The sequence below is a fragment of the Leiobunum rupestre genome, chromosome 1, assembly GCF_980474605.1.
Source record: "Leiobunum rupestre chromosome 1, qqLeiRupe1.1.hap1, whole genome shotgun sequence".
NCBI classification, from domain to species: Eukaryota; Metazoa; Arthropoda; class Arachnida; order Opiliones; family Sclerosomatidae; genus Leiobunum; species Leiobunum rupestre.
The window spans coordinates 33,654,618-33,726,706 of NC_143384.1; the positions used below are offsets into that span (position 1 = coordinate 33,654,618).

General features: G+C 36.0%; 1 protein-coding gene across 1 annotated transcript; it reads right to left on the bottom strand.

The window, feature by feature from the left end:
- Window positions 1-25,447: 25,447 nt before the first annotated feature.
- Window positions 25,448-26,371, bottom strand: LOC149962179 (uncharacterized). The gene has a single exon (XM_090164415.1). The coding sequence runs from the start codon at window positions 26,369-26,371 to the stop codon at window positions 25,448-25,450; it is 924 nt and encodes a 307-aa protein (XP_090020541.1).
- Window positions 26,372-72,089: the final 45,718 nt, after the last annotated feature.

Below are 72,089 nucleotides of genomic sequence, written 5' to 3' on the forward strand. Positions count from 1 at the left end.
TACGTGTAAACTAGCAATCCGGGATTTAAATTAAAAGAAAAGAAGATGGTAGGATTCTAGTATACTGGTTCTGCTCCAATAATTATGTTTTCGTAGGATTTAGTGATGAATATTCCAAATAAAATATTTAAAAAAATCTTGGTTCTCCGGAAGTTTGATAAAAAAATATTTAAATATTTGAATTTAATTTTGTACAATTTAGTTTTTTTCCCTTTATCGTCGCGAGTCCTACTATAATCCGAACTGGTTAAAATGGGTATTTGCAGTGTAAATTTATGAAACAAATGTTCGACCCATTTTAATAGCAATATTTTGGATAAGGTGTCATTTCTTGTGGAAGAATCTAAATTTAAAAAGCAATATTTTGGAAAAGGTGCCAACAAAGTAAAAATTAATTTACCCCGCTGAGGACGAAATCCATTAGATACAGTTTCTATTCTGTATTCTTCATTATGCCGTATTATTGACCTTTGCACTTCTCCTTACATTAAGTTATAACTCCTGTAGTATGGATATTTTTAAATACCGTGGAGCAGGAGTATAATTCAGACACTTAAAGTCAACTTGTCGGTCAACTTATCTATTGAAATTTTCCACATCGTGAAAATAGAAAAGTCGGTGTTCGAGACCGGTGCGGTTTTATTCTTCTCTTCGAATAAAAAGGTTTGAATGAGAGGTTTCTGAACAGTGCAAAGAAACTTTTCGGATAGGGAATAATTTGTAAAATGCCCTCTTCTGAATACGGTTCAATTAATGCACACTTAATTATATTATAAATAAATATGTTATAGGCAGTGTTTCAAATCCTGGATATAAGAAAATTTAAATTTGACAAGTAATTACTTACTTTTACAATCTAGTGGTTTTCCTGAATATTTGCCATTTTCAAGACAATTTATCGTGTTGTTTCCACCAACATTAATATAGTGTTCTTCGCAGATAAAGTTGCAACTCCATTCCTGGTTTAAGACATGTCGAATACAAAAGTCACGTCTCCCTTCTTGAGCCGGCGGTGAGGAGCAATTATAGGTTATAGCTTTAATTAAAACAATCCTTCTTATGCCAGTTGCATTGGTGACAAACTGGTATGAAGTTAATATTGTAACATATTTGAGGAATTTTATTCGATATTAACGTTGAAAATGTTTGCATTTATTTTCACCGTCATGATCAAAATATTTTTTTCGCGTAGCAAATAACTTCGATTGTATACCAGTGAACCAAATCCCATTCGTCCGAATGTACCATTGAACCGAATTCCAATCGACCTAAAAGCGCGTTTGGCGCGGTTTTCATTCAATATAATGTTAAGGATGCATTTTTATATAAATATATAAAATATACAATATATACAACTTCTATACATTCGGTCAAAGGGAATTCGGTCGTATGGGAAAACTCATACAAGCGAATTCCCATTCCGCCGAATCATATGATTTTGACGGATTTTAACCTATCCTAACCTTACCTAAGCTTGAACAGAACTATAGCCTATACTTCAGGCTTTGCTACACACTATTTTATGTCTTTGGTTTCGGTTTGACTTTTAAAACGTGCAATGTATTCTAAGAATTGGCGCCTGGCGGCGCCGTACACTCTCTTCGCTCGAGCGCGGGGAGCGCGCGGCGTCCCCCCAAACCCCATTCTTGCTATCACGATGAACCGTCTACCGCCAATCGCACCTAGTATTGCCCAATCCGATATTAAAACAACCTAACCTATTCCAACCTACGAAATCCGATGTTACTTAATTAGGTTGAATGGGAATTCGCTTGTATGGGAAATAACCATAACTTCTATGGCAAGCTTCATTTTTGAAATGCATTTAAACAGAACATATCGGTCTCTCCTCATCATGATCATCGCTGATATAAATTTTGACCTACCTTTACATTTACCAAAATTATTTTTAAATGTTCCGTTTTCGCATTCAATCGCTCCTTCTCCTTCCAAATAGTAATTATCTTCGCAGGTTACGACACAACCCATGCTGAAGCAATCAATCCTTCCATTTTCTATTTTAGGTAATCTACAGTTGATACTCGCCCCTTTTACTAAATATAAAAGAAACAATTTCGTAAAATACACAAAGTCAAATATCCCACGCTTCTTTTAGGGAAGGTGGTTCGATTCTGAGATGATGATTTAGTGTTCTCTTGAACAGCAATAATGGATGTCCAATTAATAAATATCAATAAATAGACTTGAATCTTTCACTTATTTGCTCATTAGGCAAACTTAGAAAGTTAAACAACTAACCGATGGCTATATTTTTCACTATTTTCCAATCTAACTCCTTTCGGCTATGTTTTTATTTGTCTGGCTGAGTTGCGGCATAGCTTATTTAGCTTTTCAACAATTCGTTCTTTAAAATAATATAAAATGTAACACATTTTTTAATAATTTACAAGTATGAACCTGTATATCGATCGCCTTACGTTTACTTTAAATATTAGCAAATGATTGGAAACCTCGACGCGTTAATTGTACAAATCTCGTCGAAAAGTATTCAACGCCAAATATGTGTAATAAAGATTAACAATTTCTACTGTAGGGTGTTTAAACTTCAAGATAATGATTTTAGTGTTCTCTAGAACAGCAATAATGGATGTCCATATTTCTGTCGTTTGCGGTCATCATTGATTTAGCTAGAAATATTTAAGATTGTGGAAATCGCCGCACACTTCACGTGTTTCCTGACTAAACTTCCATACTTTTAGTCGTGCTGTATTCTTAATTTCCTACAACATACCAGCAGTCGTATGATATATTGTATTGCCTTCATAAATTTCATTATTATGGCTAAAATATGAGTTTCGGTGACTAATTTGCGGTGAAAACATTATAGGCAGTCAAATATTTACCATTGACAGTATCACAGCGTATGTATGGTCAGTATCTTGTTTATAACCATAAAGCTGTGGTTTCTCCCATTCGATGGTAATTAATCCTAGCCGCACGAAATACATAGCGTATTTACGACCGAATAGGTTCCATCACTAAATAGATTTGGCCCTTTCACATTTTGCTCACCAGGCAAACTAAGAAAGTTAAACAAGTAATAGATGGCTATATTTTTCATTATTTTCCAATATTACTCCTTTCGGCTACATATTTAATTGTCTTGCTGCGTTGCGGCATAGCTTATTTAGCTTCTCAACAATTGGTTCTTTAGAAATATATAAAATATAACAAATTTTTTAATAATTTACAAGTATTATCCTGTATATCGATCGCCTAACGTTTTTTTTTAAATATTAGCAAATGATTGGAACCCTCGGCGCGTTAATTGTACAAATCTCGTCAAAAAGTGATAAACGCCAAATATTTTTAATCAAGATTAACTATTTCTACTGTAAGGTGTTTAAACTTCAAACCAAAAGTAACAAACCATGAATGCAACTCACCCTGAGATTCTTCAAATTGACGACTTAACACTAAGGGTTGGGTAGGTTAAATTTACATAAGTAAACTTTTTAGTAATTACCTTTAAATGTGGATTGTCTACAAGTCAATATTAAATTACTTTAGAAGGGTGGATTTATACTACATTTGATCAATAATTAGTAAAAATTTGCTTTATTAATGATATAATGATAAATAATATTAAATGTTTAATTTATCTCTAGTGTGATGAAATCTTTCAGAGCTTTTTAAACAATATCAAATTCTGAATAAAGATTTTATGCAGTAAACGAAGAATCAATCTTGACTTATAAGTTATTTAGGTTACAAATCTGCATTTCTGAAGAACTATATACAAGATGAAATTAAAAAGATTTGAAAACTTTTGGATATAACTATTAATTTAATTTTATTGTTAGTAATTAAACTTCAAAATGTACTTCTATACCCTTTGTTCATAACACTCTGAATTCTTGTTGAAATTTGAATAACACACCATCAAAAATTTCATATTTCTTGTATCTTAGACTTGTTAAAATACGTCAGGCTTATTTTCAAATAATCACATGTTAAAATTGGCACGTTCTGGTAGTTAAGCAAATAAAATTTAAACCAAAAAAGTTTGTTTTTTGATAAAATCTAGCAGGCACATTTCCATCTGCGAACCATCATTACTTGCAAAGTTTATTCATATATATATATTCATTAAACAAAAATAATTAAGCTACATATCTAACCGACAAGTCTTCATTTAACATAACATCTTAAAGTGAATCAATCAAAACCATTTTATGATAACTATCTCCAATTGTTTTAATGGTTTTTTTATATATACGCGCTAAAAGAAGTATTGGTTCACTGCATATTTAAATACTTATATCCCTTCAAATCAAATTAATGATTATCCAATTTATCGATGATGCCCAATTTATTATCTTTTATAGAAATAATTTTCCAATAAGATAAATAAGGTCAGAAATATATAAACCGGTGCTGCAAGCTATCAAGCAGCCTACTACAGCGGTGGTCTCATCATTCTGCCCTACGCAAGCGTCCAAAAGCCCGGACAGGTGACAAAAACAGGCATAGCTAGCAGAACCCCACTAATGGCGGTCGAACCATCGACGCAAGCTACTCAACCCGCTAAAAGGGGCAGAAATATATGTCGACCACCTCGCCACTTCGCGCACAGTAAAGAGAGTGGATGCTGTAATATATAAAGTCAACACCCTACCTACGTAGGTAGAGAGCCACATCCTCCAGCAAGGGCTCCTAAAAGGGAACGACGGGCACATAGTGGTCACATAACTCGGTACAGCTGGCACCGGAGATCCCGGTGGGCTGCAAAATCCGGGAAACAGGACCATTGCGCTTTTTACGGAGAACCGCCACCCCACAGTAGGCTACCCAATCCTGCGGGCTGGCCAGTTTGACCGGACCCTCTCTGTTAGCCAGCTCCTACCTGATCAAATCAGAGGTGGAGATAGGACCGTTTGATCGGAGCTAAAATTGCCCAGTGCACCACCGCCCTTAAGGGTAACTAGAGCCGGACCCGGCTCCCCGGAAAAGCCAACAGTTGTTGCACATTGTGACCCGTTAAGGGCCTCGATAATGAGACAAGATACTTCTTTTTTGGCTAAAATCTTTCTTTACATAATAAAATGACGGGCTTTAGAACCGTGGTTCCTCGTCAAGCCTCTTAGAACGTCATTTTATTATGTTAATGAAATATTTTTGCCATAAAGTATGTTGTCTCTCAATTGAAATTTAATTCTATATATTAAATTCCTGGGCTTAAAATACGTTTAAAAATTATGATTATTATCTTTTATATAAAATTTGTAAAAAAATTCTAAATAAAGTTTTATACCCAGTTATTTAACGTTGTTTTTCCTTATAGTTGCCAAATCTATACCAAGTACAAACGGGAAATAATTTAAATATTTACCAATTTGACGACATCCGCAATCGAATTTCGAGTCAGATACTTCACATGTCAGCTCTTCCAATGCAGCACAATTCATCTTTGCGGAGCATCGATCCATTTCATCTTTTGGGCAATCAACTTTTAAGAAATAATTAAATGTATAAAGTTCAATTAATTGTATAGCTCAAGTAGCTGAATTTCACGTCATTAATCGTGTTACGCATGCAAACCAATTAGCGACGGCTAGAATCAGAATGTAATAATTTTAACCCAAACCGCAACCCGCGTAAGGTAGCAACGGTTTCTTGGCTGAGTGACTATGACTTACCATGCACGCACTTGGGCAAGTAATCAGACCACTCTCCGCTGTCGAGGCAAGACATTTTCGACACTCCTTTTAGTTTGAAATGGGCGTCGCAAGTAAATTCACATTCCTTATTCATGTGGAGAGTTTGAGATGATTGACACTTAACATTTCCATTATCTAATTCCGGGGCTCGCATAATTCTAAATCAAGGAAGATAAAATATTTTTCGAAAACAGAATAAAGTAGTTTTACAATCTGTGATGTACTACACATTTTTAGTCTTAAATGATATCCAAATAAATAAAAGTGTTAAGTGAACCATAGGTTTTTTTTAAGTGTGTTTTGGTTTGGACAAGTTGTTCGTTTTTAAAACAATAAATAATAGAAATAATTTTTTTTAGTAATTCTACCAGGCTATTGTTGTGTGAAATGTTCATAATTATTCAAAATATTTTCACATTTTTACAGAAATAATTCATTTCATTTAAGGCGTTTAAAAACGATTTCTTAAGTTTAAATGCTATTTAACAGTTAAAAATATTAAAAATAATTGCGGTTTAATAGACGAGTAAAGAAATTGGTTGCCAGTTTTTCTTTAATTTTCACGTGGAAGGTATTTTAAAAAAAGGGGGAAGAAAATTGGGGTTATCCGGCCTAGTCACGTGGTATTTGTATCTTACGGCTGAGTTTGAATAATAATAATAATAATAATCAGCTAGGCTAATACCCAAGGCACCACCTTAGGCCTAAGTCATCAAGCGACTTTTGAAGCCATTAATTCAGGTGGCCGGGTTACAATGCGTAGGAGGGTGGTGGCAAGCCCTGCATGCCACGCGATCGAGCCAACAGCTCCCTACACTAACTATTACCGTTAACCTCAACAAGTTTTTATGGAAGGGGAAACCGAAGAGCTCGGGGGAAAACCCCTTAAACCAGTGGGGAGAGAACTTGCAAACTCAACCCTTTTTGATTGGTCTATGAACGTCGGCTGCTGATGTTGTCATTTTTTGTTTACGATATACATAAAAGACCTCTTATAGTTTTACTATATTTAAAAATAATTAGTTTAAATAAATTTTGTTAAATGAGTGTACATGGTGGTTCAAAGTGTTGCGTTGAAAGTTGTAAAAACTTTCCTTTTGGTAAACTTAAATCTTCATTTAAAATCACTTTCAAAGCAGACCTACATTGAAAGATGCATTAAGCCTTATCCGAAAGCATTTTTCAAGTTAGATTTGAATATTTTCATACCTTTTTTTTCTAGTTGTAAAGTTCATCTTCAGGAACTACGTTTTTCTTATTCCAAAACCGTTTAAATCATTAAAACTTAATAATTAAATAAATTACAAATATAAAATAAATTAGTTTAAGATGTGGAACACTGAACCGCCGCTACTTGTAAAAGTGTACAAGTAGGATAATATAGGTTCTGCGCAGACTCCCGTAATAGCCAATCCGGTTCTCCTTTCCTACCCACAATTCCCTCGGAAGTTCCTTAAAAATATTTTAAATGATAAGCGGTTTTCTTTACGCGTCTATTGTATGTTGATTTCAGTAAAACAGTGTTTTATGTTATTGAATTAAAGATGATAATTGGTTTTCGTTAATGATCTACAACATTCAGATTGACTCAACTTATTTAGCATCCACAGGCAAAAGTCAAGTTTTATGAAAATTTTTTAAACATTTTCAATACTATGTTAAAATTTACTGCATAATAACATCTTTTGCAATTAATTAACCATGTAAATTTAAAATTTCTACCATTGTTATAATTTAATAAAATTACTTCTCTGAACAAAAAACACCCTACTTTCATTTTTCAACTACAAAGCACCGTTTACATCCGTTCCATTTTAGAACAATGGTTTTTACCTCTCCGAGGGGACTTTGTACCCTAGGCAGGGCCGTGCTTAGGGGGTGGCGAGCCGGGCGGTCGCCCAGGGCCGCTAAAATTTTCCTATAGGGATGTATATACCGGAGGGCCGCTAAAATCACAATTGTCAGTTTCGCCCATGCATTTCGCCCGGGGCCGCGAGACCTCTAAGCACGGCCCTGACCCTAGGAGGGGTTATAAAACCACCGTGTCTGTCGGTCGGTCTGTCTGTCTGTCTGTCTGTCTGTCTGTCTGTGGGTGGGTCTGTCTGTCAGGCCTGCGAACGCGTTCGCATTTTCGGGGCAAAGGGTAATCACTGCGTACCCAGTTTCTTAGAATCAGGGAAAGGGTTTTTTCAAAAGCGCCCTCTTTTTGTCATTGGGTGTAGTATAATTTTTTAATCGGCCGGGATTCGAACCCGAGCCCTCTTGCACGACAGGTGAGCGTTCTTAATCTAGTTACATTGCTAAACTTCTGTTTTATGGAAAGATCTGGCTTATATTGCTACCGTTTTCTGAAATTATTTTTTTTTAATTTGAACCTATGAAGTTAGCCTAGTTTAATATGTTAAATGTAAATGAGCTCCGATATTATTGTTAATTTATAGAGCTGTGGATTATTGATAACTTACTTCGTTTTGTACAGAAGCAGTTGGCCGTAGCATGTGCTCCTCCCCTGAGTACGCAAGATTCGTTTTCTTGAACTTCACAGGTAAACGATTGTTTCAGGAAATGTTTGCAATTTATTTTCGAAATAAGTGAACATTTAGAAGCTACAAACACAAATATTTTATTTTTATTCAAATGTAATATGACACCTTAGTGAAATTTATAAATCAGATTATTAGTAATATTTAATCTTTTGCCCAGTTTAAATACTTCCAAGAGCATTCCTGTTATAAAAAAAACGTTTCCATTTAGATAATTGAAATAATGAATTTTTAAATCAGGCTGTGTTCCCCAAGCGGAAAATTGTAGCGATAATAGACTCCCTATCTTTTGAAGAAAATCGACTTTCGACTCTTTGAAAAATATATGGATAATGCTCTAGTTTCACAACGGCTTAAAAATTTTCGCTAAAATTTCAGATTTAATTAAAATTGGTTTGGTACCGTTCCCAGACATTTAACTTCTGGAATCTCGCCAAATCACCATTCCTCCATTTTCCACCATTTGCTTTAAATAACTTAAAATCCAATATTCTTGGGGCGAAACTGTTTATTAGTTCTGTTCTCTAAGTTTTATGCGCCTAAATATAATGATGAACTCACATTTTTATTGCGAACGTACTACTTAAGAAATTTTGAATTGCAGATTTTAAAACATTAATAATAATAATAATAATAATAATACTAGTCAGCTATGCTAATACCTAAGGCACCACCTATAATCTATACACTCTTTTTCGCGCCTTTATTATACCCCTCTTAATAGCCTCCCGCTCTTCGGCCGTTGCTTCTGCCATCAGCGGGGAGTCCAGCGTCCACTATTTGGGTATCCGTAATGGAGGATGGGGCTGAAAGGGGGAAAACCAAACATGGATGCGCCCAGAAAATACCGCGAAAAAGAGTGTATAGCACACAAAAATTCCCTATATTATTAAGGTATCATCTCAGGCTCAAATTAAATGACTAACGACGTTTTGATCTATTCTCGGGCTCGTATGATTCTCATAATAAACCCGTTCAGCTATGATGGATTATAATGCAGTTAAATGACGCGAAAGGTAGAAATGTCCAAAGTAAAAAAGGGGGGAGCGGGCAACAAGTTTCTCTTTTCGGTACTGTTAAGCTACAAATAGGGCAAAACCGGTCTACCGCTGGAAATTCTGGCTATTTTAATTCCATTTTAATTTTGGTTTATAACTTGAAGATCCGTTTTGTCTAACTTTGCGTTTTATCATTACTTTGTTAAGTTTGGCTTATTTGCCCCCTTTTTATTATGCACTTTTCTACCTTTAATTTAACTTCGAAACTGTGACGAGCTGGCGAAGTGTGGAACGTTTAGTCCCGCCTCTACGGCAATGAAAGCCCGTTGAATTTTCATTTGAGGAAAGAGAAGCTTTGAGCTTCATGGAGTTAGAATATAAAACTATTATCACAAGATAAATAAGAGAGAACTAGTTAGCATTCATTTGATTCAAAAAGCATCAGGGATATTTACTTAATCGTGAGTGACACGAAATTACCTACCATTTAAACTGGAAGAACTGACTTTCAAGTTCAATATCTTTAGTTTAATTCATTAAAAATATACTTACAAAAGCAATCAAAATTAACTGGATATTTTAGGTCGTCCATCTTCTTTGGAATTACTCCAACAAATATATCGCTTGAGTTTTTACAAACTAACGTACATTTCTCCTTGTCACAATTTGCTTTCGCTTTCAGTTTCTTTGTTCGATATAGAAAATAGGTTGATTGCCGGGCTAAAAATAAGAGATTATAAAGTATTAAAATCCAATCTGTCTCTTTAAAGTAGGCTACGAAGAAAAATCTTAGTGGGAAGGTGAAACAGGTAATTGTTTACAAATAAAGGTTATTTAAATTATCAGTTTGACTCTGGGCCACCGCAAAATTATGTCTTACGAATTTAGATCTTCTCGGTTTTTGTAAATCGATAAAGCGTTATTTTAAAAATTGTTATTAATCGGAGTGCCCTCTACATTTACTGATGAGCTACAAACCCTTTTATATTTTCTATAACTGTTTTATGAATATTTTCATATTTTTCGAAGATTTAATAAAACATTGATAATTTTCAGCTCAAAGCGCACGATTGTAATAAATATTGGAGCGCCATCTATTATTAAAAAAATTCAATTTTATTTATATTAAGTTTATATATTTTTTTAATACACATCTATAGTAAAATTTTTATTTTTTAATTTATAATTTATAATTTATATTTTAAATCCAATTCGCAAGGTATTCTATATTATATCATATTGAATAAACAGATTAGTCTCTCAGTTGTGACCTTTTCCCACTTTGCTATTCAAGAAGCGAGACAATTTCTAAACAAGGGTCAAGAATGAGGGAGAACCCGAAATGTAATCGAGGTCATGTCGGAACATCTCCGCGGTTTACTGAATTTTAATTTGATACGAAAAATCAATCAATTAATATTAAAACTTTGAAACTTTCCTATTATAAGGTCCTACCAAACTCCGAGCCAGTTTTAATATACCATAATTATGACCCATCTGGCAAAACCGAAAAGATATTACAATTTTGAAAGTAGTATCACTTAACCCAACTAATTTTATGGTCAAGATTGACCTTGGCAATGGTCAACGAGATGACACCAAGTCATTTAGCAGATTGCATGGCCCGGGATTTGGGGCAAATGCGATACTTTGGCTTATGTTGGAACCTTGAGTATTAGCGTACCTGAATCAGGCCAGATAGGGTAATCTTAAAATCGGCGCACAATTTATCCAAGCAGGAGGACCGAGACTCTTGGTGGGTTGACATTGAGTGTCAAATAAAGTACGATTGAAGCGCCATCTGCTCAACCTATCCTCCCGGATGTCGGCATTCAGCCATTTCAAATCTTAAATTGTGTAGATGCTGCTTGATTCGAACTTGTTCCTTAATGGGTACGCCTTGATTTGACCCCATGATTTTCAGCCCAATCGGAGTCTTGGAGCCAATCCTTGGACATAGTGGGAGCGTTATTTACGACTCATATTAAATTACATTTTTAGAACACTTTGTAGAGGGTATTTCCGTTTATTTTATTACGACTTTTTTAATAATAGTGTTAGGCCTATAGTGATAAGATATTTCCATATGAGATTTGTATTTACGTACTAATTTAAATATAGTAGGTGCGTTGTCGTCAGAGAAGTTTCTAACCCTTGAGCAACTCAATATTGGTATAGGTTCCTTCGTAATCATCACAATGTTTTTTAAATATTAATTATCTCTATGTTCGACAGTATTTTATACCAAGTCTAGCAGAAACTGATACAAGATATACTGAAGTTAGCTTAAAAGAAAGCGTAACAATCAAAATGGAGCAGTTATAGTTGTGCCTTTAACGGTCATAAGTAAAAGTTAGTTTCACGGCATGCTGCTGTCAAATATGTTAAATGCAGCCTACTGTAAAATGTATCACAATTTCCTGCTGTGTGATTGCAGGGAAACCAAAAACCAGAATGTAGTTTTCCGTGCTTTTTCTGGTTTACGTTTTGTGAAATATTGTAGCATTTTAGGTATACTACTGTGGCTTAACAATAAAAATGTATTGGATGTAATAAAACGTGGAAGAATCTCTAGCTGAACCACTCTCGTTATTGCGCTATTAACCAAACAAAGGTAATTTATTTATTTATAATCATACGTTTTACATTTATCCGTGAACAATTATTAAATTAAGAAACTTACGGCGTGTTACTTCCAGAATTATGGTATTGTCATCGCTCTCAGTTTCACAAAAAGTAAGGTCTAAAAAGGCCAAATACACTAGAAGTTTTAAACAGATTCTGATGTAATCCATTTCCAGGGAAATCCCTAAAAAATTCAATTTGCTAGAAAAGAGAATAAAAAATAATTTTTTTTATTAAAATAACAAAACGTATATGGTTTACGGGAGAGAGATAAGTGAGTGCGTATGCCGATAAGGGGGCACCTGCGGGCGGGGGAAACGGGGGTGAAACGGGCCCCTGTAGGGGCCCCATTTTGCGTACATTTTCGGCAGGTCAAAAGGTTATGTCAATAGGTTAGATGATTTACGATTTTACCCTGGGTCAATAGGTTATCTATGGTGGTGACACGATGTTATGCAAACAGCCGTTAAATAAGGTGAAACAGGCCCCTGTAGGGGCCCCCATTTGCGGCAATATTCGGCGGGGTCGACAGGTTAGATGATTTACCCTGGGTCAATAGGTTATCTATGGTGGTGACACGATGTTATGCAAACAGCCGTTAAATAGGGGAAACAGGCCCCTGTAGGGGCCCCATTTTGCGTACATTTTCGGCAGGTCAAAAGGTTAGCTGATTTACGATGTTACCCTGGGTCAATAGGTTATCTGCCCCTACGGCGGTGTAGACAACGATGTTATGCAAACAGCCGTTAAATAGGGTGAAACAGGCCCCTGTAGGGGCCCCATTTTCGGCAATATTCGGCGGGGGTCAATAGGTTAGATGATTTACCCTGGGTCAATAGGTTATCTCCCCCTATGGCGGTGTGGACAACGATGTTATGCAAACAGCCGTTAAATAGGGGAAACGGGGGTGAAACAGGCCCCTGTAGGGGCCCCATTTTCCGTACATTTTCGGCAGGTCAAAAGGTTAGCTGATTTACGATGTTAGCTGATTTACGAGGTTATACCACCTCATAAAACCTGGGTAAATAGGTTAGATGATGTCGCTATGGCGGTGTGGACTGACACGATGTTATGCAAACAGCCTACCCGTCATAGTGAATGTCTGCCCCCCTGTCTTTCGAGTTGGTTGGTTTTCGCCGACAAACACTTTCGGGCCCCTAAGGGTAGCGTAAAATAGCGGGCGGTCATCGGTAAAATTGTTTTGGAAAAAAAGAGCAGAGTGTATACAAATTATAAGGTTTTATTTATACATTCAAAGTTACAGTATATTAAGCGGATGAAAACGTTTAAAGATAAAACAATTTATTTTTAATATATTTATGGTTGGTAGATACCATAGTAAACAAATTGTAAAAGTTAAATACACAAAACATATTTTGGTTGGCCACTGTTTCTTTAAAATCGTCAATAATTTTAAATGCTGTTACGTAATTGGACGCATAGCGGACAACGGTATCATACCTTTCATGTTCATCCGATAGAAATAAATTGTTGGTTGCGCATGGTTCTTTATACAATATTTCGTAAATTTTACGATGATTATCGGTTATAACGTAACCCATTAATTCAAAGAGTTTTTGGTTCACTTTAAGGAGTTGAATGTGCGAATTAATGAAATATTTGAGTCTGTCCAATTCTCGAGTTTCCGGCGCTTTGATTACGACCGACGCTTCGGATATCGTACTTTGCAAGGTTAATTCTTTTTGGTCAGACATGGCGGCGGTCACTAGCGCGTCTGATAACGGGAACGGTGATCGAAAGGGCAGCCTTTGGGGATCATTTATTTGTTCCCAGTGCCCGTATAAATCGTCCCAGGCGCGCGAAGACATTTCAAAGACCTGGTGTGTGATTTTATTGCATAGATCTACAGATATATCGATGTAAAACCCGTAGTAACGAAAAGCTCGGATGAAAGTGAATACCGAGGGTTAATGTTACGCTGAGTCGGATCAAATTTAGACATTTTAGTGGGCCCAGGAACGTTATCTACACAGCTTCGTTTAGACATGATGCTCGAGAAACGGTTTGTAGTGTACTGCCGATGGATGACGGGGATGAATCCCTTATATAGCGATAATAATTTGATGACGTAATCAGGATGACGTAATAGGTTGACTCAATGACTCACGCGATTAGTCAAATTTTGCGGTGTTATGTGTATAGCGACGGCCATATTGGTAAACCAAAGAGATAGAAATTCTACAAGTCCCATTAAAAGTAAAATCAACGCGATTAGTAATGCGTTTTAAGGATTGTTCGCGATAAGGCGAGTAACGGGAGAGGCGGGATCGTCCCTATTCGGTAGGGCTGGTGGAATCATCTGACATGATGTTATGCAAACAGCCAGTAGCTATAAACCAGAGTAATGGGCCCCCTACGGCATCTGTCAAACACTTTCTCCACGTGCGAGTGGTGTTATGAAATAAATCCAAATAGTTCAATGGGTCGAGCCTTTTGTGTATCTATTCATAACTATTTTCACCGACAAACACTTTCCCCGTGTAACATTATTTTCAAACACTTTTACGATGCGCAAAGCTATCCGTCTTACGGAATATCGGCCCTAAGGGGTAAAGGGTAGATAGAGGATGGCCCTTGCACCCCGCGCGTAAAATAGACACAGCGGGTGTCCCCTCTCGCTAGCTAAAAGTGTCGTTTTTACATCAGGTGTGGATTCTTCGCGCTAAAATGGTTATAACAAACGATTGTTCCCACCAAAAATGTAAAATCCATCTCCGCTGTTCTCGGATGAGGACGTAGCCATTTAAGTTTTTATCAATTTTTATATTTTTAGCTTGGTGATGTATTCCAAAATTAAATGGTAACCACGTATGCGTAACAATTTCAAGATGCAAGATACTCGAGAATGGTAAAATAGTCTATATTTAAAGTTAAAATGCGAAAACTATATTTGTATAGTCGAAATTTATTTTAACGTATTAAAATAAAAATTCATCTTTCTGACAAGAGTCTTACCCATCATACATACACCATCTAATCTGGAATCTATGTTTAACAATTGGAGGAATTCGTGTTTACGATAGGCTCTTTTTTAACGTAACTTAGTACATTAATTGAGTATTTTGAAATATTTTAATATCGGAATTTTTTTGATGTATTAAAAGTAGAGTTAAGATGCTTTTATAGTATTTTCTATGTATTAGCATATCTGAACTTGCGGTTCAATTTTGGGTACATGGACCACTTACACGCTAATGATATTAAAATGAAGTTTAAAAATATTTCCATTTGAACGAGTCCCTCTTTTTATATCCGCAAAGTACTGAACGATTCTATCTTATGGATTTAAATAGTTCTAACAATAGTACAACTACAACATTTGAGAAAGACACTTTTCCCATTGTGAAAGTGGAATACAAAATAAGAATCACTTCAATTTAAAACGCACTTTAAATTTAAGTATAGACTATTTTACCATTCTTGAGTAACTCTTTTTTTTTCTTTAAAAGCTGAAGAAATATTAGAAACGACATCAGTGATCAATTAATTGTTTCCGAGTATGACAGACGATTTTTGATATTAAAGAGTCATTTTTCAAAAGTAAGATTGTTTTCGGTTATTTTTTTTAAAAGCTAGCTTAGAAATCACATTATTTTTATATATAATTATTTAGTTGTAATGTTAATTCTTAATTACTGGTAGCCTTCACTAGAAACTATTATAAGAATTATATATGAATTTATAACCAAGCGTGTATTTCCCACTAGTGAATGCAATATCAGTCGAAGAATTGAAGAAAGACGGAATCACGTCATTATTAAGAACTGGTGACTACTTCTGTATATATTCTGACGGTTCAGTTTTTCATGTTCCAACTGTCGGAGGGCTAGCATGGTACTGTGACGGATACTCAATCTGTTTGAAGTACCGTAAAGCTGTTTATTTCCAATCAAAAAGAATTCTAAGTATAAGAATTCCTCCAGGTGTATTAAAAGCGTTACCACGCATATATTTGTGTTTAAATTGTGATATGTTGGGCACTAAGAGAGCAGCCAATTTGTTATATTGCGAAGTAACTGGTGGATGTTGTGTATTTCCAAAAATTAAAAAATTATAATAGTATGTGTGTGTGTTTTTCTATTATTTTTCCACCTATATTTGGCGCATTGAAAGCTATTTTAACGTATTGAACGTAGAGTCAGGGGTTTTTATAGTATTTTACTACCTATATTTACATTTTGGAAAGCTATTTAAACGTATTGAGCGTACAGAGTATTTTGCATTATTTATGGTAATAAAAGGTAATTATTGTAGAAAATAAAAGATATTTTAATTAAAACATTTCGGTGATCTATTCCAAAATTAAATGGTAACCCCGTATGCGTAACAATTTCAATATGCAAGATACTCGAGAATGGTAAAATAGTCTATATTTAAAGTTAAAATGCGAAAACTATATTTGTAGTGTTCAATTTAAAAGAAAATTACTTCAGCTTTTAAATAAGATTTTTTTTCTGTATCTACCCTATATCATTTACATATTATTTTTTTATTCTAATTTAACCATAACTTTAAAAACGTTGCACGTCTGAATAGCTGTGTAGAGTACTATTAACAGAGATAAATATTTCTGGGTTCAGTTAATGTGATGATTCGAGTGAAAAATTTGCATATGTTAAAGTTATTGGATTGAAGGAAACTTCAGTGTTTTCAGAGTGATAATTAAGGGAAGTTGCCGTACAATATAGTTGAAAATTATCTTTTTAAGTCTGTGTCCACCCATTGATTATGTTAGGAAGTGAAAAAATTTCATTTAGCAAGCTTTTCTTAAATTTCGGTATCCACCCTGTATCATTTAAAAGCTCAAGCATTGTTTTTATCAAGTTAATTTCAAAAATACCTTAAAACAAGCTTCCCTAAGTCTGACTAGCTCTGTAGGGTAATAATAAAATAGCTAAATATTTTTTGGGTTTAATAATTGTGATGCTTAGTGAAAATTTTCCATATATTACAGTATTAGGTTGGCTAATTATTTTTTTCACCTGCTACCATTCTCAACGGGTGAACATAGAATAACAAAGATAATTGTCAAATATATTTAAAGCCAACTTTCCTTACATTTCACTATGAAAACACTGAAGCTTCTTTCAATGCGATAACTTTATTACATGCATTTTTTTTCTCCAGAATTACAATTATTGAATCGAAAAAAATATGGAACCACCCTAGAATTAACCAACACAGGTATTCAGAAGAGATGGTGTTCAATTAAAAAAAATTACCTTTTTTGGATCCACCCTATATCAGTTATATAAAACCTGAAATTATTTATTTTTTTGAATTCTAATTTAACCATCACTTTAAAAACGGTAACTTCCCTTAAATTTCAAACTGAAAACACTAAAGTTTCATGCAATCCAATAACTTTGACTTTTGAAATTTTTTCACTCAGAACCATCACATTTGTGGGCACCTTTAAAAAAACTCCTAATCTCTAGTTTTTTACCAAAATTTTAATTTGTATATTTTTTTAAAAACTGTATTTAAATGGTTGCAATAAATGTTTTTGGGTTGTTCGACTGCGACTTGCAAATCTGATAGTCATTCTTTTGCTTATGCACGCGGCTCTACACATTAAATGGGAGCCACTCTGTATCGTAAAATTAAAAGCTCAAGCATTTTTTTTCCAAATTCATTTTTAACTTATCTTAAAACACGCTTCCCTAAGTCTGACTAGCTCTGTAGGTTAATAATAAAATAGCTAAATATTTTTTGGATTCAATAATTTTGATTCTGAGTGAAAATTTTCCATATATTACAGTATTAGGTTGGCTAATTATTTTTTTCACCTGCTACCATACTCAATGGGTGAACATAGAATAAAAAAGGTAATTTTCCACTATATTTAAAGCCAACTTCCCGTACATTTCACTATGAAAACACTGAAGCTTCTTTCAATGCGATAACTTTATTACATGCATTTTTTCCCAGAATTACGATTATTGAATCGAAAAAAAATATGTGACCACCTTAGAATTAACCAACACAGGTATTCAGAAGAGATGGTGTTCAATTTAAAAAAATTACTTTTTTGGATCCACCCTATATCAGTTATATAAAACCTGAAATTATTTATTTTTTTGAATTCTAATTTAACCATCACTTTAAAAACGGTACTTCCCTTAAATTTCAAACTGAAAACACTAAAGTTTCATGCAATCCAATAATTTTGACTTTTGAAAATTTTTCACTCAGAATCATCACATTAAATGGGAGCCACTCTGTATCGTAAAATTAAAAACTCAAGCATTGTTTTTATCCTGTTAATTTTAAACATATCTTAAAACACGCTTCCCTAAGTCTGACTAGCTCTGTAGGTTAATAATAAAATAGCTAAATATTTTTTGGGAGTCAATAATTTTGATTCTGAGTGAAATATTTGCATATATTACAGTATTAGTTTTGGCTAATTATTTTTTTTTCATCTGCTACCATACTCAATGGGTGAACATAGAATAACAAGGGTAATTTTCCATTATATTTAAAACCAACTTTCCTTACATTTCACTATGAAAACACTGAAGCTTCTTTCAATGCGATAACTTAATGACATGCAATTTATTTGTCCAGAATTACAATAATTGAATCGAAAAATTATCCAACTCGGCTTATTACGCGGATAATACAGAAATATAAATTACTTGATCAAAACGTTTTACGAATAATTTTGAGAGCTTTATCTATTGAATAAAAGTTAATCATCCCCAACCTCAAAGGTGGTATCGCGCTTAGATAGAAGACCGGATATGTTCGCGAATTCCGACAACGACCATAATTTCAAACTATGTTTTTTATATTTTTTATTTCTTTCTTTTATTTTGTTTAATTATATATATTTAAAATTGAAGCTGAAACCAATTTTAAAATGACTTTGGTTTCCCATAAGACATGCTACCCTCCCCACCTCGCCGTCTTGCGCGCGTGCGCTGATTTCCCCTGGGGGGCGCGGTCTGGGGGCGCGTCGCGGTTAATTTAAAAATCAAATGAAAACATAGATTTAAGTGTTTTGCGCGGTTAATTTGAATTTGAAACATGGATTTGAGTGTTTTGACGTCATAGAATATTCGTTGTTAAAGTAACGTAGAATGGAAATATTTTTAAACTTTATTTTCATATCATTGTAGTACTTAAATATGCTTGCCACTTGACCCTATATCACGAGTATTTCTTAAAACGACTATACATCTAAACTCTACTTTTAACGCGGCAAAATACAATTCCGATATTCAAATATTTAAAAATACTTAATGAAAAGAGACTTTAACCGTTTTTAAAATTCACAATATATTTATGCCATCCCGATTCTCTTTGAGCTACGGAATAATATTTCTGGGTTTAAACCCCCCAAAATGACGTAATCTATAAAAATGACGTAATCTATAAAAATGACGTAATCTATAAAAATGACGTAATTTAAAAATGACTCACTAAAGATGACGTAATCTACACCATGAAACGTAAAGATTACGTAGATGCGTTGTGGTTTTCATAAGCCAGCCGCTATGGGAAAGAGGAAGATGTCTCCGCTTAGGGTACCCAAGAAATGCTGGATATGCGCGGAAATATACCGGTCCGTGAGAGGTTTCAAACAACATTTAATGACTCATTTATCGTGTAATACAATGAAAGAAGATTCGGATCTGGCGTGTGATTGTGATGCGAGTGAATCTCTCCATTACACGGAGGCCGAGGAAATGTCAGATGATAAAATTATCGATTATCTTAACGAACTTATTGGGGAATGTAAAAAGCGCGGTGCCACAATGGAATCAACCGAGTCAACTACATCTAACCTGCCAGCCGAATTAAAAATGCCGACTGAAAAGGAAATGGCTGCTCTGATTTATTTTCAAGAATATTGTAAAACTAATCAAATTCATAATATTAAAACCGCTGTAAAGAAAATGTGAATAAACGTTTTTATATTGAATACATTGTTATTTTTAAAGGTGACCGTATAAAGTAAATTTTACATTTGGGTAAATTGACACTTAATATTTTTAAAATTCTAAAATACGTTTATAATATTTTTCCAACGTGGGCGAATGAATGGACACAATGAACTATTAATTACGTAATCTAAAAAATGACGCGAGCAATGAGAAATAACGAGTCGTATTTATAAGATAATAAAAAATATTTATTTTTACAAAAAAATTTTATAAGATGATATATTACAAAAATTATTTTTCTTTTACGAGTCAAAAAAAATATTATAGTGTGATACAAAAAAATTAAAATGGACATCGTATTTGGTTGTCTATTTCAGCGCGGTTCTGGGTAATCCAGTCGGCGAAAAGTAGACTTCGTTCCAAAGAACACGGTTGTCGGGTGTTTAGAGTTTGATGTCTGAATAGACATTTCACTGGCGGGGGCGTATCAAAAGTCGCAGCTCGGGGACAGTCAAAAGTGTCCAAATCGTATATGGCGGTCTCAATATAATCGGCTAAAAATTTACAATTTACGTGTCCTTTTGTAAAAATCATATCAGTACTCGATACAGCTGATATAAGGCAGGCGGGTAGTTTATAATAGGGGAGATACCCCGCGGTCCAGCAAATACCGTGAAGGTTCCTAGACACCCAGCCGTTTTGTCTTTTAATGGCGTTCGGAAGTTGTTGTACTGGATAGGGTTGTTCGAAAGTCCAAGCTTGAACGGCGGGGGGGGGGGTCGATACTGTTGATATAGCTAGTTCCTTCACGACAATGTCGGGGGGCTCTCCGCCGGAGCGCGAGGCGGATTTTCCTAGTAGAAAGTCAAATTCGACAACGGCCATTCTCGCCATGCCACCGACACGATACTGAGGGTTTAGTTATGAATAAAACGGGGTATAGTCGCGCGACGGGAATTTATACTCTGTTTATGATGACGTAACACTAGCCTTTGAGAAAAAACGCGCGCGGCTAAAGAACAGTAGCCTCCACTATATGTATGCATAAATATTTTTTCGTCCCAAAGTTTTACCATCGTACTGTCAGACTTTTAAAAATCCCTGAAGAAGGAGGAACAGTTCCTCCGAAACGTTCGATTTTTTAAATAAATATATTGTGAATTTTAAAAACGGTTAAAGTCTCTTTTCATTAAGTATTTTTAAATATTTGAATATCGGAATTGTATTTTGCCGCGTTAAAAGTAGAGTTTAGATGTATAGTCGTTTTAAGAAATACTCGTGATATAGGGTCAAGTGGCAAGCATATTTAAGTACTACAATGATATGAAAATAAAGTTTAAAAATATTTCCATTCTACGTTACTTTAACAACGAATATTCTATGACGTCAAAACACTCAAATCCATGTTTCAAATTCAAATTAACCGCGCAAAACACTTAAATCTATGTTTTCATTTGATTTTTAAATTAACCGCGACGCGCCCCCAGACCGCCCCCCCCCCCGAGAAATCCGCGCCCCAGACCGCGTCCCCCCAAGGGAAATCAGCGCACGCGCGCAAGACGGCGAGGTGGGGAGGGTAGCATGTCTTATGGGAAACCAAAGTCATTTTAAAATTGGTTTCAGCTTCAATTTTAAATATATATAATTAAACAAAATAAAAGAAAGAAATAAAAATATAAAAAACATAGTTTGAAATTATGGTCGTTGTCGGAATTCGCGAACATATCGGGTCTTCTATCTAAGCGCGATACCACCTTTGAGGTTGGGGATGGTTAACTTTTATTTAATAGATAAAGCTCTCAAAATTATTCGTAAAACGTTTTGATCAAGTAATTTATATTTCTGTATTATCCGCGTAATAAGCCGAGTTGGATAATTTTTCGATTCAATTATTGTAATTCTGGGCAAAAAAATTGCATGTCATTAAGTTATCGCATTGAAAGAAGCTTCAGTGTTTTCATAGTGAAATGTAAGGAAAGTTTGTTTTAAATATAATGGAAAATTACCCTTGTTATTCTATGTTCACCCATTGAGTATGGTAGCAGATGAAAAAAAAATAATTAGCCAAAACTAATACTGTAATATATTCAAATATTTCACTCAGAATCAAAATTATTGTCTCCCAAAAAATATTTAGCTATTTTATTATTAACCTACAGAGCTAGTCAGACTTAGGGAAGCGTGTTTTAAGATATGTTTAAAATTAACTTGATAAAAACAATGCTTGAGTTTTTAATTTTACGATACAGAGTGGCTCCCATTTAATGTGATGATTCTGAGTGCAAAATTTTCAAAAGTCAAAGTTATTGGATTGCATGAAACTTTAGTGTTTTCAGTTTGAAATTTAAGGGAAGTTACCGTTTTTAAAGTGATGGTTAAATTAGAATTCAAAAAATAAATAATTTCAGGTTTTATATAACTGATATAGGGTGGATCCAAAAAAAGTATTTTTTTTAAATTGAACACCATCTCTTCTGAATACCTGTGTTGGTTAATTCTAAGGTGGTCACATATTTTTTTTCGATTCAATAATCGTAATTCTGGGAAAAAAATGCATGTAATAAAGTTATCGCATTGAAAGAAGCTTCAGTGTTTTCATAGTGAAATGTACGGGAAGTTGGCTTTAAATATAGTGGAAAATTACCTTTATTATTCTATGTTCACCCATTGAGTATGGTAGCAGGTGAAAAAAATAATTAGCCAACCTAATACTGTAATATATGGAAAATTTTCACTCAGAATCAAAATTATTGAATCCAAAAAATATTTAGCTATTTTATTATTAACCTACAGAGCTAGTCAGACTTAGGGAAGCGTGTTTTAAGATAAGTTAAAAATGAATTTGGAAAAAAAAATCTTGAGCTTTTAATTTTACGATACAGAGTGGCTCCCATTTAATGTGATGGTTCTGAGTGAAGAAAATTCAAAAGTCAAAGTTATTGGATTGCATGAAACTTTAGTGTTTTCAGTTTGAAATTTAAGGGAAGTTACCGTTTTTAAAGTGATGGTTAAATTATAATTCAAAAAAATAAATAATTTCAGGTTTCATATAACTGATATAGAGCTAGTCAGACTTAGGGAAGCTTGTTTTAAGGTATTTTTGAAATTAACTTGATAAAAACAATGCTTGAGCTTTTAAATGATACAGGGTGGATACCGAAATTTAAGAAAAGCTTGCTAAATGAAATTTTTTCACTTCCTAACATAATCAATGGGTGGACACAGACTTAAAAAGATAATTTTCAACTATATTGTACGGCAACTTCCCTTAATTATCACTCTGAAAACACTGAAGTTTCCTTCAATCCAATAACTTTAACATAGGCAAATTTTTCACTCGAATCATCACAATAACTGAACCCAGAAATATTTATCTCTGTTAATAGTACTCTACACAGCTATTCAGACGTGCAACGTTTTTAAAGTTATGGTTAAATTAGAATAAGAAAATAATATGTAAATGATATAGGGTAGATACAGAAAAAAAATCTTATTTAAAAGCTGAAGTAATTTTCTTTTATATTGAACACTACAAATATAGTTTTCGCATTTTAAGTTTAAATATAGACTATTTTACCATTCTCGAGTATCTTGCATGTTGAAATTTTTACGCATACGGGGTTACCATTTAATTTTGGAATAGATCAACGAAATGTTTTAATTAAAATATCTTTTATTTTCTACAATAATTACCTTTTATTACCATAAATAATGCAAAATACTCTGTACGCTCAACAAAACAAACTGGTTTTAGCGCCGGGTATTTCCACCTTCATCAATTTCAAATCCGTCTTTGATTTTTGAAGAGCCTGTAGCTCTTCATCCATTTCTTGCGCTTTAGCCAATTCCTGGAAATCGAGAGATCCCATTTCCATGAAATTAATCTCAATACGAGATAAGGCATCAGCGACTGTATTCTCGACTCCTTTGATATGGCGGATATCCGTTGTAAATTGTCCAATGTAGTCGAGGTGTCTGGCTTGTCTTGGGCTCGCCCTGTCGAGCTTCTGGTTGAAAGCGAAGGTTAATGGCTTGTGGTCGGTATAAAGTATGAATTGTCGACCCTCGAGCATGTGTTTGAAATGCTTGATTGCTGAATATGCTGCTAAAAGTTCACGGTCGTAGGCACTGTACTTCAATTGCGGTTCCGACAGCTTGCGAGAAAAAAATGCAAGCGGCTCATACACAGATCCTTCCCGCTGCTCCAAAGCGGTCCCAATTGCGAAATCTGACGCGTCAACCTTGAGAACCAAAGACGCTTCTGCCCTCGGATGTGCCAACATTGCGACCTGTTGCAGAGCGGTTTTGCAGTCTTCAAACGCCTTTTCAGCTTCAGTAGTCCACTTGACCTTGGTTTTGTCGTTCTTCTTCGCCCCCTTTCAAATATTCGTTGAGAGGTGCTTGGAGATTAGCGGCATTTTTGATGAACCGGTGATAGAAATTCTCCATACAGAGAAACCTTCGTAACTCAGAGATTGTCTTGGGCTTAGGATACTCGCCGATGGCCTTGACCTTGCTAGGTAACGGGGATATACCATTTGCGTTGACCAAGAAACCAAGGAACTCGAGTTCTTCCATGCCGAGCTGTGACTTCGAAGGATTTATGATGATCCCGTAGTCTTTAAACCGGTCAAAAAGTAACCGCAAATGCTCCTTGTGCGTCTCCGCATTGGGGGATGCCACGGCGATGTCGTCAACATAAACGAACACGAAATCCAAACCCCTACAGACTTCATCCATAAATCTTTGGAACGACTGGGCGGCGTTGCACAGACCAAACGGCATTCGTAAAAACTCGAACAGTCCGAATGGGGTGATGACGGCTGTCTTGTGAACGTCGTCGGGGTGAACGGGTATTTGATGGAATGCTTTGACGAGATCAAATTTCGAAAATATTTGACATCCAGCGAAGTTTGCGGTAAAGTTGTTTAGAACAGCCAAAGGATATCGGTCAGGACGGGTATGTTTGTTCAAAGCTCGGAAATCCCCGCACGGTCGCCATTCGCCGTTTTTCTTACGCTTCATAAGAAGTGGACTTGCGAAGTTGCTCTTTGATGGCCGGCAAATCCCTTGTTCCATCATGAAACAGAATTCTTTTTTCGCAAGCGAAAGTTTTTTCGGATCAAGGTTGCGAACCCGTTCTGCTACTGGTGGTCCAGTGGTTTCGATGTGGTGGAAAACGTTATGTTTTGGCTGCCGTAGGACTTCCGATGGACGGGTAATCTCAGGATATAAAGCAAGGATTTTGTGAAAGTCCGATGAACAGGAAATCGTAGTAATTCCTCTGGCCGGGTAATCAAGGACGTCACAGCGAGCGGCGAGTGACGTTGAGCTGTCCACCAATTTCTTCAATTTTAAATCAGGTAAGAGGTGGAAATTCGTCATGAAGTCAGCTCCTATGATCGGTTTTCCCACGTCTGCGATGGTGAACTTCCACTTGAAAGATCTACGTAGTCCGAGATCAAGTTCCAGGAGTTTCGTCCCGTACGTCCTGATTGGCGTTCCGTTGGCTGCATAGAGTTGTACGTGACGATTTATGTGACGCTTATCTTGATTAGTGGGTGGGATTACAGATACGTCAGCTCCGGTGTCAATCAAGTATTTACGCTGTGATGTTTTATCAAAAATGAAAAGACGACGAGAAATTAGGCCTGGATCGTCGGTCGCCGCTAAACCCGACCGGCCACTTAGTTTTCCGGATCCGAAAGTCTGTGTGGTGAAGAGTTCCGCTTCCAATCGCAGGGATCCTGGCATTTATTTGCTTTTTCGCCGAAACGGAAATGGTAGAAACAGAGCTTCCCTCTTGGGTTGAAACTGCGTCCTCGTGATCGTGAACGGTTGCGTTCCCCGCTAGAGTAGTCTCTTCCATGATGCTGGGTGCGCCCGCGGCTGAACGATTCGAATTTCCTGTTTAACTCGTTGATCTGTTGTACGAGGTGCTCGATGGGCGACGCTTCTCGAAAAGTGGATGTTTGCGAGGTCACGGCGGATATGGTACTCGGCCGTAAAGTTTCCACGACCTTGTCTGCTTGGGCGGCAATTTTATCCAGGTCACTCTCGTTGCTCATGATAAGGATGCCACGGACTTGCTCGGGTAATTGGTCCAAAAACAATGACTTTAAAATAGCGTCGTTTGCTTGTGATCCGGCTTGATTCCTCAACGTCTGTAGGAAAAGCGAAGGTTTTTGGTCGCCGATCAGCATTCCGCCGAGAAGCGTCCGTAGTCTTTTCTCGTCCGTTTCGCTGAACGACGCAATGATTCTTGACTTAATTGCTTGATATGGGGCCTCCGGTGGTTTTTTCAGAATGTCGGAGACGTATGGAATGATCGTTTGGTCCAAGGATTGTAGCACATAATCAAACTTTGATTGATCTGAAGTAATGCGGTGGATCCGGAATTGTGTCTCAATCGTGGAAAACCATAGATCAGGGTTCTCCCTCCAGAACTGTGGCAACTTGATTGAAACACGGGCAATTTCTTGATTCATAGAGCTGTCTTGCGTGAGCTGATCTCTCGATGACAAGGCCTGTCTGAGTTGTTCCGATAGCTGTTGAACTTGTTCCGAGAGTGCAGAAAAGTTATCGTCTCCTTCAGGTGTGGCTTTAGACATGATGGCTTTTTCGTAAGTCTACCGGTGAAGGAATAATGACTGAATGAACCAGGGATGCGTTACGAGTCTCGAGTCACCAATTGTAGAGCCGCGTGCATAAGCAAAAGAATGACTATCAGATTTGCAAGTCGCAGTCGAACAACCCAAAAACATTTATTGCAACCATTTAAATACAGTTTTTAAAAAAATATACAAATTAAAATTTTGGTAAAAAACTAGAGATTAGGAGTTTTTTTAAAGGTGCCCACAAATGTGATGGTTCTGAGTGAAAAAATTTCAAAAGTCAAAGTTATTGGATTGCATGAAACTTTAGTGTTTTCAGTTTGAAATTTAAGGGAAGTTACCGTTTTTAAAGTGATGGTTAAATTAGAATTCAAAAAAATAAATAATTTCAGGTTTTATATAACTGATATAGGGTGGATCCAAAAAAGGTAATTTTTTTTAATTGAACACCATCTCTTCTGAATACCTGTGTTGGTTAATTCTAGGGTGGTTCCATATTTTTTTCGATTCAATAATTGTAATTCTGGAGAAAAAAAATGCATGTAATAAAGTTATCGCATTGAAAGAAGCTTCAGTGTTTTCATAGTGAAATGTAAGGAAAGTTGGCTTTAAATATATTGGACAATAATCTTTGTTATTCTATGTTCACCCGTTGAGAATGGTAGCAGGTGAAAAAAATAATTAGCCAACCTAATACTGTAATATATGGAAAATTTTCACTAAGCATCACAATTATTAAACCCAAAAAATATTTAGCTATTTTATTATTACCCTACAGAGCTAGTCAGACTTAGGGAAGCTTGTTTTAAGGTATTTTTGAAATTAACTTGATAAAAACAATGCTTGAGCTTTTAAATGATACAGGGTGGATACCGAAATTTAAGAAAAGCTTGCTAAATGAAATTTTTTCACTTCCTAACATAATCAATGGGTGGACACAGACTTAAAAAGATAATTTTCAACTATATTGTACGGCAACTTCCCTTAATTATCACTCTGAAAACACTGAAGTTTCCTTCAATCCAATAACTTTAACATATGCAAATTTTTCACTCGAATCATCACATTAACTGAACCCAGAAATATTTATCTCTGTTAATAGTACTCTACACAGCTATTCAGACGTGCAACGTTTTTAAAGTTATGGTTAAATTAGAATAAAAAAATAATATGTAAATGATATAGGGTAGATACAGAAAAAAAATCTTATTTAAAAGCTGAAGTAATTTTCTTTTAAATTGAACACTACAAATATAGTTTTCGCATTTTAACTTTAAATATAGACTATTTTACCATTCTCGAGTATCTTGCATATTGAAATTGTTACGCATACGGGGTTACCATTTAATTTTGGAATAGATCACCGAAATGTTTTAATTAAAATATCTTTTATTTTCTACAATAATTACCTTTTATTACCATAAATAATGCAAAATACTCTGTACGCTCAATACGTTTAAATAGCTTTCCAAAATGTAAATATAGGCAGTAAAATACTATAAAAACCCCTGACTCTACGTTCAATACGTTAAAATAGCTTTCAATGCGCCAAATATAGGTGGAAAAAAAATAGAAAAACACACACACATACTATTATAATTTTTTAATTTTTGGAAATACACAACATCCACCAGTTACTTCGCAATATAACAAATTGGCTGCTCTCTTAGTGCCCAACATATCTTAATTTAAACACAAATATATGCGTGGTAACGCTTTTAATAAACCTGGAGGAATTCTTATACTTAGAATTCTTTTTGATTGGAAATAAACAGCTTTACGGTACGTCCTCATCCGAGAACAGCGGAGATGGATTTTACATTTTTGGTGGGAACAATCGTTTGTTATAACCATTTTAGCGCGAAGAATCCACACCTGATGTAAAAACGACCCTTTTAGCTAGCGAGAGGGGACACCCGCTGTGTCTATTTTACGCGCGGGGTGCAAGGGCCATCCTCTATCTACCCTTTACCCCTTCGGGCCGATATTACGTAAGACGGATAGCTTTGCGCATCGTAAAAGTGTTTGAAAAAAATGTTACACGGGGAAAGTGATTGTCGGTGAAAATAGTTATGAATAGATACACAAAAGGCTCGACCCATTGAACTATTTGGATTTATTTCATAACACCACTCGCACGTGGAGAAAAGTGTTTGACAGATGCCGTAGGGGGCCCATTACTCGGGTTATAGCTACTGGCTGTTTGCATAACATCATGTCAGATGATTCCACCAGCCCTACCGAATAGGGACGATCCCGCCACTCCCGTTACTCGCCTTATCGCGAACAATCCTAAAAACGCATTACTAATCGCGTTGATTTTACTTTTAATGGGACTTGTAGAATTTCTATCTCTTTGGTTTACCAATATGGCCGTCGCTATACACATAACACCGCAAAATTTGACTAATCGCGTGAGTCATTGAGTCAACCCATTACGTCATCCTGATAACGTCATCAAATTATTATCGCTATATAAGGGATTCATCCCCGTCATCCATCGGCAGTACACTACAAACCGTTTCTCGAGCATCATGTCTAAACGAAGCTGTGTAGATAACGTTCCTGGGCCCACTAAAATGTCTAAATTTGATCCGACTCAGCGTAACATTAACCCTCGGTATTCACTTTCATCCGAGCTTTTCGTTACTACGGGTTTTACGTCTGAGCTCGATATATCTGTAGCTCTATGCAATAAAATCACACACCAGGTCTTTGAAATGTCTTCGCGCGCCTGGGACGATTTATACGGGCACTGGGAACAAATAAATGATCCCCAAAGGCTGCCCTTTCGATCACCGTTCCCGTTATCAGACGCGCTAGTGACCGCCGCCATGTCTGACCAAAAAGAATTAACCTTGCAAAGTACTATATCCGAAGCGTCGGTCGTAATCAAAGCGCCGGAATCTCGAGAATTGGACAGCCTCAAATATTTCATTAATTCGCAGATTCAACTCCTTAAAGTGAACCAAAAACTCTTTGAATTAATGGGTTACGTTATAACCGATAATTATCGTAAAATTTACGAAATATTGTATAAAGAACCATGCGCACCCAACAATTTATTTCTATCGGATGAACATGAAAGGTATGATACCGTTGTCCGCTATGCGTCCAATTACGTAACAGCATTTAAAATTATTGACGATTTTAAAGAAACAGTGGCCAACCAAAATATGTTTTGTGTATTTAACTTTTACAATTTGTTTACTATGGTATCTACCAACCATAAATATATTAAAAATAAATTGTTTTAACTTTAAACGTTTTCATCCGCTTAATATACTGAAACTTTGAATGTATAAATAAAACCTTATAATTTGTATACACTCTGCTCTTTTTTTCCAAAACACTTTTACCGATGACCGCCCGCTATTTTACTCTACCCTTAGGGGCCCGAAAGTGTTTGTCGGCGAAAACCAACCAACTCGAAAGACAGGGGGGCAGACATTCACTATGACGGGTAGGCTGTTTGCATAACATCGTGTCAGTCCACACCGCCATAGCGACATCATCTAACCTATTGACCCAGGTTTTATGAGGTGGTATAACCTCGTAAATCAGCTAACATCGTAAATCAGCTAACCTTTTGACCTGCCGAAAATGTACGGAAAATGGGGCCCCTACATGGGCCTGTTTCACCCCCGTTTCCCCTATTTAACAGCTGTTTGCATAACATCGTTGTCCACACCGCCATAGGGGGAGATAACCTATTGACCCAGGGTAAATCATCTAACCTATTGACCCCCGCCGAATATTGCCGAAAATGGGGCCCCTACAGGGGCCTGTTTCACCCTATTTAACGTTAAGCTGTTTGCATAACATCGTTGTCTACACCGCCGTAGGGGCAGATAACCTATTGACCCAGGGTAACATCGTAAATCAGCTAACCTTTTGACCTGCCGAAAATGTACGCAAAATGGGGCCCCTACAGGGGCCTGTTTCCCCTATTTAACGGCTGTTTGCATAACATCGTGTCACCACCATAGATAACCTATTGACCCAGGGTAAATCATCTAACCTTTTGACCCCGCCGAATATTGCCGCAAATGGGGGCCCCTACAGGGGCCTGTTTCACCTTATTTAACGGCTGTTTGCATAACATCGTGTCACCACCATAGATAACCTATTGACCCAGGGTAACATCGTAAATCATCTAACCTATTGACCTAACCTTTTGACTTGCCGAAAATGTACGCAAAATGGGGCCCCTACAGGGGCCTGTTTCCCCTATTTAACGGCTGTTTGCATAACATCGTGTCACCACCATAGATAACCTATTGACCCAGGGTAACATCGTAAATCATCTAACCTATTGACCTAACCTTTTGACCTGGCGAAAATGTACGCAAAATGGGGCCCCTACAGGGGCCCGTTTCACCCCCGTTTCCCCCGCCCGCAGGTGCCCCCTTATCGGCATACGCACTCACTTATCTCTTACGGGAAATGTATCCGACTCTCTATACTGCTAATGTTTCAAGTTTGAAACATGTAACTTTAAGAGCTCCCACTCATTATTTAAATCAGTTTCGGGAAAAATGGAAAGGTCAAAAATTATTTGAGGCCAAATTTTATTAGTATAACACAAAGAAAATACAAGAGAGCTTAAAAAGCCATCACTGAAGAAAAGCCCTGATAATAAAACTGTTTGTCAATTTGTTTCAGTTTTCGGCGTCGAAATAAAAAGCTTCACTTGTATTGTGAAGTAGTGATCGATGGTGCGTGGATGCGCTGTCAGCAGTTGTTGCGTTTCTATCTAGATTTGAAATTCAATTTCATATGCAGGGTACTTATGCGTTGTGACGACAGGTCAAGAGTCAGAAAAATAGTAGTTAGAGAGACCATACTCTCTAGCTCTGAGCGTCGTTGATACCAACATTGGTTTGATCTTCGATCCTTAATGCATTTATCTGTTAATAAGGCTCCCGAGTTTTTAAAGATTGTGGTGTCCAATCTATGTTACTTAAATGAACATAAAGGTAATTTTGAGTTTTTGCTACGTGTTTTTGTAAAGTGTTTAAACTAAATCTTTGTAATTCCTTAAATGTTACACTATTCGCGGAATATTACTTGATCTCTTACGCTGCTACCACTGATGCTACCTTTCCGAGTTATCATAAGCTGAAAATCACGTTCAACGTTGATTAAATTAACCTTGTAGTGGTCCTGATCATTTGTACCACGTTCTTTCAAATGGAATAGTCTAAGAATTTGTTGCACGGGGGCTATCAGCATTTTCTCAACTGCAGTCAGTCCAGTAAATTCAGGTCGCGTATTTTTTCGTCTATTAATTTTCTACAAGTACCGCAGAAAGTGTCATTTTCTAGTTTACACAGTATATTTGATTAGAGATTTGACCAACTGTATAAGAGAGAAGCAGCCGAGTGCAATTTGAACAATGTGACGCTTAGTGCGAGTGGCGGAACCGACTTGACGACCAAATGATCAATTTCGAGTTGGTGTTTCTTGACTATTATTCGTGAACTGCAGACTAACCAATTGATCTTTGTTAAATATCGGGCTCATTCACAACCTTTAATGGGAACCAATCAATCTATCTACATTTGGAACACTTTACCTCCCGGTGCTTCCTACGAGGATAGCCTTTTTTCGTTGAAAATATTTGTTCTCTATTTTGGTCATTAGGTCCTTCATTAAAATAAACTAGGCTTGCTGAACTTCTTTTGATGTAGCTCATTAATCACGAAATACGTAGAAAATCAGTTTATACTTCCACCCCGAAGACTCTAAAATTTTCTCTTATATCCAGGGCTTTAGTAGTAAAAGGTCAGCAATACGTCGACTGTGACGCAGTGTGTGTCAGAATTTATAGCCCGGTGTACCGGTCAGATTAAAACCACACCACTAAAGGTCTATCATCATAGTGCCCTGAGCAGACGTCCACAGCCCGGACAGGTGACAAAGCCATCATGGGTAGAAGTACTACTGAAGGTCTCACCTTAGACGCCAGCCACTCAACCTAAGTAGTTAGAGAGTCATTCACTTTAGAAAAAGTGTCTTAAGGGGAACGACGGGCACACATAACCCGGCACAGCTGGCACCAGAGATCCCGATGGACTTCAAAATCCCGGGAAACTCTACCACTGCGCCTCATACAGAGACCCGCGGATCCACAGCAGGCAACCCAATCCTTCGAGGTGGCCAGTTTGCCTGGACCTTCTCTGATGAGCCGAAGCTCAGTTCCAAACCAATCCTGACCAAAGTCGGAGATGGAGATAGAACCATCTTCCAGTGCACCACCGCCCTTATGTGTTACAATAGCCGGTCCCTGACTTCCCAGTAAAGCCACCAGTTATTGCATACTCTACCCCAATTTGGGCCCACCCGTGACGCAGCAGCAACATCAAATTCAGAAGGCTACTATTGATTTTTTTAGTTGTGATATAAAATATTGTTTATTCAAACAAGTTGGTAAGTCAAAATATACCTTTCATCATAAGAGTTTGCCTGTGATAATTGTAATTTTCAACATGGCGACATGAAAGTCTAGGGTTCTGCAATAAACAATCCGCCTGCTTAAAATACGACCGAGTTCGATTTCTGGCCACGAATTTTTTAAATGAAAATAACTCATTTATGTTAATTTTAATTTAATTTATAAAACATAAATATCATACAATAAGTTGCGAACAGAACAAGTTGGTAAGCCAAAATATACTTCTCCTCGGAAGTATGGTTCCTAGTGGTATTAATTTCTTGACACGACCCCCAAAGATATCTCCGCAATTCAGAGTTATTTACGAAAAACGTATTCTCGGTTCAAACCCTGCCCGGTATAAAATTTTAATTTTAATTTAAATAATTGAGACGAAACAATCGAGTTTAATTTATTCAGAATATTATAAATTAAGTAGTTACAACAGCGAGTTAGACTCACTAAAACAATGCACAATTGAATTTAACCCTTTTTACAGTACATGTTTATCAGTTGAATATAATACTAAGCAAATTTTAAAGAAAGAAACATTTACAAATGGTATTTGTATTTTTCTCGCTTACGAAATACTTGCCGCATCTTTAACGCTCATTTTATTTCAACACTCGTAGACTTCCAGTTGACGTTGTGACACATAGCGCATGAAAAAGACCAATGCCGTCCAATTTCCAATATCATATAATGACTCGCAGACCCAGGAAATCATTGACTGCGTTAGAAATCGTAGATATCCAAATATCCACACCAAATATATTTACAAGAAGCAAAAACCTTACCATCAACAAAGCACAGAGAGCCACTTGAATAACCGCCAACTCTTAAAGCAATAAACGGTAAATTATCGCCTTTGAATTAACACAACTATATATAGGTCGTTAAGAATACCCGTAAATAAATAACAAAAAAACTAACAAAGTGGACCACCCATAGGGTCTACCCTTTAACCCTCTTATCTCGGCGACTGCGCTAAAACAAGATTTAACCTTTAAAATTTCATTCGTAAAAAAACCAGATTAGGCATTCATAAATTCATTAATAAAAAAAGACTTTATTACCTATTATGATTACGATGCGAGTCTTAATTTCAGTGAACCTAAGCAGATATCGGTGGTTCTGTGGTAGAGCACTCGACTGCCAAGCCGAATGGTCTGGGTTCGAAACCTGGGTTTCGCATTTGTTTTTAATCAATAGAGAAACGCCAAATTAGAATTTCTTCGATGCAATAATTTCAATTTCAATTCTATTTCAATTAAACCAAAATTTCGTACTCTATTAAATACGCTTCCGATAAAGCTGAAGGTCTAATTTTCAATAAGGTGTAACAAGTGTCGGTGGTTCTGTGGTAGAACGTCCGCCTGTTAAGCAGGAGGTCTCGGGTTCAAATCCCGCCTGATGCGATCGCAAATTGATACTAAGACGAATATCTTGTACAACTAATGGAAACACTGCCATTGGACGTTGAGAGGTAGCATTACACTCAGCACTCGGTCCGTCCGAAAGTCATTAAGAAGAAGTTGGAGAGAAAACGCCCAAATAAACACAACAGACTCAACATGCACAACCATCAGAACACAAACACAACAAATTCAACACTCACAACCTACGCATAAACATTACAAAAACGTAATACACCAAACCGTCACGACGGTGAGCGAAAAAAACACCATCCAAACCAAACCGCAAATTAAACCGTTAACGCTCACCGTCACACGGTAGTTTTTCCAACCCTTCGAGAAACTGCGAACGCAGAGATCTCGAGAAACTGCGTACGCAGTGATTACACTTTGCACCGAAAATGCGAACGCGTTCGCAGGCCTGACAGACAGACCCACAGACAGACACGGTGGTTGTATAACCCCTCCTAGGGGACTTTGTCCCATCGGAGAGGTAACCACTGTCTAAATATCATGATTGCGTAATATGTGTCAGTGGCTCTGTGATACAACACTCACCGGCCAAACCCCACCCGTCGCTTTCGCACCCAGACATTTAGATACTGAGACGTTTAAAGTAACCTTAGGCTTTCGGTCGGTCCCAAAATTCATTAACTAGTAGCAGACGGAAAGTAGAAATACAAAAACACCCACATACGCCGTAATACACACACACAACACCATAAGTTAATGATACCTCTAAGTACACAAATAAGCCCTTTCAAGGAGGAATCTTTGTCCAGAAAATGTGATGTCAAATCTTGTCCCTCCGATTCCCGCAAAAATTAAAGATTTGAAAAATACCTCTGACCCAGCGCCGCTGTGCGGTCGAGAATGAAACTATATTGGGAGGGGCTACTTTTACTAGTCGTACCTTAGTGGGGGTGCCTTAGCGGGGTGGAGGGGGAGAGGGAGAGGGAAAGAGTTCATTCGTTATAATTTCAGTCACATGAGATAAATAAACCAATAGCAAAAAAAAACGTTTTTCTGCCTCTGCGGGGGGAACGAATTTTCTAAGAGAATATCGAAATTTACCTCTTTTGGGGAAGTTCAAGCTAGCCTTGCACCAAACAGGATTAAAGAAACGTAAGCTTCGGCAGTTCCAAGTGTATGTTAAGGCTACTTTGATACGCGTACGGAGATACATAGGTCGATTTGGACAAGCATTTCCGCCATAGGCAGCATATCCATTTGTGCACTTAGAGGTATCATTAACTTATGACAACACTTATAATCATGCAACATACGTCACCACACAATATAATCTCGCAAAACGCACGAACCCAAACGAATAAAAATCGGTTTTTGAAAAACCTTTTTTTACAATTTCAAAGATTGCGAACGCGTTGAATACACTTTGCCGCGATACTGCGAACCCCTTCATAAACATAAATCGCTCGGAGTAATCCAAAAATGAATGTTCAATAGATTACTGTTAAATATATATTAAAAAAGGTTTTTCGAGACTTAACGAGTAATCGCTAAGAATTACAAACTTTCCCACAAGTAATATTAGTTCCACATCAGCCAAATGTAATTAGAAGTTTGTAAATTGTTTGCGAAGAAGGGCATCCGTGAAAAAAGAATAAACGTAAATTATTGTTAAAATAATTTATTTAAAAAAAATTGAGAGACGTTTCGAGCTGCGGCTCGTCGTTCAGTCTGAAGAATTATAATTCGATATATAGTAATTCTATCGAACAGGGTATACAAAGAAAGAGGGTAGTACAACGTCATTATGCTATCATACGACAGTGAATTTACCAATACAGGGTAAGTTTTTTTTGTATTTTTTTTATATAAAGAGCCAACTCCATACATTTGTTATTAAATTGAATTTGTATTTGGTATTGATTTAAGAATATTAACATTCCAATTATTTTTTAGTTTGAAACCTAGTTCTAAATTAAAGTTTATGTTCGAGTGTTTTTTTATAAAAATGCTTTTTGTGAATTTTCTCCTGTAATAATCATTCTCATTAGTTAACACAAATATTTTCCCAGTCTATTATATGTAGTGGGAAAGTTTTTAAATTCATGTAACTGGAGTTGGTCTCTTTTTGGTTTTTGATATCTCTTTTATGTTCTTTGATCCTGATTTCTGATATTATCTCTGATTCTCCTATGTATACATGTTTATAGGTTTTACACGTAATTTTATAAACTGCTCCAGTGGATAATAAGGGATTTTTCGAACTTTTACCATTAATATTTTCCCATTTTAAAAAATGACTTCTGAGATTTCTGGCTTTGGCATTAATAATTTTGATGTTATAGAGATTAAGTTTTCTTTGTAGGCTTTCATTAAAACCTTTGTAATAGGGGATGAATAACCATTTTTACCTCTCCGAGGGGACTTTGTACCCTAGGGGGGGGGGGGTTATACAACCACCGTGTCAGTCTGTCTGTGGGTCTGTCTGTCAGACCTGCGAACGCGTTCACATTTTCGGGGCAAAGGGTAATCATTGCGTACGTTAGCAGTTTAAAGGTTGGCAAAACCACCGTGTGACGGTAAGCGTTAACGGCTAAATTTGCGTTTACGTTGTGTTTGGTTGGATTTATTTTTCGTTAACGCTCACCGTCGCGCCAGTTGTTATGGGTGCGTTCTCTCCAACTCCTTCTTATTGACTTTGGGATGGACCGAGTGCCGAGTGTTATGGCAACCTCTCAACGTCCAATGGCATGGTTTTCACCAATTGTTCACGGTATTCGTCTAAGGGTACGTTCAATATGAGCAATCAGACTTGCATCGGCTTGGGAGCGATGCTTTCTAGTTGCAGCGGTACGTCACGAGTTACTGTACGTCTCTTTGGCAGTTTTCAAATCGGTAATTTTTGGAACTTTAAAAATGGCGGCTAGTGGTCTTCATTTAATTTTAGGTCCGAATAACAGAATTAAAAGAAAACTATTATTTTGGCTGAGCACTCGATGAATTGTCAAATGACGAAGAAGTTGAAATGGATTTATTGTAAACGAATTAAAATCATCCCAACAAAAGAACACGGTTAATTACTCCCGTTGTAGCTCTAAATCTATTAAAAAAGCCAAGGCTTGTCCCTATTAGAATTGTTGATTATGTCGAAACAATTGTTCCTGACTACAATATGACTGACTTTAAAAGTCATTTTCGTATGTCTGGCAACGCTGTTGAGGTAAGTTCAGAAGAACTAGGAAGTAATGTCGTTAACGGTACCATTATGTCGTATATTTTCTTACAGGAGTTGATCATTATCTGTTCAGCTGCTCTCGCAAGAAAGAAAGAACGCATAATAATTCCTGTACAAAAGCGGGTGTTAGTGAGTCTCTGGCTATTAGCCACACCAGACTCTTTCCGCAGTGTTGCAGACCGGTTTGATTTGTCGAAAGGAAATTCCCATTATGTATTTCTAGAGTTCATTAAAATCATCACTGAGGAACGTCATAATTATGTAGTTTGGCCATCAGAAATGGGAATGAGAAACACAATGAATAATTGTAAAGACAGGTATGGGTTTCCTGGCGTAGTGGGAGACGTTGATGGCTGTCATATAGATATTACAGAGCCAGTTGAAGGAAAGAATTCATACTACAACCGAAAAAAGGACTTCTGTCTTATTACAAGGTATGTATGTATACATGTATATCAAGAACTCATAAATATTGGTGGTAATACAAAAAATTTAATTTCTCATTCGCAGGCATTTGCAATGAAAATTTAATGTTTGTAGATTTGTGTGTTGGATGGCCAGGCTCCGTGCATGATGCTCGGGTTTGGAAAAATAGTACTATTTATAATGAGCTACGAAACAGAGACAAAACCACATTAGACGGGCATCTACTGGGAGATTCTGCATATACTCTCGAGTTATTCATAATGGCCCCCTTTAAAAATAACGGACATCTATCTGAGCAGGAAACAAACTTCAACACGTTATTCAGCTCTGCTAGGCAAATGATTGAGCGTACATTTGCCCACTTGAAGGGTAGATTTCGTCGTCTAAAATATTTAGATATGTCACTCATGGAAGAAATATCTGAAGTTATAATGTGTTGTTGTGTTTTAAACAATTTTTTGTTAATTCATGAAGGTGATCAGGATGTGGAAGAGTATATTAACGTAAGAGGTGCTACAGCTGATATTGTAGAAGAAGCAAATCCAAGAGGAATCCTAGCAGCGGCCAAAAACAAACTTAATAGAATTTGCCAGGAATAGGGATTACGACAGCAAAGAGCAAATTAGTATGCATAAAAACACTTGTAATTGAGATTTAACTACTTCAAAATAAAAATAAGCGACTTAAAAATGTAATTTTTGACTTTAATGAATGCAGAATTAAAATGATTTATTGTTCGTCACAACTTAAGGTATTTTGAATTGTAGGTGTTACTCTACATTTTTAAAAAAGCATCCGCAATTTTCTCTAATGTAGAATTTTTTGTGTCAAGCCTTTTCAATATTTCTTCATGAAAATTCTTAGCCTGCTTTTGAGCATTTTCTTCAGTTTTTTTATTATCTTCCATCCACTTTAGAAACCAATCTGGAGCTTCATTAGTTATGACTTTCCTTTTTTTCGATTGTTGGCACACACTTTCTACATCGGTGAGGTAGGTCTAGTAGTAGGTGCTGAATTTGACGAGGCAGAACTTGTTCCAATATCAGAAATACTTTCATTCGAAGTTGAGCACCCTGGGTTCCATATGAAAACGATTTTATATTTTAAATTAAATATTCATTTTATATTTATTTATATTACCTGAAGGAGAACGGGATGGAAATAGCAAATTAATTGTATTTATTGAGTGTTCCGAACAGAGTGCCTCGTCCATTGCATCAAAAAATTCCCAATTTTGCTTCCCTACCAGTTTTGTTGCTCTTATCCTTTACTCTTTTATAACTGAAATAACACATAATAATACCCTTAATATTATGATGACCATTTTATCGCTATTGTATTAAGTTAGTAGACTAAAACACCTCTACTTCTTACGTTATTTTTAAATTCCTCCATTTGTTGTCACATTCATCTGCACTATATATATATGTTCTATATCTTTTAATCCTTGATTTATTTTCACCCAAATGTCCTTTTTCCTCCGACTACTCTCATACTCCTCCTTGTAGGTTTGAAAAAGATAAATAAGCAGTAACACTGCCTTTCGGGACCACCTCTTCCCTAATTGAAACAAAAGGATAATATATACATTAAATGAAATAACAGAAAAAAAAAACCTGAATCTTCGCTTAAAACCATATTAGTTTCATTTACGCTGGATACAGGACTTTCAGCCTGCAACAGCTGTGATACAGAACCAGTTAATGGCAATGAAGAATTTTCATTATATTTTTCTGGAACTATCCCAATTTCGATAGCTTGATTAAGGCACATTATGGCAAATGCAGGTTCTACAGAAGAATATTTTCGTTATTTATTAGCACATGGAAGCAAAGGCTTAATATATATTTCGGTTTTAAAAACAATAGGCAATGAATATTAAAATAATTAAATATATTTGAACTTACCATTGATAATTCTATCGTAATCGGTGGAAGACACTGCAATTTTATAAATATTTCCATTTGAATCGCGCAATGAAATATTTTTAAAGTTTACATTCATCTGGGTCGTCTCCATATTAATCTTCTACAAACGACGTCACGCTGCAAATAAACCAGCTCTTCCAGCAGGTTGATTTGGTTTAAATCGGTTGAGCAGCGCAACGTCATACCGGAAGCTCAAAAAATCGTACAGTAAAAAAACGGTTTATAAATCTTTAACCGTTGCATTTGTTGCAAGCTACTGATCGTACCCTAAGTATCAATTTGTCATCGCATCGGGCGGGTTTCGAACTCGAGACCACCTGCTTGACAGGCGGACGTTCTACCACAAACCCACCGACGCTTATTACGCTACATTGAAAATTAGACCTTCAGCTTTATCGGAAGCGTATTTAAAAGAGTATGAAATTTTGGCTTAAGGGGAAGCATTTTGAACTATTAGTAGCAAAATAAATCAGCAGATGGCGCTGACCGTTGCACTTTTCGCAGGTACTTCCAATCTTACAGCGCCATCTACAAAATAATTATATTGAAGCTAGCAAAATGTAGAAAAAAATTACAGAATTCATGAATTCTTCGTGAGATCCGTATTTATAAAATATATTAACTTAATAATAAAATAATTATTTCGTTTTATTATTGCAATATTTTTAAACGTTTAGTAGCATTTTATATAACGAAATAGAATGGTTGTGGGAACCGTTTTCCCCCTTAAAAAAATTCTATGGAGCGAGGTCTTGTTGCTGCTCACCTGGTAAGGCGTGAAAAGGTGTAAGGAAGAAGATTGTACGACGTATCGAACGTTACCTAGAATATCGCTTCAAGGTGACCCGTTGCCAGACTGAATCGGACGAACTTTATTGTTTGGCCCGTGGCGGAGGATAGCGTGGTAGGGGGGGGGGGTATTGGCTCCATGGGAGATCTCCACTCCGGTCAATTTTCACCGTCAATAGACGACAGTAATTCTTCGAAAAAGTGTTGGCACCGCTTTCTTTACATTTTGTGGGTAGTAAGAGGTTTTATACTGGTATATGACGTTTTTGGTTCAACTATATATTTTTCTCTATTTTGGGACCGGTATAAGCAACAAATAACTTCAAAATTTGGATATGAATTAAATTGTCACCGCTATATTAAATTATTTGGTCCGGAATTTTTGGTGACTGTTAATATATACAAACAAGAATGTTACTATATTATAAGGGAGAGATTTTCCTTCGTTCGTAGTCTTCATTGGACGAACGTTTTTCGTCATTTTCGATTCGTCGCCTTGGACATTGGAGACTTGATATAGTAGATTTGATTTTGGTATATCAAATTTACGATACCCGTTCTCCAACTTAGCCGTCTCAAATTTTAAATGACCCTTTTAGTTATTTAATTAAAAAAATCGTTAAAAAAAACAATATTTATTGGTCCAGGCCTGTACCGAAAATGTTGTTGTCTTCCCTCATTTCAACCCCCTTTTGGTTAGGGCACTCGTCTTTAATGCGCATTATTCGACGCGCAACACGTCACGAGGCGGAGTTTAGTCAGCTGTAAACATTACCGTCTTTTTTGGGGAATTTTGCTGGGCGCGTTCATGTGGAGTTTACCCCCCTTAACCCCCATTCTCCACCGGTTGTTCCAGATAGTGGCCGACTAGCGGGCGGCCAAAAGGGGGGGGGGCGAAAAGACCGTGAAAAAGAGTTTTTTCCGTGTTTGTGTTGAGCTTCACAAGGCGCAGAGGCGTAATTTATTTACATTTTTTAAATAGTTTTAAGTTTAGCTTATGAATAATTATCTACAATGGTAAACTACACAAAATGTTGTTACACGGGTTTTAAAAATATCAGTAGGTTTTACAAAGAACCTTATATGAAAAACGTTTCCTTTTTAACATTCCCTAAACCTAAAATGAAATATGATAAATGCAAACTATGAATATATATAATAACCATTATAATTAAAAGTTAAATCAGCAATTTAATTTGCCCTAAGCTACCTAAGCTTTACACATGAAAAATATCCTGTTAAAATTTTAAAAACAGTATGCAGTAGATGACCAAACAAATAAGTTGTAACTTACTAAAGAGCATTGAATACGGACATTCAGACCAATAACATAAGGTAGGATGCGCGTGAGGGTTGCGCAAACGAAACTCGATGCCAGGTAAAAGTATGGGGGGAATGAACAAAAAGGGGAATTTCTAAAGCTTTTTGTGACAGGTTTTTTAACATGAGGCCGCCGTTCCTTCTCTACTTCTTCCATGCTGTTACCCTCCCGCTGAAAGTCCAAGGGACGTTTTGGTCACTCTAGAATGACATTGTGCTCTTACGATAATTTTACGAATTATACAGTATACGATCAATTCAACTAGCTGGGGCTTGCCAGTTAGTGTATTTATATAGTATGAACAATAATAATAATTATGATCAATGATGAAACAATGATTATGTGGCGACAATCAACGCTTTTTTTCCCGTTTCACGGTGGGGGGGGGGCAGTGGCGTAGCTGAGAACTCAGAGGCCTCCCCGCAAAAATCTCTATGAGGCCCCCTTTTTAATTTTTTATGGTTAGCGGGGCCTTCCCGAAGCTCGAGGCCCCCCTTGAAGCTCGAGGCCCCCCTTGAAGCTCGAGGCCCCCCCGCACCGCGGGCCCTGCGGACCATCAGCTACGCCACTGAGGGGGACAAGACATAATTTCACCTACGTTTAATTTCATTGCGTCGGGAGCCAATGAAATACCCGGATGATTTTATTTATTTTAAGCGGAAGAAAGTACTGGGGGGGGGGGAGGCAACGGATAAACGGAAAGAAACGCTAAATAACGTCTCGAAATACTAGACATTCTCCCTAGGTATAAATAAATACATTCTTGATATAAATATTCGGAAGTATTGAAAACTGAACCCTCCTCTTGCTAACGCCACTGAAGCCCGTGAGAAAAGAGGTTTCGTGAGACCTTCGGACGGATCATCTTGACGTTTTGAACCACGAGACCGCCATTGAAATTATACAGGTGGAGGCCAGCTAAAAATGTGAATTTACGCCCCCCCCCCCTCAATTATGCTCACGCGCCTATTGAGGACTAACACGATTTTCACTCGTATTTATAACCACCAAACCAAGAATGTATTTATTTATACTCAGTATAAAATAAATAAATACATTCTTGACCAAACTAACCTGGCAGTTTAAAACATGAAATTACTTTATATTTCCAGATATTTCAGTAATAATTTGATTAAATCAGTAAATCGGTAACTTAAGCTAAAATTAAATTTAATGAATTAGGTATTTAGTGTTTACATTTTCGATTTCGAATAAATTTGCATTTCCCTTTATACAGCAAAAAGTAATTGGCAATTTAATAATTTGAAAAAAATGGCTTGAATAAATGAAAAAACCATTCAGAGCGAGATAAACTTTACAGCCACTTTATTTCGGGAAACAAAACGAGGGTGGGGGGCGCTTTTTAGCAACCAGTGCTTCAAAGGGTATAATCTTAAGCTTGACCGAGATATCCCTAAAACCCTGATACCTTGCAGCAGGGAGTTGGCGCCTACAAGACACGACTCTTGTTGGCACAGAGGTTTTCACATCTAAATGGCGTAAAGGCCGTAAAAGGCTTCGCGGGCCATAGACGATGCGATTTTTCGAACGACCACGACTCGCGGTCGTTTGTCCTTGAAAAAATCGTACCGTGTGTACCGTTGTTGGGAGACCAAAGACAGCGATTGCGACCGTCGCTGGTCTTCCGACCAGGGCGGGAAATTTCAGCGATTTTCCCAAGTCGCAAACAAAAATCTTCTCGTGTATGGGCTAGTCGGCAGACCAGCTAACGAAAATTTCTAATTTTCTTTAAATATCTATTATTTATTTATTTTATTTATTTTATGTATTTATTTATTAATTAATCTAAGTAATATAAAATTATGTTTATATAAATAATAAATAATTATTTATGTAAAATATAAATAATTATTTATGTAAAATATAAATAATTATTTATGTAAAATATAAATAATTATTTATGTAAAATATAAATAATTATTTATGTAAAATATAAATAATTATTTATGTAAAATATAAATATATTTAAATAATATGTATTAAATATATGTATATATAATTTAATGTAGAAAATCTAATCAAGATTTGATTAATCTAATCAAGATTTGATTAATCTAATCAAGATTTGATTAATCTAATCAAGATTTGATTAATCTAATCACGATTTAAACGAGATTTAATCATTCTAATCATGATCTAATCGTTCTAATCATGATCTAATAATTCTAATCATGATCTAATCTTTTTAATCAGGATTTAATCATTTTAAACAGATTTAATAATTTTAATCAGATTTAATCAATTTAATCAGTCGAATCGAGATTTTATAATTAAAATCATCCGCTTGTTCTAATCACGCACAATTATAATCATTCCAATCACCAATATAATCATTGTGATTCTCGTTCTAATTTCTAATCGCGATTTAATCATACTAATCACGATTTAATCGTTTCAATCAGGATTTAATCATTTTAATCAGATTTAACCATTTAATAATGATTAAATCATATTTAAACATTCGAATCACGATTAAACGTCATTTAATCAACATAATCGTGATTAAATTGAATTTAATCAAAATAATCATGATTAAATCAGATTTAATCTTTCGAGGGGTGCGTCGTTAATCAAGGAAGTGACATACCCCTCGGTTTGGTCAAATCTTTCCAGTTTCGAAACATCGGGGTTTTCGCGTGTGTGGCAAAAACCGACGAGCGATCGCGATCTCCCGGATCGTAGCGACAAGTCGCCCCCCAAAAAATCGCATGGTGTACGAGTAGTCGCCTAACACCATTTATATATGAGATTGTACCATTATGAAAAAAAATTACCAGAACTTGAATTTTCAATAGAGTTTAACAAACAAATTTCTGGGCGTTGACGTACGCGTAAACGCCTAGAAATTAGAATGCTAAAACTGTCTGCATATTATCATAAGTAACATAACGGAAGTATGACAACGAATGTTTTTTATAATAGTCCGTTTTATCAATGGACAGTGGTCGATTGACCATATAAATCATTACGTGGCTAAGAATAAGCTGGAGTACCTAAATTCTTCTGAGGGACGCAAAATTAAGGTAAATATGGGCGCAAAATAATGAAAAGAGAGTGTAAAATCATGAATATATCTAGCTATGAATATACAATAGCAATAGCCTCTCTAACCTCCCGCTAAAATTTGGGTTGGGCTTATCTAGTCACGTGATCAATCACATCTGCTCCGACCGAGTGAGGAGCATGCCGTCATTTCCTTCAGTTTCCTGATTGGCTGAAAACGCGTCACTGGTCTCGAAAGTTGCCACCCAAATCAAATCGACATGATAGAAGGGCTATATCGTAGGGTTGGATATTCATAGCTAGATATATTCATGGTAAAATCCATTGTAATAAAACTTTAAAATATGCTTGAATTTTTTTGTACAATAGCGACAAGGCACATGATGCCATTTTGAGGGAGAAAAACGTCACCGCCCACTGCAGGGCCTGGGGTGCGCTAAATAATCAGTTAACCCCACCTGACGAAAAGGTTAAATCGAGTACATTCATTTCGATTCTGACGGTGGTTATTTTAGAATTTAAGGTCGTAACGCGTTTTACTTGCATATATAGGGAGCTAGCACTCCGTAGCTTTGCCATGGCCGCCATATTGGTGGGTAAGACGTCACAAGCATGGCCGTATCTAGACAGGTACGAGTGGGGTATCCGCTCCGGGCGTCACTGGCCTGAGTAACCATTAGGAGCACCAAAATATCGGTTTCAAACATTTTTTGCTTTTTTTAGGGGGCGCCAAATTTTAACCCCCGGGCGCAATTTTTGCTGGCTACGACCCTGAGTAAAGCGTCATCCACGGCCCCTTTTTTCTTATGGGGCTGGCTATCAACCTTTCTATAAAATACCATGGTCTTCTCGAGGGCCTTCTTAATTGAAACATTTGAAAGTATCTCTTCCGTTACTTTTAACCTCTCTTACTTTTTACGACAGGGACCACAAGATGTTACAATTTTAAATATTAAGTAACTAAATAATTACAAACGTAACAAAACGCTCCCAGACAATAGTTCTCACTAAGAACTATTGTCTGGGAGCCTGTGAACTTCTCAGAAATATTTATTAATACTAGAATTAACATTCCAAATTATACGTCGAATTAAACAATTTATTCAACTTTTATAGGGTTAAACTATCGAAATATTCGATTAAAAGTTTAAGAGTCTTAGGCCGCGTTCACACTGGAGACTTTGGAAACGCTTTGAAACGGTTTCAAAAAGTCCAATTGTAAAATTTTGGTATCAGCTGGATTAACAAACAAACGATAAATTCTCTTGGCATAAATTTTTTAAAAATTTAGCTTTCGAAACCTTTCCAAAACTTTTCCAAAGACTCTAGTGTGAACGCGGCTACAGTATAATTATCAAAACGATCTGACAACAACTTTAATAGTTATCAGATTAGTTTATGAAAGTAGCGTATACTCTAATACTTTAAAAAATGGGAAACCGGGTGAAATAAGGACGTTTTGAGAGAGTAGCGCGAACGCTTTAGAGCTCTGGTAGAGAGCCCAATATGAAATAACGCAAATGAAGAAAGGCTAAGCGGAGGGGAGAGTAGATTTGATGGACAAGCGTAGCTAATCGCGATCCGCCAAAGAAGGGGTCGTAGTTTTCAGGGGGAGGAAAGAAGTGTGTCCGTTTTTCTACTCTACTACCTTTACTACCAAAAACCCCCGTGAGGCTTCTATAGTAGTACCATTCTCTATTTAAAAAAACAAATCCCTCTTCGAAAACCTTCAAGCTGCCATCTACACATTTTTTTTTCTTTATTTCTCGTTAGTTTGGAAAACAACCTCTAGGTAGCCCCTGCGTGCAGATCCGAGTATAGGAAAACTTATCAAATTCTAATATTTTTAGATAATGTGTTTAGTTACCAAAATATAATAGTTTTTTTTGAATTTTTTTCTATTCAATAAAGTAAGGTTAAATTTACGAAGCGTATGAAACTAAAAGATTTTCGTAGTACTGAAGTATATTAAAAATGATGACGAAATATGTTAAATATTGCTTAATTTTGTCATCATATAAAAAATTTACCAAGTCTTCGATTAAAATTCGCCTCGAACAAATTTAAAAACTAAACTTCCAGATGAACTTAAAACCTTTCCCAAAGCTCTAGTGTGAACGGTTTTCTAGAATACCAGGCGCGAAGTTGATATGTATCAGCATTATTGTTCAAGTTTAATGCTAATTATTTAAATATCTATTTAAGATAATTGAATAATTACTTTTACACATGAAAGAATACATGTTTCGTAAAATGTACTATAAATTTGAGAGTAATATCGACTTTCAAAGTATTTAAACAATTCAGCCAAATATATTTAATTTTAGGTACTTTTTCAAGTTAAATATATAATTAACTAAACGATGGAATCCAATTGCCTTCGAACAATTTATAGTTTGAACTGTGCTGATCACGATACAAAAGATCACGTTATATTCAGCCATTTACGAGATAAACGGTGTTTTGTGAGAGCTTGTAAGCGCATTTCATCCAAATTTAAGTACAATTATTTAAATAACCATTAGCGATATCTAAATTCGGTTCGAAGGTTATTTAGAACCAGACCTCGTGATTACAAAACCGAAGAGTTCTTAATAATCCGAGCTATAGAACTCTAGATTAACAAGCGCAAACACGTCACGTTTTTTAAACTTTCACAATGCTTCCCCTTAATTGAAATAGAAGAAGATTTCGTGTAAGATTTAAATTATTACATCGAAGAAATTCTAATTTAGCGATTTCTCTATTGATTAAAAATAAATGCGCTACCCAGGTTTTGAACCCGGGCCGTTTAATCAGGCAATCAAGCGCTCTACCATAGAACCAACGATAACTCCTTAGCTATACTGCATAATAGTTAATAAAGTCTTGAATTTTTTTACGAATGAAATTTTGAAGGCCTAATCTTTTTTTTTTTCTTCTATTATTTGACGTTTTTTTTTGCTGTTGTATATTTGTTTTATCTTTTATTCTTTTAAAATTATTTACTTATTCCGCGAAATGGTTCATTTTTTTGGAGGAACCTTTTTGTCACTTATTTTTTGTCTATTAATGTTTTGAGAACATTTACATTTTCGGAAAGGATCATTTTTGATGGAGCCTTCAAAGTGTATACGTCGTATTTTCAAGCTCCGCGGTTTGGCCGGGAGTAGTAGCTCACTCCTGTAATCCCAGGCGTCCGGGAGGCAGAGTTTGTGGAAGGCCGTGTGAGGACAACTACCAATCCCCTTACGGGTGGTTGGGTTACTTGCGCCACGGGTGTCCCCACCCCTGTCCCCACGTATCCCCCCGTTGGCGTGGCCGTTACACATATCTCACCCTGATTAATCAGTTATTGTGTGTGTGCTGGTGTCTAAGGCCTCGGGTCGACACCGATGTTTGTGTATCTCAAAAAAAAAAAAGCTCCGCGGTTTGATTATAACTGGGTCGAAAGTTCGTAATTTATTAATGCGTATTCTTATCGACTTAAAATTTGTGATACTGTTGTATTATTGCGGTGTTGTTGGTTTGGCGTTTAATATTTAAAATTCAGTTAAGTGCCTTTTCTGTTCTTTGTCAAAGGTAAGGTGTTTGGCTTTTGGCTATTAATTTTTCTATTGGTGTTGGTGTTAGGATTGATTCTCTGAAGCCCGATATATATATTTTTTGAATACAATTTATTCTCTTTAGGGATAAAGTACAAAACGAATGTGTACATTCACCTCGGAAGTGGCTTCCCAAGATATTTTTGAATAAAATAAACTTTAAATATTCTCAGCAGGTTTTTGTGTTGTTATTTCGTAAGTGAGTAAAATATAAATACCCTCTGTAGATATTTCTTTCATTAAAATTTGCTTCGTATTACATTTAACTGATAAACTTGTTCTGTAAATAGGGTTAAATTCAATTGTGCGTTGTTCTAGTTCGTCTAACTCACTGTTGTAACTACTTAATTTATAATATTCTGAATAAATTAAACTCGGTTGTTTCGTCTCAATTATTTAAATTATAATTAAATTGTATACCGTGCGGGATTGAACTGGGATTACGTTTTTAGTAAATAACTCTGAATTGCGGAGATATATCTTTAAGGGTAATCTCTAGAGATTAATACCACTAGGGACAATTGTTCCGAGGAGAGGTATATTTTGGCTTGCCAACTTGTTCTTTGTACTACCGTCTTTCTTTGTATACCCTGTTCGATAGAATTACTATATATCGAATTGTAATTCTTCAGACTGAACGACGAGCCACGGATTGAAACGTCTCTCAAAGTTTTTAAAATAAATAATTTTAACAATAATTTACATTTATTCTTTTAACACGGATGCCCTTCTTCGCAAACAATTTACAAAATTCTAATTTCGTTTATATTTGTTGCCTGTAGTGGTCGCTGAAAAATCAATTGCTCAAATTTACGGGCTGCCCGATGGTTCAAACAGTAATCACACCTCTGAGAGTTTTCCATTTACGGACCTATCGTTTAAATTTATTTTATCAGTGGTCGCTGAGGGCCCCAATGGTTGAAGTGATAAAACAGTTTTAAAACTGAAGTGTTTTACATACCTGTTCTTAGAAGTACGGAAGCGAAACACGAATGCGTTAAAAATAAGGTAGCAACTGCGAACTATACCACAGCAACTAACTCGCGAGCCATCGCTGGCGTCTCCGAACCAGGAAAGAGGTGCAGTCATTTATAATCGAAAGTAAAAAAGGTGCATTTAATTATGTCAATGCCACTGTTTACGGTTATACAACCGCAAGGGACCAATACTTAACCAAAACCATCATTGGGAAAAAACAATTTAGTTCAACTATTTTTCCGGACAATTTAACGATCGAAGTCACTTACGCAAACTGCGCAATCGATGCGTAAAATCTGAAGGAGGGCAAAATTCAAAGCTCTGAGAGATTAAAAATTCTTGCCTCTGCGAGATTAAAAATCTTGCCTCTGCTGGAACCGAGCAGCCTTACAGCATTTTGAAAAGAATTTTGTTTTATTTATATAAAGCTTTTAATAATCATAGACTTTTAAACGATTACAGAAATAATCTTTTATTACTACGTATGAACTCTTTTCGTTCTGCTCTTATCAAAGTTGATATCAAGTTTTATCTCGCGTTATAAACCAAAAAATAACATGTCCGGAAATTCCGCATTGTACAAATTTTAATTGCGGGACCTTTAATCCTAGAAATCGTCACCTGTTCTATATTAAGAGTGCCGACATTCGAACCATTGATAGACTACTGTTTAATTTTGATAAGTTTGGATCTAAAAACGATCTATTTCATTATAGAAAATTGAAAAATAACAAAATTAATTTAAATGGTGGAACTTGACCTAATTTCTATAACCAGAAGCCATACTTACTTCTCTCTATTTATTTTTTTCTTTAGTCAAACTCGTCTTTAATAATAACAAACTTAATTTAACATTAAATGACTCCATTGGATATTTGATTTTGATGTGACAATAAAAACACATTTTATTCTATTCGGTTCTATTCTTTTCAATTTAATTATATATTACGGTCAGAAAAAAAATAATTTATAGCCTGATTTTCTGGTTACGCAATTTAAAAATTAATTTCATATTCCGTAGTCATATGGAATTCCTCAAAGCGACTCTTCTAAAAGTCTATTGGTTCTCAAATCATCAATCAAAATGAGTCCTTAAAGGTCCGTTGAAATGTACCGAAATAATGATATAAATATATAATAATGAACAATTAAATGTAATTTATAATACAAGAGCTCAGTCTTATTTGAAGACAAGCTTTGAAAACATTAATCCTACGCCTAACTCATCCGATTTTCAAATGTTAATGAAAAATCAAACCATAACAATGCTTTATTACAACGGCAGTGTTTTATTGTTTCGAAAGATGGTGACAGAACCTTATATATAAGTCACATAATAATATATGTGTATCAGTAAATATTGCACAAGTGTGAAGTGTGAGAATGGATATCTAGCTTATATTTGTCTAGAGATAACCAACCAAATTTCTTGAATAATTATACGTTCAAACATCTAAACCTTATGCCCGTTCCATGAGCTAGAACCGTAGAAAGCAGTAACACTACAGTCACAAAGATCTTATTTTCATCTTTAAAATAAAAATTAAAACTTACCAATTTTACTTTTAAATGGTTTTTTGGAGCTGTGGCGTACTTCGACTAATCCTGGAAAGGTACTGTGACCCACAGAGGAGTCGTAGACCTCTTGACAAGAAGCGCAAATGGTGTTTAGCCTGTTGTTACAAACTAGATTTAAAAAATAATGAGATTACTTTTACGTTGTTCGTTTTATATAAATAAATGTATGAACGCTTTACCATTGTGCCGCATGTAACTGCTGAGTTCGAAACGGTCTTTGTATTATAAAAGTACACTCTGTAAGAATCTTGACGTTTGAACCAGTGCAACTAGGTTAATTTTGACTAAGAGCGATCAGTTACAGGGCAAATAAGGGCGATAGTTAAAGGTAAGGAGTCTCTATAATGTTACCTCAAAGGAAGTGATAATTGTTACACGCTTGCCGGAAGAATAGTGTACCAATAACCAGCATGATATAACTCCCGATTTGCTGTGTTCAAACCCATCTAGTTTGGTTATATTAACACAGATTCTTAAAGAACAAAAGAACACGCTTTTAAATAAGAAAAAAAACTGTGATGTTCACAACGGAACAAACTATTTGGTTTCTCGCTATACTTACAAAAGTAAGGCCTAGATAAATATTCCTCTACTGACAACACAAGTTCTCTGGCATAGGGTAGGTAAACCTTGGAATGTGAAGTAATTTTCCGGATCGATGGAACTCTTAAACACCATCACAAACTGCTTTAGGTATCTTTATTTAATAAAAAGAAATAGTTTCTGATAAGCAAACCGTATATAAACTCTAGACAGCTATGGTGCAGGATTAAAAATTTTCGACTAATAAATATTTTAAATCACTCACGTTCGTTCCCGTTTACTTTATTTCCTGGTGTCTGAAGTGGTGTACAAGTTTTACCCAGCAAAGTTTTAAAGATAGTTTTAATGTTATTTTATAGAACAGTTATTTATTTGTACCCGTAATATGTCTTAATCGAGTTTTCGAACCTGAAAGTACCAATCCCGCGGACGCATGGGCTAAATACAAAAGAACCTTCAAGATCTTTACAACAGCTTCTAAACTTTGAACGGAAAGTACTCCAAAGCCAGTAGAAATATTACTATATACTTTTGGCTCGGTTGGGCGACAAATTTTCAACAATTTAATCATGGACTTACCAAATAAACAAAAGCACCCTACTTTAGAATAAATATAAAATAACTCTGCTTTACATAGATATTCATCCTTTCATAGGGCTTCTATAACGATTATCTGAATAAGATAAACTGATTATTATATCTCATATCAGATACATTTCCGATAAATAACCAGATTAATCTAGCTACCTGTATCCTTTTTTTTTATCTGACCCGTGGCTATCGGGTTTTTTATTTGGTTTCGGTAACCGACGAGACCATAGATATAGTAAAACGTTTCTCTCAGATAAGCGCGTAGATATTGGTCTTCATTTTGTCTACCTTTAGACATCTAGTTTATTGTTTTATATCCTTTGTAAAAAAAACATTTCTAACATCTGTAACCCAATATAACACTAAAATAGTATATCCACAGTTATAGTGGAATAAAGATACAATTTCAAAGGTTGATCAACCCGTGAAAATCATTTAGGTTTGTCAGACAAGCGCAAAGCGTATCCGCGTTCTGCCGTTAGAGTAAACAGAAGGTGTTATCCGCTAAAGGTATCGGATTAAAAATCATCCAGTTAATCTGAGAAAGCAAAAGATACGAGATCACCGTTAGAAGCTCTATTCTTTCATACTATAGAGCTCTGACACTGGGCGCGGTCTAGCCAAATTTCGTAGGTGTGACGTCATATTCTCAATTTGTAAACGAGCCTTGGAGGGCAAACAGGGTTTTGGCGGCATATAGAGCTTACAATAAACTTACTTATTTTCTTATTAATTTCGTGAAATTATCTATTTAACATGTTAAAAATAAATAATTTTTGCGCTTTTTACGATACGCGGAAATCGAGACGGCAATAAGGTATATTTTTATCGCTTTCCATCATTAAACGAAAATAATAAGAACCAAGGCATAGAAAAACTCAAAAATAAGGAGGCAAAGGTGGATTCAAGCTTTATAAAGGAAAGAACCAAGTAAAGACAAAATTGAAAGTGCAATAATATGTTCGCTTCATTTCATCACAGGTGAGTTTATATGTTTCTTTTAAAATTTAAGTAAATAATGGTAAATTAACAAATACGTGTTTCAGGAGCCCCTGCCAAATTGTTAGACCAAGATAACAGAGATTGGATCCAAAGTTTGAATTTGGGTTACAAATCTCAAAATTCCAATTAACATTTAAAGATTATGGATAGAAGAGAAAGATAACTGCGAAGATTAGAAATTACTAAATCAAAGACAAACACCCATGATACGCCTAAAGAGCCAAAAGACACCCTTATGGTTTCGGAAGAAGAGGTGGTTCTTGATCGAAGATATCGTTTCTTTACCTGAACACGAAGAGTCTTCGTCTATTGGTGCATCCAAGTTTGTCCTAACATTCAAGATGCTTCAACTCAATCGGATTTGTGTGAAAAAGATATAGTCAAAATTGAATAAGAAATCTTTAGAAACCAAAACTTAATTCCAAAAAAACTACCGCGAAACTCAAAGCTACAGCAATTACGGAAGAAAACTTTCTAGATTAATTGAAAGTGAAATATTATTACTGGCTTATCAAGTTGTGAAACTCTGATGATTGTATTCAACATTGTCAAACCAAATAAATCTGCTCTAGCGAAATTTGAACAAGTTATTATTTTTCTAATGAAGTTGAGATTAAATCTGGACTTTTTAGATGTAGCGTACAGGTTTAATGTTTCCAATTACACAGCATCAAGAATATTCCATTCAATTTTGGATGTATTTTCCCTTTCAACTTGGGCATCTTGTTATTTGCCCATCTAGAGATCAACTCTACAAAACTATGCCACGTTCCTTTTTTAATGTGTTCGGGAATAAAGGAGCTGTTAAAATTGACTGTTTCGGGATTTTCATGGAAAAACCGTCTTATTTGTTAGCTAAAGGGCAGTTCTTAATTGGAGTAACCAATTTATGCTCTGTTTCATTTTTGTCCAAACCATGGGGTGGAAGAGTGTCTGATAAACAATTGACTGAAAATTGTGGTATATTAAAAAATCTGGGGCCTGGACATTTAATACTTGCTGGTAAAACATAAATATTATCCTTCAAAATATCTTTTAAAACATTATATTTAATTATTCATAGATACGAGGATTCAGTAGGTTTCCATTGTGCTGAGGTGAAATTGCTTGCATTTAAAAATGGGGAAAAAACAGTTGTCAAAATAAAAATTGTATGCTTCTAAACTTTTATAAGCTTTCAATTCATCAAGCGTGTATGCACTTTTACGTAAAATTAAGTATGTAAATAAATCTAAATATGTAATTGGAAGCCACAGTCTGATATCAGTTATGTTGTCATTGGGCCTAACCCCAATTAAATATGTATCTTAACCATATATTAAAGTAATTTTATTACACGGACTTTTAAAATATTCACTTATTAGTAACTTTTGACTTATAACCAATTTTAAAACTGAAATAAATTAAAAATGACAAGCTATCTTCCATAGTTTTTTCAGCTGTAAAACCGTGCTTGTCCTCCAAGAGTTTGAAAAGTCGTCTGCTACAGTGGTTGTCATGGAAACGGAGGCGGAGCTTATGGCCAGTGTCAGAGCTCTATACAAAAACAACAGCAACTTCTCCTCGACTTTCTGACTGTTATACGCACTAAGGCCAAGTATTATGAATTTGCTGACTTGAATAATTAACTGCTCCGATACCAAATCTTGGCAGGGGTGGTCAACCCAGATCTGCGCATTAGGCTTTTTGTCAGACCATTGTATTACAAATCATATTTTTAACCCACATACTCCAGAGTCCGATGAAAACTCTTCACTATAAATAACCGTCCTTTTCAAGAACCTGCGTCATAACGATCGGATGATGAATGGTGGTAACCACTATACGTAAATTACAATTCGGTTCTTTTCAAACTAGGTACTGGTGGTCAGTGCTCAGGTTAACATTCTTTCGCAACATTTATTCGCGCGTTTTTCGGTGAGACCCACCATGGCTCCACCAGAAGGTTGGATAGTAGCGTAAACTGGGCACGAAGTTAAGAAATTGGGTTTGGTTGAATTACTGTAGGCTTCCCTTGTAGCAACTAAACGTCTAACATTGTAGGTAACATATTCTCGAACTACCCCAATCCTTGGGGCAATAACCTCTAAAGCCTTGGGTGTCATCTTCCATGCTAGAAAGCTATCTAGTTTCTACTCCGTTATCTATGAGTTACCAGTACTTGATGTTCCAAAGAAAATAACTGACCAGTTCTCAAAGGTCTTTTAAAGAATTGGAAAGCTCCCTATGAAGAACCAGCATCACCTGAATCCTGGCGCTATTCATTTAGTTTCTGCGGCTTGTACACTTCCTCACGCCCTACGATAACCTGTGTTAATGGGGTTATTACTACGTTTCAGGGTCTTACAGAATGGGTTCATACGATGGTCGTTCAGCGTAAGCCAGACGGGTCTGTTCGTATTTGTCTTGATCCAAGAAAGCTTAACCCTGCAATCAGACGACAGCACCTTCATATGCCGACACCACAGGAAATTTACTAAAGTTTACATGGAATGAAAGTCTCTATGCTAAGAGTTCATTTTTGCAGATTGAGCTGACAGAAGAAAGCTCATACCTATGTACATTTTCCACTCAATTAGGTACTTTAAGATATCTTCGCCTTCCGTTCGGTTAATGTACTGCATCCGACGTTTTTCACCAAGTTATGCGCCACTTTAACCCCCTAATCATTTTCAATCAACCAGCATTTCTACGGCTGATTTTCTAATCGCTACAGCAAATATGGGGGAGATTGTATTTTGGAAAGTGCACGTAAATATAACATAAATTTCAGCAAGAAAAAATACAGCTGGCACTCATACGCGTTAAGGACTTGACGTTTGTTAAAGGTACCAAACTTTTAGTTGCGGACACACTAGCACGCACTCCATTACCATTTATGGAGATTGACGCAACTGAGATGGAAGGTCAACAGGCAGCTTAACCACACTCCCTCAAGAAAAATTAATATTCAGAGTGGTTTTTTGTTTTTTTAAACTGTTTTCAAGAAAGTTAAAAATTTTATGGTTATTTATATATGCCGGGGGACACTCGCTGACAGAATTCCATCAATTTCGGAAATTATTTTCACGTTTTTCCAAAACCTAATTTTTCACCGCTAGGTGCTGGAATTATTTTTTATCGGAAATTTGTAGAGGCTCATCGAAAACAAAACAATATCATTAGTTCGAAAATATTAAACGAATATTTAACTGAAAATCACGACTTGAAAAAGTGACAAGTTGGGCCAGCATAGTGTCATAAAATAAATTACGTTTGTTGGAATAAGTCGAAAAATTGTTTATGTTAAGGGTTGGGAACTGACAATAATTAAAGAAGATGTCGTTTTTCCAAATACTTACAAAAAGTAATTTACAAAAATAATAAAAAAACATTTGTTTAACAAAATGCGACGAAAATTATAAGAATGGTTCAAATACTCCACCATCAGCTGCGATACAAGCTTGAGCGTGAGCAATCAAGTTGTCAAAAGCATGTTGAAGCATTTCTGTGGTGATTTCCCGGTAGGCGCTTATAATTCGATGACGAAATCCTTCTTGCGTTTCAATGAGAGTGGCGTAGACATTATTCGTAATGAAGCAAAAAAAACCAACGGCGTGAGGTCTGGTGACCTTGGGGGCTAAAGTATATTGCCATTTCTCTACCCACCTTTGCTGAAATTCGTTGTCGAGAAACGCGCTCACGTCTCGGTGGTAATTAGTAGGGGCTCCGTCTTTTTGAAAATTCGTCGAGCTGCTCTGCTAGTTCGTTTTGTAGAAAATGTAAATAATTCTGCGTATTTAGATTTTGTGGCAGACATACAGGACCAATAAAACCGTTTCGAACTAAACCAACCCAAATGTTCTAGCGCCCAAACTGAAATTGATGACGGTGTTCCGAGTATGCATTTTAGAAGCACTACCGAATCGAACAAAGAAATCTTCATTTACTTGGTTCTTTTTGACGGAAGTATTGCTGGAAAGTTCACTAGTAGGATAATATTTTCATCGGCCTATTGACGGTGTCCCGCCATATTTCTTACTCTTAAACGTAAGACGGTAATTTTAGAATGTTTACCGGCTCAATCTAGGTGACTTACAAATGTGTGTGTCATTCCAAGAATAATGCGTGAAACTAAACAAAACCCACGGACAAGTCGTTGAAGAACGAATGTGTAGCCATGAAAAGGCAGACACTCGTTTGGTATAGCACGTGAAAAACGCGTCAAAAACTATGACAATTAAATGTGCATATCGGATGTCACCGACGTTATGGTTTGGTTTATAAAAACTGTGTAGTCCAGGCAACGAAAAGGTATAGAGGGAAATGTTGGGAACACAATTTTTGACTTGGTAACTTTGTTTGGACTAGTTAGGAGGTGAACATATCAAAAGTCCCCGCCCGTTGCCCTTGAGCGGGGGAGAGGAGGGGGTTTGTAGGTCCCATGTTTCGGTTTTTCGCTTATATCTCGGAAACTATGCGTCCTAGCGACATGGTCACTCTATACACAATGAAAGCTGATTATAATTTATACAGGTTTTACTCAGTCACGGCCTTTGACATCTTGCATAGGTTTCGAGATATCCGCTCTTGAAAGTCTGTAATTTAGAAAAAAAAAATTTTGCCTCACATGTTTTGTTCTTTTTGACCGGATAACCCTTCAACGATGCACCCAAAAAAATAAATTCCGCCCATAGGGTTGTAGAGCATTAAATTCATTTCAATAATATATATTACTGTACTATTTTATCTATTTTCCTTCCAATGTTAAAGCAATTTCAGTGTTGCGCGTGGAATCTGAGTGTCTATAAGGCATTGGGATATTGACGAGAAGTGAAGTCACATTGGCTAGTTGGCTGATTTTGCCATCACCCCTCTCTTTACTGGCTTTTTAAAGGGAAACTATCCCTTTTTCACCCACTTTAGAAACATCAGGACACGATGCAGTCACTTCCTCATCACATACAAAACACTTGCTGGTCATTTTGACGACACAACACTCATGACATCGTTACTTGTCACCAAAACATCCCACTGAAACAAACAAAACAAACTATGACAAAAACAAACAAATGAGTGCCCAATTAGGTTATAACTAGCAGTAAAGCACAAAAACAGTTTATTTTTGTGTGAAAATAACCTAACCATGTCACAAAATGCTAGCCGAAACGCTAAAACTATGAGATGCATTATCGTAGCGATCGCCGTCTATTATTTATGTTACATACAATATATCTTCAATAAAACAGCTAAAAATAACTTAAATTAATTAAAAATTAGATTATTTACCTTCCAATGATGTATTTTTATATTATTTACTAGCTTTAATACCCGGCCTCGCCCGGGGTCTTAGTTTTAATGAATTAGAGCTGATCTGTACGAAAGAATGGTAAACGCTGTAGCAAAAACATAACACGCGTAGAAAAAACAGTAGCAAAAACGCAACACGTCCTGTACTTAAAAATCCCAACTAAACCTCCCTTTCTACGATTGGAAATTGCAGGCGTTTAAAATCAAATGGCATGTCAGTTGGTATTATGGGTATGCGTGAAATGAATACGAAGGTTAGCAATCTCAAGACGCCCCTAAAACCTGCCGACAGAGGCCACAATGTCACAGGCCAAATTTCGTGCGACTCGGACAATTATCTTAGGCGTGCATAGAAGGTAAAAAACCAATATATATATATATATATATATATATATATATATATATATATGTATATTACAAACATCAGATTTTATTTATATAGATTTGTATGTCATGTTCCTAAAAACTCGAAAACGGTTAGCTCTAGAGCTTTGTAATTTTAACTCAATATTCAGGGCCTCATTTCCAACTAAACGCGGCTTATTTCAAATACCTGACATGGTTATTAATCTAATTCAATTTTACTCATAATTCAATTTTATTTTACTCGACTTTTGGACTTCCACCCCTTTGCTTCCCTTACATAATCTCTTGAGTTCCTTGCGCCCGTCCCGACCTTTAACGGGTTAGTGTGAAATTCGTAGAAGGGGAGTTAGTGTGAAAGAAAGGGACTTCGTAGAAAGGGAGGTTTAGTTGGGATTTTTAAGTACAGGACGTGTTGCGTTTTTGATACAGCGTTAACCTTTCGTACGTACAAATCAGATCTAATTCATTAAAACTAAGACCCCGGGCGAGGCCGGGTATTAAAGCTAGTAAATAATAAAATAATACATCATTGGAAGGTAAATAATCTAATTTTTTATTAATTCAAGTTATTTTTAGCTGTTTTATTAAAGATTTATTGTATCTAACATAAATAATAGACGGCGATCGCTACGATAATACGGCTAGCATTTTGTGACATGGTTAGGTTATTTTTACACAAAAATAAACTGTTTTTGTGCTTTACTGCTAGTTATAACCTAATTGGGCACTCATTTCTTTGTTTTTGACATAGTTTGTTTTGTTTGTTTCAGTGGGATGTTTTGGTGTCACATTTAACGATGTCATGAGTGTTGTGTCGTCAAAATGACCAGCAAGTGTTTTGTATGTGATGAGGAAGTGACTGAAAGTGGGTGAAAAAGGGATAGTTTCCCTTTAAAAAGCCAGTAAAGAGAGGGGTGATGGCAAAATCAGCCAACAAGCCAATGTGACTTCACTTCTCGTCACTATCCCAATGCCTTATAAACACTCATATATGCACAAACATGGTCATAGCAACATATTTTCCCATTAAAATGGTCTAGGTCTTCTTTAATAAAGTGTGAGGATGCTGGTCGCCTGGTCAGCGGCCCCACTAGTATATATTCTAAAATGAGTATCTGTGCTATTTAGACGTCCAGTACTCACTATGCGTACATAATGGTGCATATTTTGGCCAATACGTTGACTGGGAATGGTGAGAAATTGAAAGATTCATTAGTCGGCAGTTGTCGCAAAACTTCAGATTTCACGCTCAACACTAAAATTGCTTTAACATCGGAAGGAAAATAGATAAAATAGTACAGTAATATATATTATTGAAATGAATTTAATGCTCTACAACCCTATGGGCGGAATATATTTTTTGGGTGCATCGTTGAAGGGTTATCCGGTCAAAAACATGTGAGGCAAAAATGTTTTTTTTTCCAAAATTACAGACTTTCAAGAGCGGATATCTCGAAACCTATGCAAGATGTCAAAAACCATGACTGAGTAAAACCTGTAGAAATTTTAATCAGCTTTCATTGTGTATAGAATGACCATGTCGCTAGGACGCATAGTTTCCGAGATATAATCGAAAAACCGAAAAATGGGACCTTCAAACCCCTCCTCCCCCCCAGCTCAAGGGCTACGGGTGGGGACTTTTGATATGTTCACCTCCTAACTAGTCCAAACAAAGTTACCAAGTCAAAAATTGTGTTCCCAACATTTCCCTCTATACCTTTTTTTGAGCGTTCGTTGACTGGACTAGTAACAAAAAGTCAATTTAGAATTGTATACATTTCGAGGGTAGTATGAGCAATTGGAACCGGCATATCGAATGCAATTCTGAGACTTCAAGAATTTACTAGCTGCGATACAGTTAGGGCACACGCAGGACAGGGAAAACTGAATACTTTGAAAATAATTTCAAACAACGAAGACTTGAGAAAACGGATTTCCGAGCTTAGATGTACATGGACTTACCGAAAAATGATATTCGACTATAGAAAAACATACATGCCAAATATATTGTAGCAACACTAAGATCACTGAAGTTAATTTCCTAATACACCAAATGTTTCGTGCCAAGAAGGGGAACCTCGAATCAGGGAAACATTAATTACATTAAATATTTGTGAAGAGCTTCAATCAAATATGATTCCGGAAATGTCGTTCAAACAGTTCAGCGATAATTATGACAGCTCCTTTGTGCAAGTGTCTGTTTATTTGACGAACGAAGCCTGCTTGGATAAATTATCTTGTGACCAGGATCATTTAGGTCCTTACTCCATAGTGCCCAATAAGAGCTTCCAAAGGCTTATTCGCGTTGTGATTCTCAGATATTTACAGCTAACCACTAATGAGTTCATATTTTATCTCTTATAATCCCCTCACCATGAAATCTGAGCTTAAATTGTATTTGATTATCAATCTAACCAATCTAATATTTTAGTATATTTTTAATCTTATGAAATGCAAATTAAAATCTATAACTGTAAAAGGCATCTGAACGCTGCTCCCATTCAGTTTGCCGCTTACAACGAATTCAGATCAGTTACGGGCTTAAGCTGTACTGTTCGTGGTAGAAGTGTTTTTCTGGTAATTTTTATTATACACGGTGCCTTTTTGTTCGGAAAAGTGATTTTTTACAAAAACTATGTAAGATAGCAATTTGAAATTTTTAGTGTAAAAGGGATGGTTCCACATAATTTCAGCAAACGCTATTTTAAAATTATTAATATCACTAGAAGAACGTGAAATGTTGATAAAAAATATATTGATATCCTTTATTTAAATAAACCATCATGTTGAAAATAAAGTTATAAAATCATTATTTTATTTGAGGTGCCCTCTGCTGGAGGTCTAAAGAAGTTTTGACTTCACTTGAAATTCCACGCGTTTCATTTGAAATTTGGCGCGTTCTGCTTCGAGGTCAAAGAATTAAAAAAAAAACATATAGTAGTTTCAGTACTACGTTGGTAGTTTCCTCCACTTTTTGGAAATAATTTCCGCTTTCGCGTTCTTGGTTTCGGTGGTTTTACGAATCTTATTATCACATGCTTGTAACATAATTATATCGTACGTACTCATATTCGCTGTCCCTTCCACTATACTATCTGCGTTATCTGATCCCTCTATTATTTTACTCGCAGGTTTATGTCCCTTTCTGTTTTCTAAGCTTTAACCCCAGACGGCGTCGCCCGAAATCTTTCTAGAATGTTGCCCAGTATTGTGCAATCTCTCGCCCTTCTCTCTAAGTTTCAGTTGCGTCTTCGGTGTCAGGTCGATACTAAACCCTACATTAAGTAAACTTGACAAATGGCTAACCGACAACTACCTAGAGCTAAATATCGACAAGACAGTCTATATGGTATTTGCAGCCCAAAATTAAGTCATTGAAAACTGTCCCTATCTTCTGACTATAGGTAATTCCCCACTAAAAAAGGTTTCCTGCTTTAAATACTTAGGCCTCATTTTTGATGTTCAACTTAAATGGACCATTCATGTAGATACCTTAGCAAAAAAAACTTTATTGTAGTACCTATACCCTAAATAGACTCCGCCAAATACTAAACAAACCCATCCGATTACAACTTTATTTCGCTCTATTCCACTCCCGAGTAAGTTACTGTATTTCCATCTGGGGTAACACCACTACTTTCAACCTCAACTCTCCAAAAAAGGGCCGTAAGAATAATTGACAACCAACCATACTACGCACATACTGAACCCATATTTAGAACCTTTAATATATTAAATATTTTTAAATTATATCACTATTGCAGCCTGGTTTTCATTTTTAAATCTCTAACAAATAGTATACATAACGTCTTTGAGTTAAGTTCGCAGCCCACTTATTATCATGGAAAATCTTATATTCTGAAAATTCCGTCGGTTAGAACAAATAAAAAGTTAAACTCAATTTTTTATAAAGCCACTAAAAACTTTAACGAACTGTATCCACCCCTAACTGAAAATCTTAAGCTGTTTAAAAATTGCGCCAAATCCTTTATATTTTCCAAAAATTAAAACCTTTGTATAGAGCTTTGGAACATTAATATGTAATTTAATTCTTTTTTTTATTTTTTCTCTCTTTCTCAAGTTCTTTTCTTTTTTAATTTTTGTTGTATAAAGTTAACGGCTAGGATTTCTTTGTATGTATTCGCTCAGGCTTAAAAGTCGTTTACGACTTAGCCTTGTACAATCTATTTTTAAAAACGCTGATTTTTTGAAAATAAACACACATTATTATTATTATTACTGCGTAGCTCAGTTTGTGCCATTATCTATATTGTATGTAATGTCAATTAAACTTGTTCTTTTTTAAATTTAGTTGTAGTTAATCTCTGTCGTGCCTTACTGTTTGTCATATTTTAAATTATCAGAAAAAAAGTCGGAATTTCTTTTCGTGATTGTGTAAATATTTATTGACACGTAAGTGTTTAATCGGTTTAGTTTAATTATCAAATTTACGTAAGGTGTGTTTTAAACATTGCGTGGGTTTTGTTTATTAAATAAACCTACAACGACATTTTTAAATATGGCTTCTAAACCTCGGTCGTATGCCACGAAAAGCTGTGTGGTTCCGGGTTGCACAAATGATGAAAAAAAGATAACATTTCATTTCACCATTTCCCAAAGGATGAAAAGTTAAGAAACCAGTGGCTAACAAATATCGGACTCCCTAATTTGGTTTGCAAACCATCCATGTCTATTTGTTCAGTGCATTTTAAAAATGACTCGTTTGAAAAACAACCCGAAGTTGTAGCCTTTTTGGAAGGCTCGGCTTCAAATTTTCCCAAATCTTTATAAAAATTGAAACGAGGTGCATTCTCTCAAATTCAGTAGGCGAACTTAACGTTGATTTACATACACCACCTTCCAAAAAAAAAAGAAAACTGAAGTAAGATAATAAATATAACTACATGCATATTACTGTTTTATACGTTTACTTTAAAAAAAAGGAAAGTACCACTAAAGAAGGGAAAGCAACTGCTACCCAAACAATTCATCCGAAGCTTCTAGGCTATTATAAAGATCGAGCATCACAGACTATGACTCTCCGTAAAAATGCAGGTTAGTACTTTTTGTACTATCATTACTTATTACTCTAATTTAATATTTCTAAATAATAGGTTGTCAAGTAGACATATCTACACAGCTTTGTAAAACAGCCACATTTGAAAAATCTTATCAGACAGATGTTGAGTCACCGCCACGGGTATCATCTCAAATGTTTACTAGTCAGGGCACAGTAACTGATGAGGGAGAATTACTAAACCCATTAGATGTAAGCTACACTCCTTCAGAATTGAGCGAGGATGACGTTAATAAGTAACTTAAAAGTACGAAATTTATGGCATTATAAGTGCAATAATTGATTCCACACTTTCAGAATATTAATATTTTCTGAAAAGCCTGAAAATTACTTACAAGAAAAGAAGTATTTCTTCTTTGAAAGCGCGATATTGCAGATATTTGCTTTTGTTTCCAATGTCTTTTGCCATGCACTTCTACAACTAGTACGTCCGGTACATTGCTAAGAGTAGAGGCACTCTGTGATAAGGGTCATTGTCACGTTTGGAAAAGTCAACCAAGTATTGGACAGAAGCCTATGGGAAATATTATTTTAGCCGCATCTCTCCTTTTTTCTGGTTTAAATCCATCTCAATCGCTAAGGATGTTTCAATTTGCGAAAGTACAACTTTTCAGTAGAAGCACATTTTTCAGAATTCAGAGATGTTATTTATTTCAAACTATTAGAGAAGTACGTAATGTTTCAACTCTGATAAACTTGTTTATAATTGGTAATTCTATATTTATTTATATAGTTTTTTCACGAGGAACAAGTGGTACTTTTTCAATTACTAAGAGGGAAGAAATTAAAACTTGGAGGAGATGCTAGGTAGGCGTTTTATACAGTGGCGTAATGAAACCCCCCCCCCCGTAAAATAACAAAAGGCCCTTTATGAAATAAAGATTTTTTTAAATGATTAAATAAAGAAAATTAATACTTAAAATGAAAGGGCCCCTTAGTTGGTGAAAATGTCATGGCCCCTGTGGGGTCTTCGGGTTTTTAGTTACGCCACTGGTTTTATACCCAGCGATTCAAAAATTTTAATAATCTGGTATTTATTATAAATTATATCTAACCTTATTAATAATTTTAATATCCAGATCTGACTCACCAGGCTTCAGTGCTAAGTATGGGGCTTAGTTTTTACTTGAAAGTATGGTCATGAAGGTAGTTCATTTGCATTTGTTTCTCGAAGAAGTAAGGATATTCACATGTATTTTAATATAGATTTCACTATATAAATTATTGATTTTTATTACAGAGCAATGAAGTCAAAAATAGCGTGGCAATGGAGTTAGAAGTCTTGACCCGTGGTCTTGAATTTCTGGTTGAAAACGAAATGGAGATTTCCTCTATTACTACATGATAGGCATATTCAAGTTCGTGCTTTTTTAAAGAAGAATTACAAAAATTTTGATCATATCTTTGACTGTTGGCATATGGTTAAATGTAAATTCCAAAGAAATACTAAATTTAAATTTCAATGGAGTAATATTTAAATTTCTTAAGCTTTGAAACAGAAAATTAACGCTGCTGCTAAAACCAAGAAATTTGAAGTTTTAAATCAGTGGAATAAAAGTATACAAAATCACATGTATTGGAGTGCTACATCTAGCGATGGAAACCCAGAGTTAATACAAGCTAAGTACTTATCAGTTGTTCGCCATATCACGAATAATAATGATGGACATGGTGAAATATTCCCAAGATGTATTCATGACAACCTTGAAGCTGATGGCAAAAAAAGAGATTGGCTGACTTCAGGTACTGATTCTTTCTTATGATTGAAATTTATCGTTATTTAACATAAAAACACATTTAAGGAACTCCAGTTTTTGAAAAATTTGCTTAAATTGTAAATGGGTACAAGAAAGATATTCTGACAATTTCCCCAGAAACACAAACATCCAGCGTTGAAGCTTTCAACTCTGTGATCATTCATTATTCGTACTTGGGAATGCATGCCAGGTATATCTACATAAAGAAACATTTTTAAATAGAAAATATGTATTTACATTTTTTACCACTTTGAAGATTGTCATTAGCTGCACTGCATTACAATGAAAACTCAGACCGAGTCCAGGCCACGAAGAAAGATGGTAGTTTAAAGTGGAATGTTTTTTTTTCCAAAAGCTAAAAAAGGAGACTATTCTGTTAAACCTATAATGGATATTTCTACTTTCAGTAATTATGACGTATAGTTTTGTTAAGAAAGTAAAGAGTTCTAATAATTTTCAATTTAATGCTGTAGAATATGTTGACAAGCTATTTGTTAAACTACTTGAGAAATCTGATAAAACAAACGAAGCAGCTCAGAAAGAATCATTGGAGACAGAACCAGAAATACCCAAGCCAATGCGATACCAATTTATGAAGTTCAAGGGAAACCATTAGTCCATCCTGATATTTCATCTACATTTCCTGAGAAAATAACATGTAATAAGGATCTGGAGGATATTTTCTTTAATTTCAATTTATTTAAAATTTGCCCTGGAAATGTAGAAAAACACCTTATAGAAGTTTTTGAAAATAGAACGGAGAACAATGGTTTTAAAAGCTCAATAACTGGTGGAATCCATAGCGCTAAATGCGAGCTATTAGTAAATAATGGAAATAAATCAAGTTGTTTCGCTTGCGCCAAGCAAAGACTTAGCATGCAAATGACTGTTAGTCGTAAAAAGAAAAAAAAAATGAAACTAGTATCACTCGCTTCTCAAACTTGAGTAAAGCTGAACTGGCGAAGAGGTTACGAAACAGTAAAAATGAGGAGTATAAGCTTAAAATCAAAATTAAAAGATTGCGAGCTAAAATGACAAAACAAATTAATAAAGATGGAGAATAAGTTTCTGGAGAAGACCACGACCACCTTCTTGAAATTTTAGAAGCACTGATCCTACTTTTTGACTAGAATTTGTTTTGTTTGGCTTTAATATTTCCGTATTATTGCACCTATAATATAATATAAGCTTTTCTGGTCCTCTTTAACTACAGTTAGGTGTTCTACGCTCGATCCTACACTTTCTACTTCAGAAACTTCCATCAGTGCATTATATAAAGGGAACAACACACTTCTTTCTCCGAATCACTAAGATTAGCCTGAAATTATTATGGATAATTAAATAATGAAATAATGATAAACATTTAGTGCTATCTTACATCACAATTTGTATCACCTTCCACTACATTTATCAAATTGGACAAGAAAATATCCTTGTGTTTTGAATAAACATTATCAACTCGGGTTTCTGTGAAAACCTTTTTGTAAAGCGTTTTCATCTTATCAAAAATAATATCTCCGTTTACAATCGCAGGTGCCCATTTCACAGTAGCTTCCCTGCGTTCATGTGTGTTCAAAATTAAATATGATTGGAGCGATGTTAAAGCTTTTGACCAAGCCCAGTTAAATTTTGCTTCAAATTGTGTATCTATGAATTATATAATTTATTCTAAATTTTACCTTTGAGTAATTCTTTTTTTAATCAATTTTTAGTGGTCTTATTCTTGCTGTAAGCAAATACAAAATTTTATCATTTACGTAACTAATGAATTACATAAACACACGTACCAGGTATTTGAAGAGCTTCCACATCTTTCCTCAGAAAATGAATTGGTTGGAGATTTTATATGGATATCCGAATCTGAAATTAAGTTGTTATGTTGGTTAGAAATTTTAATATAAAGCATAATGAAATTTGGAGTTACCATTTGATATGTCATCAAACACTCTGAATGGTGCAATTTGTTTAGATTCCAATTTGTTATTTGAAGTGGTTCTAATAGTGTCTAGAATTTCATCGTCTCGAATTTCACCTGCTAAATTTTTCCATTCGACAAAATCATCATCATCATCATCATCTTTGAAATAAAAATAATATTACAATGCAGAAAGGAATAAGGTCATTTCTTAAGCCTAAGTAAATGCTTACCAGAAATTAATTCGTCATCTAACCCTTTTTCCCCCTTCTTTTTTAGTGGTGAAACGAATAACGTTTCATTCGTTAACGCAGATAAATTCATTTTAATAATCTTGAAATTAATCAGCTGATGCCAATACCAAAGTTAACCATTAAAACAAACGTTTTACAAATACAGCCATACCCACGTGTTTTCCAGCTGCTGAGCTACATTTGTATTCTCCCACTCTCCCCCCTCCCCCCTCCCCCTCTCTTTTCCTTCTTCCCCGGTTGACCCTAGTTTTCCGCCGCCAGAGCGCACATTTAACAATCGCGCGAAGCAAATATTCGGGAACGGGGTGTCCCTGTGTTAATTAGTCTATGATGGAACAGCAAAAATTATCAATTAATTGGCTTAGATACATCTCATGAGCAACTAGAAACTTTGGATGACATTTATGGTCAGCTTAGCAAAGAATACATTTTTCCGAAAGCTTGCTACATGCTACAGTTTTTATGACGGGATTTATCTTCTAATTTGCTGATATTTTGCGTCCGAGGGTTCAACTAATACCTATTTTATTTCTGCCTGCTTTATGGTATTTCTTGGGGATTTACACGCCATTGGTTTTAAAGTCGCTGCCAGCCTTTGTGATGGTGCAAGTTCGAATCTCAGTTTGATTAAGATGAGGCTACAACACTCTGGTATTTATGGACTTACAGTTGGCCCGTAACGTAAAATTTTGACGTTGTAGTTAAACTCTGTTTCAATAATCTATTCCGAAAAGGACTGGAAATAAATTGGATAATTAGTCCTACATATCCGATTAAAAAATTAGATATAAATTGTTTAGTTGTGCTTTAATACTTGAACGCATTGTTGGTCTTACCTCCAATGTAAAAACTAATGTATCTAAAATTAAGGCGATGCAACGGGCAATGGTTGATTCTTTTGAGTAGTAAACCTCTAAATTTAAATATAATTAGTTCTTGCAAATTGAAATAGTAACTATAAATCGTGTTTGATAATTTAAGGTCTATCATCAGTTTCACACGATCCTATATTTTTGGAAAACATTATTTCGAAAACCGTTGCTTTTATCAACTTGAGAATTATGGCACAGAGAAACGTTAAAAATAATTAAGTAATACAAAGGCCTGCCATGTTTTCATGATAAGGGAACCTTGTTTTAAAAAGGCCGTTTTCCATACGTTGCCCAAACAACTGGAGAAGTTTTATCACGAAAACTGTGGTCTGACATACCTGTTTCACATAAAAATTGGCAATAAATCATAGACCATTTGTCGTTGATCATATTAGGCAGATTTTAGTTTTGAGTTTCCGGTAGAAGCAGAAAGATTGGCGGTTGAGGCCAAAGACAGGGCCCCGTATAGTATCACTAGCCGAGAAGCCACCCTACCGGCGGGCCCTCAGCTTGTAGAATTTTAAGGCACTCCAACCCAGTAGGACCCCCTATGCGTTTTCCCCATGCCAGAATTACCGGAGTACCCTTTACCCCCCCCCCCGCGAAAATAACATAAAAACTCGTCTTTCTATCTTGTCCCCCCCCCCAATGAGGCACCCCTCCCCCTTTTTCCCATGCGAGAATATCCGTGGTCCCATAGTCGAACCACCCCAGTAAGGCACTCATCCTCCTTTTCTCCATGCCCAAATTACCGGGGTACCCTTTTCCCCACTAAAACCTTCAAAAACTCGCCTTTCTCTTTCTTCCAAACCCCACAATAAGGCATTCATCTCCCTTTCCCCATGACAGAATTACCGGGGTACCCTTTCTCCCCGCAAAAATGACGAAGAGAAACAAAAGCGTTAGTCCCTGAGCCCCGATTCTCCTCTGTCCCGTGCTGTTTGTAGTCGAACCCCCTCAGTAACGAAGCGAAAGGCAATCACGGTTTCCCTCTGTTCTGCGGATCACTTTCTCCTCGTCGGCCGGCGTTTGGATTAATGACAGACTAAGCAAACATCCGTGAAAGCTCGGACGTACGAACGACCGACGTACGAAGCCCTCCTTATAATATAGATGAGGAGAGAACTGCCGTAGAACCTTCCCTGGAGAGAGTACCGTGTCTCGTTAACTGCTTTCTAAATACCAAATAATTGGGTCTTGTTTTACAAGAACACCCGCAACGGGGAGATAATCGAGTCAATTCGGCCGGGAGCATGGCCTTGCTGACCCTTACTGTGCTCACGTTTGTTTTGAACAGCTCACTCGCGAAAAGGTAAAGAAGGTGTAAGCAGGATCATTTTCCCAGACATGATTAAAGACAAAATTAACCTATACGAATCTGTAAGTAAAATTGAGAAAATTTGAGATTCCCTCGAAATCACAATAATGCAAAGATGGGCAAAAGAGTATTCATGAAAAAAATCACACTTTTTCGGTGTTCTTAAATATATATCAAAAGGAAAATGAGTTATTTTTCAATCTTGTAATCTTCATACCTTTCATTAATTCTTTATTGCTCGAATTACGTTAGGACAGATTGTGAGATATATCTAATAGAATTTTAAGCTTTATATTTTGAACGGTTTCATAATTAGTTAAAAAATATCTTTTAATTATATATCATTGTGGAGGTAAAATAAGCAGACAACCCTGTTGCCCTCAAGTTATGACGTCATCCCATGAAAATTTTTATTGGCTGTTACCAAAATGATACTTTTGGAGGAAATCTAGAGGTTTTTATTTTTATCGGTTCATACAGCTGTCTGCTATCAGTCCGTAGATCGCAAAGAATTAAATTTTAACTGAAAGTATTTTGTTACCTGACATTGCTGACAACGAAATGTCGGATTCTAATTCCAGTAGAAGTTCGGGGCGCTTGGCTCTTGAATAACGAACCGTAATTCGAAAGATTGACGAACTAGATGATGTGACTTCCATTTAATTACCAAAAATGTACATAAAAGTTTTTTAAAGGCTAAAAAATGTTTGCAACAAAAACAATGACAAAATTTTTTATTGAGTAAGCTACGCTTTCGTAACATAGTCCGCGACTATCGCTTTCCAGAATCAAACCAGTTTATATTGTGAAGACTGTTGACCTTCCATCTCAGTTGCGTCAATCTCCACAAATGGTAATGTGTCCACAATTTAAAGTTTTGTACCTGGAACAAACATTAAGGTAAAGTCGTAAAGAAGTAGCCATAGAACAATCCTTTGAAGACGCAGTGAAAGCATATGATTGGGTTTCTTCCCGATAACAAAAAAAGGCTTACGATCGGTGTCAATGTAAAAGTGAGTTTCTACAACATAAAAGGGAAATTTCTCACATGTGAAGATTACCAATATCGGTGCTGTAGAAATAAGTGTTTTGACCTTATTGTATTTAACCTGTATAGTAGGGTTCCGTTCAAAGACTGGGTCCTTAGCTAGTAAAGCTCTCAATGGAATGGCCTGCTTGGAGAAGGATTTGAGGAACCTTGTCAAATAATTTACCATTCCCAAAAATCTTTGGAGCGCATGTTTGTCCTCCGGCGGTGGGCGGTCGGTGATAGCCTTGATTCTTTCCAGGTAGATCTCGATCTGCTCCGATGTAATATGCCCAAAGTACTTAACACGTTTGAGTGCCAGCTGTATTTTTTTCTTACTGAAATTCATGTTATATTTACGTGCAGTTTCCAAAATACAATCTCCCCCATATTAGCTGTAGCGATTAGAAAATCAGCCGTAGAAATGCTGGTTGATTGAAAATGATTAGGGGGATAAAAGTGGTGCATAACTTGGTGGGAAACTTCGGATGCAGTACATTAACCGAACGGAAGGAGAAGATATCTTAAAGTACCTAATTGAGTGGAAAATGTACATAGGTATGAGCTTTCTTCTGTCAGCTCAATCGGCAAAAATGAACTCTTAGCATAGAGACTTTCATTCCATGTAAACTGGACTAAATTTCCTGTGGTGTCGGCATATGAAGGTGCTGTCCTCTGATTGCAGGGTTAAGCTTTCTTGGATCAAGACAAATACGAACAGACCCGTCTGGCTTACGCTGAACGACTATCGTATGAACCCATTCTGTAGGACCCTGAACCGGAGTAAAAATCCCATTAATACAGGTTATCGTAGGGCATGAGGAAGTGTACAAGCCGCAGAAACGGATGGAATAGCGCCAGGCTTCAGGTGATGCTGGTAGTTTATAGGGAGCTTTCCAATTCTTTGAAAAACCTCTGAGAAACTAGATAGCTTTCTAGCATGGAAGATTACACCCAAGGCTTGGCGTAATTTTTGAAAGTGTTACGTATAATGTTAGACAATTAGTTGCTACAAAGGAA

Bases quoted from the DNA above. Each gene is read 5' to 3' on its own strand.
- LOC149962179 (XM_090164415.1), bottom strand. From the start codon at position 26,371: ATGTCTAAAGCCACACCTGAAGGAGACGATAACTTTTCTGCACTCTCG.